Source organism: Zosterops lateralis (assembly GCF_965231275.1).
Source record: "Zosterops lateralis genome assembly, chromosome: 3".
Lineage (NCBI taxonomy): Eukaryota > Metazoa > Chordata > Aves > Passeriformes > Zosteropidae > Zosterops > Zosterops lateralis.
The window spans coordinates 113,987,052-114,052,328 of NC_139764.1; the positions used below are offsets into that span (position 1 = coordinate 113,987,052).

The 65,277-nt window shown below is 62.7% G+C and overlaps 7 protein-coding genes across 11 annotated transcripts in view; 3 read left to right on the forward strand and 4 right to left on the reverse strand.

Annotated features, from left to right (window-relative positions):
* Nucleotides 1-5,199: 5,199 nt before the first annotated feature.
* MPV17 (mitochondrial inner membrane protein MPV17) lies at nt 5,200-12,980 on the reverse strand. 2 transcript variants are annotated; one of them, XM_083856062.1, is made up of 7 exons: nt 12,887-12,977; nt 9,059-9,174; nt 8,650-8,742; nt 8,361-8,456; nt 6,030-6,062; nt 5,825-5,877; nt 5,200-5,740 (listed from the first exon to the last, which is right to left on the reverse strand). In XM_083856062.1, the coding sequence occupies exons 1-7, from the start codon at nt 12,957-12,959 to the stop codon at nt 5,671-5,673; spliced, it is 534 nt and encodes a 177-aa protein (XP_083712188.1). In that variant the 5' UTR covers nt 12,960-12,977; the 3' UTR covers nt 5,200-5,670. The 2 variants fall into 2 exon arrangements, with proteins under 2 accessions (XP_083712188.1, XP_083712189.1); XM_083856063.1 differs by lacking the exon at nt 8,650-8,742 and having other exon boundaries at nt 12,887-12,980.
* On the reverse strand, nt 12,944-31,333 carry CAD (carbamoyl-phosphate synthetase 2, aspartate transcarbamylase, and dihydroorotase; the record flags this gene model as incomplete). Its single annotated transcript, XM_083856066.1, has 45 exons — nt 12,944-13,144; nt 14,077-14,171; nt 14,270-14,371; nt 15,075-15,230; nt 15,317-15,442; nt 15,617-15,829; nt 15,926-16,000; nt 16,087-16,238; nt 16,334-16,378; nt 16,831-16,878; nt 16,966-17,104; nt 17,174-17,269; nt 17,710-17,850; nt 17,919-18,109; nt 18,193-18,394; nt 18,474-18,605; nt 18,688-18,852; nt 18,968-19,134; nt 19,302-19,383; nt 20,194-20,442; nt 21,222-21,326; nt 22,052-22,234; nt 22,309-22,476; nt 22,564-22,782; nt 22,875-23,057; nt 23,143-23,367; nt 23,457-23,555; nt 23,667-23,913; nt 24,613-24,863; nt 24,951-25,063; nt 25,141-25,274; nt 25,356-25,480; nt 25,629-25,817; nt 26,169-26,390; nt 26,473-26,706; nt 26,831-26,962; nt 27,052-27,197; nt 27,301-27,413; nt 27,488-27,673; nt 27,755-27,926; nt 28,363-28,504; nt 28,618-28,760; nt 28,949-29,078; nt 30,957-31,096; nt 31,252-31,333. The coding sequence occupies 45 exons, from the start codon at nt 31,331-31,333 to the stop codon at nt 13,042-13,044; spliced, it is 6,762 nt and encodes a 2,253-aa protein (XP_083712192.1). The 3' UTR covers nt 12,944-13,041.
* A 3,798-nt stretch (nt 31,334-35,131) lies between these two features.
* ATRAID (all-trans retinoic acid induced differentiation factor) lies at nt 35,132-39,402 on the reverse strand. 2 transcript variants are annotated; one of them, XM_083858353.1, is made up of 7 exons: nt 39,163-39,402; nt 37,910-37,980; nt 37,184-37,255; nt 36,433-36,504; nt 36,240-36,361; nt 35,419-35,519; nt 35,132-35,322 (listed from the first exon to the last, which is right to left on the reverse strand). In XM_083858353.1, the coding sequence occupies exons 1-7, from the start codon at nt 39,244-39,246 to the stop codon at nt 35,218-35,220; spliced, it is 627 nt and encodes a 208-aa protein (XP_083714479.1). In that variant the 5' UTR covers nt 39,247-39,402; the 3' UTR covers nt 35,132-35,217. The 2 variants fall into 2 exon arrangements, with proteins under 2 accessions (XP_083714479.1, XP_083714478.1); XM_083858352.1 differs by having other exon boundaries at nt 37,910-38,040; nt 39,163-39,401.
* A 73-nt stretch (nt 39,403-39,475) lies between these two features.
* Nucleotides 39,476-45,734, forward strand: SLC5A6 (solute carrier family 5 member 6). 2 transcript variants are annotated; one of them, XM_083857216.1, is made up of 16 exons: nt 39,476-39,502; nt 41,969-42,423; nt 42,510-42,575; nt 42,678-42,729; nt 42,809-42,876; nt 42,973-43,127; nt 43,315-43,455; nt 43,541-43,670; nt 43,739-43,827; nt 43,899-44,011; nt 44,106-44,173; nt 44,378-44,464; nt 44,578-44,762; nt 44,845-44,948; nt 45,015-45,136; nt 45,235-45,734. In XM_083857216.1, exons 2-16 carry the CDS (start codon nt 42,094-42,096, stop codon nt 45,385-45,387), a joined length of 1,863 nt encoding a protein of 620 aa, XP_083713342.1. In that variant the 5' UTR covers nt 39,476-39,502; nt 41,969-42,093; the 3' UTR covers nt 45,388-45,734. The 2 variants fall into 2 exon arrangements, with proteins under 2 accessions (XP_083713342.1, XP_083713341.1); XM_083857215.1 differs by lacking the exon at nt 39,476-39,502 and having other exon boundaries at nt 41,886-42,423.
* An 825-nt stretch (nt 45,735-46,559) lies between these two features.
* On the forward strand, nt 46,560-51,868 carry PREB (prolactin regulatory element binding). 2 transcript variants are annotated; one of them, XM_083858590.1, is made up of 9 exons: nt 46,560-46,781; nt 46,918-47,110; nt 48,410-48,633; nt 49,794-49,874; nt 49,947-50,074; nt 50,847-51,020; nt 51,091-51,163; nt 51,240-51,399; nt 51,484-51,868. In XM_083858590.1, exons 1-9 carry the CDS (start codon nt 46,647-46,649, stop codon nt 51,576-51,578), a joined length of 1,263 nt encoding a protein of 420 aa, XP_083714716.1. In that variant the 5' UTR covers nt 46,560-46,646; the 3' UTR covers nt 51,579-51,868. The 2 variants fall into 2 exon arrangements, with proteins under 2 accessions (XP_083714716.1, XP_083714717.1); XM_083858591.1 differs by having other exon boundaries at nt 49,950-50,074.
* A 539-nt stretch (nt 51,869-52,407) lies between these two features.
* On the forward strand, nt 52,408-54,829 carry CGREF1 (cell growth regulator with EF-hand domain 1). The gene is made up of 6 exons (XM_083857524.1): nt 52,408-52,467; nt 52,824-52,931; nt 53,191-53,262; nt 53,905-53,975; nt 54,059-54,180; nt 54,263-54,829. Exons 2-6 carry the CDS (start codon nt 52,843-52,845, stop codon nt 54,695-54,697), a joined length of 789 nt encoding a protein of 262 aa, XP_083713650.1. The 5' UTR covers nt 52,408-52,467; nt 52,824-52,842; the 3' UTR covers nt 54,698-54,829.
* Nucleotides 54,830-54,935: 106 nt separating this feature from the next.
* Nucleotides 54,936-65,277, reverse strand: part of KHK (ketohexokinase) — a 205,130-nt gene continuing 194,788 nt past the window's right edge. The window contains exons 2-9 of the mRNA XM_083857523.1: nt 58,531-58,711; nt 58,339-58,455; nt 58,129-58,263; nt 57,091-57,163; nt 56,578-56,724; nt 55,417-55,505; nt 55,187-55,344; nt 54,936-55,111 (exon numbers count right to left, since the gene is read on the reverse strand). Coding sequence (XP_083713649.1) covers nt 55,026-55,111; nt 55,187-55,344; nt 55,417-55,505; nt 56,578-56,724; nt 57,091-57,163; nt 58,129-58,263; nt 58,339-58,455; nt 58,531-58,631 — 906 coding nt within the window. The 5' untranslated portion in view covers nt 58,632-58,711 and the 3' untranslated portion in view covers nt 54,936-55,025. The remainder of the gene's footprint in view (nt 55,112-55,186; nt 55,345-55,416; nt 55,506-56,577; nt 56,725-57,090; nt 57,164-58,128; nt 58,264-58,338; nt 58,456-58,530; nt 58,712-65,277) is intronic.

A 65,277-nucleotide genomic window follows, 5' to 3' on the forward strand; every position in this document is an offset into this window, starting at 1 on the left:
CGGCGGCGCTGCCCCGGGGTTATATCGGCCCCCACACCGGGCTGACGTCACTGAGGGCGGGGGGGACCGGGGGGAACGGGGACACCGGGACGGGACCGGGGATGGAGGGGCGGACGGGCACAGCCCGCTCTCCCCCGTTCAGCGGCTTTTTCCTGGCCAGAGAGGCGCGGCGGGGCTGGGGCCGGTGAGAGCGGCTGCTCCGGGCTGTGTTAACCATCCCTTCCCCGTTTTTCCCCGGTTTTCCCCGGTTTTTCTCGGTTTTTTCCCGGTTTTCCCCGGTTTTCCCCGGTTTTCCCCAGTTTCCCCGGTTTCCCCCGGTTTTCCGCGGTTTTCCCCGGTTTTCCCCGGTTTTCCCGGTTTTTCCCTGGTTTTCCCCGGTTTTCCCCCGGTTTCCCCCGGTTTTCCCCGGTTTTTTCCCAGTTTTTCCCGGTTTTCCCCGGTTTTTCCCGGTTTCCCCCGGTTTTCCCGGTTTTTCCCTGGTTTTCCCCGGTTTTCCCCCGGTTTCCCCCGGTTTTCCCCGGTTTTTTCCCAGTTTTTCCCGGTTTTCCCCGGTTTTCCCCGGTTTTCCCCGGTTTTCCCCGGTTTCCCCGGTTTTCCCCGGTTTTTCCCGGTTCCCTCCCGGCTCGGCGACATCTCCAGTCTCATCTGCCGCTGTCCGTGGTGCTGAACGGCCGGGACGGGCTGGGGGCACCGGGGCCGGTGAGTTTATACAGGTGAGCCCTCGGTGAGTTACACAGGTGAGCCCCTGGTGAGTTTATACAGGTGAGTTATCCAGGTGAGCCCCCGGTGAGCCCTCGGTGAGTTATCCAGGTGAGTTATCCAGGTGAGCCCCCGGTGAGCCCCTGGTGAGTTATCCAGGTGAGCCCCCGGTGAGTTTATACAGGTGAGTTATCCAGGTGAGTTATCCAGGTGAGTCCCCGGTGAGCCCCTGGTGAGTTATCCAGGTGAGTTATGCAGGTGAGTTATCCAGGTGAGTTATCCAGGTGAGCCCCTGGTGAGTTATCCAGGTGAGTTATGCAGGTGAGTTATCCAGGTGAGTCCCCGGTATCCAAACAGGGACGGGGGGGATCCCCGGGATGGGGCTGGGGACACCCCGAGCACCGGCGGCTCCGGGCCCCCCAGGCCGGCCGGGGGTCGGTGTCCCGGTCAGAGCGGGGGGGCCGCAGACAGCCCGAGCCCGGCGGCAGCACCGGCCAAGTCTGTGAGTCAGAGCGAAGGTACCGGAGCCGCCAGCGCCGGGCTGGACGCGGCGTGTTCCACCGGGGCACCGCTGCCAAGTGGTGAGGTGGCACCTGGGGCTGCACGCGGCTGCTGGTGTGTCCCCTGAGTGTCCCACAGTGCTGGTGTGTCCCCTGAGTGCACCACAGTGCCACCAGCCCCCCCTGAGTGCCCCCCAGTGCTGGCGTGTCCCCTGAGTGCTCTGAGCAGTGCCCCCAGCCCCCCTGAGTGCTCTGAGCAGTGCCCCCAGCCCCCCTGAGTGCTCTGAGCAGTGCCACCAGCCCCCCCTGAGTGCTCTGAGCAGTGCCACCAGCCCCCCTGAGTGCTCTGAGCAGTGCCCCCAGCCCCCCTGAGTGCTCTGAGCAGTGCCACCAGCCCCCCTGAGTGCTCTGAGCAGTGCCACCAGCCCCCCCTGAGTGCCCCACAGTGCCCCCAGCCCCCCTGAGTGCTCTGAACAGTGCCACCAGCCCCCCCTGAGTGCTCTGAGCAGTGCCCCCAGCCCCCTGAGTGCCCCACAGTGCTGGCGTGTCCCCCGGGGCTCTGAGCAGTTCCAAAAGGTCCCCAAATCCACTGCACACTGCAGCAGCCCCCTGAGGGCTCTGCACACTGCAAGCAGCCTCACACATCCACTGCACACTGCAAACAACTCCACAAATGCCTTGCACATTGCAAACACCCTCCCGAGCGCCCTGCACGCTGCAGCAGCCCCTCAAACGCTTTGCACACTGCAATCAGCCTCACACATCCACTGCCCACTGCAGGAGCCCCTCAAATCCACTGCACACTGTCAGAAGCCCCCCGAGAGCTCTGCACACTGCAAGCAGCCTCCCAAAATCCACTCCACACTGCAGCAGCCCCCTGAGGGCTCTGCACACTGCAGGAGCCCCCCAAACTCACTGCACACTGCAGCAGCCCCCGAATGCCCTGCACACTGTAGCTGAGCTGACATCCAGCCCCAATGCTGGTGCAGGTGCCAGGCCGGGCTCCTTGCAGAGCCCCAGCACAGGGGCAGAGCCCCAGCACAGGGGCAGAGCCTCAGCACAGGGGCAGAGCCGGGCACGGAGGCCCAGCCCGGCCCCCCGCACGGTGTGTCCCGCCCCGGGTGGCCCCGGGGATGGCGGGGCCGTGCCCTGCCCGCAGCGAGGGGCTCAGGGGGTCAAAGCCTCGGTGACGCGGCCCGGCGGGGGAGGCTGGCACCGGGCACCGCTCCCTGCAGAGCCGGGCAGGGCCCTCGGCAGGGGCTGGGCTCACCCCCCGAGCTCTGGCAGCCCCCCTGAGCCCTGGCAGCCCCCCCAGCCCTGGCAGCCCCCCCAGCCCTGGCACCCCCCGAGCCCTGGCACCCCCCGAGCCCTGGCAGCCCCCCCGAGCCCTGGCAGCCCCCCCAGCCCTGGCAGCCCCCCCGAGCCCTGGCAGCCCCCCCAGCCCTGGCAGCCCCCCCAGCCCTGGCACCCCCCGAGCCCTGGCACCCCCCGAGCCCTGGCAGCCCCCCCGAGCCCTGGCAGCCCCCCCTGAGCCCTGGCAGCCCCCCCGAGCCCTGGCACCCCCCCAGCCCTGGCAGCCCCACGCTGGGCCGGCTCCTCCTGGGGACAAGCGGCTCTTTTGCCGCGCTCGCAGCTCAGTCATTGCTGACAGCGAGAGCTGGTGGGAAAGATGGGACAGGAAGGACTTGTGGATATGACTGCATGGTAAAAAATACTGCAGATGTAAAACCTGAGTGAAATAGGAATGAAAGCCAGTTTGGAGATGTGAGCATGGCAGGGAGGAAGATGGGGATGAGCTGAAGACAGGAAAACAAAAATACAAGAATGTTGCCTTTCCACCTCTGCAAAGGCATCCGGGAACAAGGGCATGAGAAAGGAGTCGATAGAGTTTAGAATATAAAATGACATGGTAATGTAGTAGTTCTCACAGGCTGCAGGCAAAGTTTGTAGGTTTTGTATCTCACATCGGTTGGTCAATGTGAATTAGAATATTCAACAGAAAAAAAAGATAGAATGGATTGGAACAAGAGGATCGCCCTCTTCTCTTCTCTTCTCCCCTCTTGTCCTGGCTCTCCTCCCTTTTGCCCTCCCCTCTCTCCTCTGGCCCTCTCACCCTCTTCCCTCACCTCTCTTGGCCCATCCCCTCTCCTCTCTCTCACCTCACTTGCTCCTGTTTTCTCCCCACGTTTTTCCCCTGCTCCTGCCCCGTTTTTCCCCCTGAGCTCTCTTCTCTCTCTCTCTCCCCATTCTCTCTTTAGGGCTTTGCTCCAGCCCAGGCTGGTGGCTGAAGGCAAAGCCCTCTTTACCCACCACCCTTGGAATAATAAACCCCCGTGTTTCTAGAACATCTCAGCTCTGCAGAGTTCCTTGTCCCTGCCCATCCACGGAAAAATTTCTACAGAGAGTCTCCTGCACCTCCACGGCTGCAAGAGACTCAACACCTCAGAGCTGCAAATTCCTGCCACCCACAGCAGCCCCAGCACTGGCTGCAGAGAGTTTGAGCCCCACACAGAACCTGAGGCCCCTCAGGTAACTGTGCACGGTCCCATCATTTGGCCCCAGCCCTGCGCTGCTCCACTGAGCTCTGCTGGGAGGAAAGGGGGCTGCAGCTGCAGCCCCTCCTGTCCCCTGCCTCACCCCCCAGGCCTGTGCAGGATTTGCCTCCTCCATGTTTCAGGAGCAGCCCCAGAGCTGGGTGAGCACAGAAGCAGAGCGTGGGGAGGATGAGGATGGAGGAGGCAGTGAATCCCCTCCATGAAGAGCCCAGGTGGTGCTGGCAGCAGGGGGATGGCTCTGTCCAGCTGAGAGGGGCTGCAGTGGCACAGGGGAGGGGGCCAGGCCTCCAGAGAGGTGAGATGAACCACTGTGGTCCCACCAACTCCATTTGGTCAGGATGTGCTGGGCAGGGACACTGTGGGAGCTGGATTGGATCTACTCACTGCCATTGTAGGGTGAGCATGGACACACCCCCAGGGGTAGCAAGTGGTGGCAGCTCCATGGGACTTCTCTCCAGCACGACAGGCAGCCTTGTCTTGGACATGGCACAGGTGGATTGTGGGCCTGTCCCAGCTCCAGTCCTATCCCCAACCCGTTCTGGACCCTCCCTGGATGCATGTCCTGGGTTGTGGTGTAGGATGTACACAAAGTATTTATTCCATCCCCATCCCCATGAGCTGTTGGAACCAGGTGGGGCAGTGTTTTCCCAGGCCCTTCCTTTGGGCTCTTCTGCTCATGGCCCATCAATGCCTTGCCCAGGACTCACAGGGAACTCCCTCCAGGAGCTCTCTCTGTTTAATGGGCCATCAAGGAGCCACTGCACGACTCCTCATCCCATTGGGAGATGCTCCCAATGCCCAGGGGGAGGAGCCAAGCATTCCCACCTGGAGAGAATCTGGGATTTGGGACAGGACAAGCAGCCCTGAGCCACTGGATTCCCAGAGGAGCAGAGCTCCCAGACCTTTCTGTGGGATCACTGCTTCAGGAAGAGCCCCTCTCCTGGACTGCTCCCACCACCCTGCTCAGGCTGTGTTCTGACTCTGGCAGTGCTCTTTTGTGTTATTGCATTTATTTTATTTTTACCTTTTTACCTTTTTTTTAATTATTAAATTATATCTCTGACTTGGAGCCTCTCATTTTGCTTTCAAACCACAACAATGCACAGCCCTGCAGTGAGCACGCTCTGACCCTGGGGGGACTCTGGACCCACCATCAGGACTCTGGATCCATCGAGCTCATTTCAGTGCCCTGCAGCTGTGGGGGCACCATCACAGCCCATGGAACAGCTGATGATCCCCTAAACCCCCCAACTCTGTCAGAGCCCCCTCCCCTCTCCAGCCAGTGGGGCAGACACCCCAGCAGCCTCCAGTCCCTCCTGCTCCATGCATTGAGATGAGGCAGAGTGGATCTGTTGATCCACAGCAGAACAATTGCCCTGAAACAGCATCTTCAGGGCCTGGGGGGCACACCAGGCCACAAGCCCCAGGGCCACGGGAATCAAAAGTGAAGATCACTGTTTATTGATGCTCTGACTGTCCACAGCAGAGCCACAACAAACCTCATTTTCAGGGGGAGCACCCCCAGCCTGCAGCGACACCAGCTCTGTGCCCATGGCACAGCCAGCCCAGGGCCAGCCCCGCTCCATTTCTGCTCCTGTTTTCCCTCAGGATGTGCCACGGGGAAGGTCAGAGGGACACCTGGGGCAGGAGAACCCCCTGTGCAGGCAAGGGCTGGGGAAGGGTTGAGCACAGAGGGAGAGGAGCCTCGTGGGCAGAGCACGGCCAGGGCAGATCCAGGCCTGCCTCGGCACCATCTTCCCCCCGGGGCTGTGGCCACAGGGGATGGTGCTCCCCTGAGAAAAGAGCAGGATGGCTGGTGCCAGGAGCCTGTCCAGGGCCTCGTGTGCCCACCCCGAGGGCTCAGAGCTGCAGTGGGGTCAGGCAGGGCACAGCCTGGGACAGGGATGGGTCACATCTCACATCCGATTCGCTTTCCAGGACAGGTAGCAGTTCCAGACGATGGCAACACACTGGACAACAGCCAGCCTGGGGACAGAGGGGACAGAGGGGACAGGGTCTGCAGCTGCTGGCCCAGGGGACAGGGGCTGGGAGCCAGGGCCACAACACTACCTGTGCTGCAGAGGCACAAAGTAGAAGTTGGCGATTTGCACGGGGGGCCAGATCTGGGCAGAGAAGGGGAGGAGTGGTGAGGAACCCTGGAGGGTCCCCAGCCCACACCCTCCTCTGAGCCTGGGGACACTCAGGGTGTCCCCACAGAGCCCATGGCAGCCCCATGGAGGGGACAGGACAGGGACAGAGATCTGCCAGCACTCACACAGTAATTGGTGATCAGGGCATCCATGTAGTCCTGCAAGAGAAAAGAGGTGTGAGCACTCAGAGGGTCCCCATGGTTGCCACTGGTCCCCCCAACTCCACAGTGCTGGGCATGGAGCCCCCGCAGCCCTGCCCATGGGGGTGGCAGGCAGAGAGTGACCTGAGCCATCCCCACTGAGAGCCCTTTGTGCCACAGCCAGGCCACAGGGGCAGATGGTTTGTCTCCCCAGAGTGGGCTGTGAGCCCCTTTCCAGCTCAGGGCTCCCCCAGCCCCCTCCTGGCCCCCCAGGCTGCAGAAATGGAGAAAGGCACCGAGCTGGGACAACTCCTCCGGGAGCCCAAGGTGCTGCCACAGCCACGGCCGTGTCACATCCCTGTCCCACGGCAGGAGGAGGAGGAGGAGGACACATCCCTCATCCAGCTTGGCCGTGACTCAGCCAGGAGGGAGGGGGGGCTCTGGCCAGCAGCCCAGGACGGGCTGAGCGGGCCCGGGGTGATGGATGCTCTGCTGACGCTTCCTCTGCGTGGGGAGAGGCGGATGAGCCCCAAGCCAGGGGGTGAAAGTGCTGCCAGTGCTGCTGCCCAGCCCCCAGCCCATCACCCCTGTCCAGGCACGAATCACCGAGCAGGGCAGGATTCCCTGGGGAAGGCGAGGCAAGATCCAGGGCAGGAAATGGTCAGGATAGAGCAGGGGAGGATGGGAGGATGGATGGATGGATGGAGGGATGGATGGAGGGATGGAGGGATGGAGGGAGGGAGGGATGGATGGGGGGATGGAGGGAGGGATGGATGGATGGATGGATGGATGAGGGATGGATGGGGGGATGGATGGATGGATGGATGGATGGATGGATGGATGGATGGATGGGGGGATGGGTGGAGGGATGGATGGATGGATGGATGGATGGGGGATGGATGGATGGATGGAGGGAGGGATGGATGGAGGGATGGATGGATGGATGATGGAGGGATGGAGGGATGGGTGGAGGGATGGATGGATGGAGGATGGAGGGATGGAGGGATGGATGGATGGATGGATGGAGGATGGAGGGATGGAGGGATGGATGGAGGGATGGATGGAGGGAGGGATGGATGGATGGATGGATGGATGGATGGAGGGATGGGTGGAGGGATGGATGGATGGATGGAGGGATGGAGGGATGGATGGATGGAGGGATGGATGGATGGATGGAGGGATGGATGGATGGATGGAGGGATGGATGGAGGGATGGGTGGAGGATGGAGGGATGGATGGATGGATGGATGGATGGATGGATGGAGGGATGGATGGATGGATGGATGGATGGATGGATGGAGGGATGGATGGATGGATGGAGGGATGGAGGGATGGATGGATGGATGGATGGAGGGATGGAGGGATGGATGGAGGGATGGGTGGAGGGATGGATGGATGGAGGGATGGATGGATGGATGGAGGATGGATGGATGGAGGGATGGATGGATGGACAGACGGACGGAGGGATGGATGGATGATGGATGGATGGATGGATGGATGGACAGACGGACGGAGGGATGGATGGATGATGGATGGATGGATGGATGGATGGATGATGGATGGATGGATGGATGGATGGAGGATGGAGGGATGGATGGAGGGATGGATGGAGGGATGGATGGATGGATGGATGGGAGTGCTCAGAGTGCTGCCCTTAGGGCACCTCAGTGTGCCACACCCAGGCTGGGGCTTGCACAGAGCCTGATGAAAGCAGAGGTGATGTGATCCTGCCCCAGGAGCTGTTCCTGCACTCTGGGGCAGGATGAGGGGCAGGAACTGGCAGCCCAGTGCAGAGGAACAAACTCTGGGGGTGGCATCGAGGCACAGCTCCAGCCAGGCTGGGGCCGTTCACACACAGCTCTGGCAGGAGCAGGGACTGAGGCTGGTGTTGTCACTCCTGGCAGCCACAGGACCACCCCAGCACGCCTCATCCTGTGGCAGGTGGGCACCCACTCCCCAGTGACTCACTCTGGACATGCTGACTCAGTGTTCATTCATTCACACTGTCTTCCAGCAATTACTGTTAATGGGCGTCATCTCAGTAATTGCTCTGGAGACCCAGCCAGGAGCAGGGCTGGATGGCACGGCCACAGCACCCACGTCTGGCCCAGGTGGGACCCCAATACTCACCCACAGGACACCCATGGGAGAGGAACTGGATCTGGAACCAGTGCCTGGACTGGGAGCACTGGGCACCCAACACACCCAAACCCCTGGGACCCAGAATATGGGCACAGACACTAACACAAACGGGTGCAGCACACACGGAGGAGCTGCCAGGGCCCCACAGCTGCCCAGGGCAGCAGCAGCACGTACCTGCTGGATCTTGGACCAGTTATCATGCACTGACAGCCCGTTGGTGGCCCCTGTGACGGCCAGGAAACAGCCAAGGAAGCACGGAGCGAAACATCCCTGTGGGAGAGGAGCCCCAGGCAGTGCTGAGGAGCTTGTGGTGCTCAGAGCCAGGCTGGCCTCGGGCAGCTCCTGTGAAAACGCCCCTCCCAGCCCTCCACTGCCCAGCTCAGGCACTGGGCTCTCAGAGCAGGCTGGGAACCTGCCAGTGTCCCCACTGCCCCAGCCCCAATCTCACCCATGTCACACCAACCTGGTCCAGGATCACCTTCTTGACAGCCACAACTTTGGTATTCCCTGGGATGAGCCAATCCAGAATCCTGTACCAGCTGCCCACAACGGGGCCCTGCAGGAGCCAGGGGGTGAGGAGCAGCATTTCTCCTCACAGGGCCCAGGGCTGGGGGGGGGGCTGCAGGGCTGGTTACACGGCCCTGCTCCAGCTCTGGACCACAAAGACAAGCTTGTCCTATGCTGCTCCTGCTCCATGGAACTGGCCCTGCCCACAGCTGCTGGAGGTGGCACCAGGATGGCCCAACTCACACTTGCACCATCATGGTCCCACTCTGCTGAAGGAGCCTCCCATCCCATCCCATCCCATCCCATCCCATCCCATCCCATCCCATCCCATCCCATCCCATCCCATCCCATCCCATCCCACTCACCACGAAGCAGAAGCCAATGGCCATCATTTTCAGGGTGCGGGGGCCCTGGTGCCCGTGCAGCCCCCTCTGCTCCACCAGCTGCTGTGCAATCACATCCCCAGCTCCCATCAGGGCCCCTGCAACCAGCACAGCCCGTTTAGGCAGGAAAGACCCTTCCCTGTGTGACCTGCCCACAGCTGGGCCCCCTGCCCCAGCACCACTGTTGCTGCCTGAGCCTGTTCCAGCCCTGCAGCTCCCTGAGCCTGCACCAAACCCCACAGCACAGCTGTGCCACCCTGCCAGGTCCCTCAGGCCTTTCAGGACGCTGCAGCATCTCTGGTCAAAACAGTGTCCAGCTGCAGCTCCTCCCTGTGGCCCAGACATGGGCTGATCCCTGGGGCTCTCAGAGCAGAGATGCCTGTGGTCCCCACTGCAGTCCTTCCCTCCCACAGCACCCCCAAACCTCTCCCTGGACAGGGGGCAGGCTGTGCCTGCTGTGATCCCCTCCCTGGAGAGCAGCTCTGTGCCCTGCCCTGCCCGTGCCCCCCACCCCAGGAGCTGGGATGGGCAGAAGGTGCTCCCCCTGCCCCAGCCCCCTGCCCCAGCCGGCTGCTGGCATAGCTCCTGGCCCTGTTTCTGGCTCAGTGCTGCCCGGCTGGGTCTCTGGCAGCTCCTGCTCCTTCCTACACCCCTGACCCCTTCGACGCAACTCGGCTGCCCCCTCTCCCCACTCCCCTGGGACGGTTCCCTGGCGGGTCTCCAGCGCTGCTGCTGCTGCTCCGCTCCGTCCCTGGCAGCTCTGAGGCCACCAAGCCTTTACTCAGCCTGGTGGGCACCAGTCCTGCCCCAGCGGTGCTCGTGAACCAGCTCGGTGTCCCCACACCACGGCCGTGCTCCCTGCAGGTCTCAGCCCAGGCTCTGCAGCCCCACAGAGCTCCATCTGCCACCCAGCCCAGCCCCAGGACCTGAGGGTCTGTCCCCCAGCCCTGAGAGACCCCCATGTCCCCCCTGTGATGGCAGAGCAGCCCCACCAGTTCACAGACCACAACAGCACTGGGCAGGGGGTGGAGGGAGGTGCTGGACTGGAGGGCAGCACAGCCAGAGCACCCCCAGGAGCTGCAGAACCAGGAGCTGCAGGTCCAGGAGCTGAAGGTGCAGGAGTTGCACCCTCAGGAACTGCAGACCCAGGAGCTGCAGAACCAGGAGCTGCAAGTCCAGGAGTTGCACCCCCAGGAGATGCACCCTCAGGAGTTGCAAGCCCAAGAGCTGCATCCCCAGGAGCTGCACCCCAAAGAGCTGCAGGTCCAGGAGTTGCACCCCAGGAGCTGCAGACCCAGGACTTGCACCTCCAGGAGCTGCACCCCAGGAGTTGCACCTCCAGGAGCTGCACCCTCAGGAGTTGCACCTCCAGGAGCTGCAGGCCCAGTGCCCAGAAGTGATGAGGCTGTCCCAGGAGGACCAGGCCAGTCTGTGCATCCCTTCCCGGGCCTGGGGATGCAGCCAGACCCAACTCCTGCAATGACTTTGGTAAAAATGCCTGCCCTGGGTGCCACCAGCAGCTCCTGTGTGGGGCTGGAACTTCCACCCAGCCAAACCTGGTGCTGGGGGTGCCCAGCTGACCCCCACATTGATGTTCCTGTGAGCAGAGGACTCTGAATGCTGCCCAAACCTAAGTAGGGCACCACCTCTGTGCCCATGGCAGGGGACTGCTCTCCACAGGGGACACAGGGACAGCAGGGTCACGGCCACAGGCACGTGCTGCTGCCCACTGTGTCCAGGCCCTGCTGGCAGCCTGGCCCAGGGCCCAGGATGCAGGAGGCAAAGCCCTGCCTGACCCTGGAGCCCTTGGATGGCAGCTCTGGGCCAGCAAGAGTGGGCTGGACACAGTGGGCACAGCCAGCTGCCAGCAGCTCCCTGGCCTGGCCCCAGCTGGCAGCTCTGGGGGCTCTGGGAGCAGGGAGAGAAGGCAGGGATGGAGGTTGGGATGTACCTGGCACAGGAGGCAGGAAGCTGCATGGACCAGGTGAGGGGCTGTGCCTGATCAGGGATGGAGATCACTTGTGGAAACCCCGAGGGGAGCAGCAGGGACAGCCCAGCCCTGTCGCCCCTGCATTTCTTGCTTTCAAGTGTTTGCACCTTTGCAGCAGCTTTCTCACGCTGCTTCACATAAATATTGTACTCTTAGAATTTATCTGTGTGTTTTGCATAGTTGTTCTCTGAGAGGAGAATTTGACTGATGGTCACAGTGACCAATGGAGTCAGGAGGTTGTGACCTGCTTGGGCCAATCTTGGCCCTCTGTACAAAGTGTATATAAGTAGATTGGAGTCAGATAATAAAGAGCCTTCCATGTTTGACCTGCTGCTGCTACTGTCCTCTGTGAGGGTCCACACCCACATCACAATGTGTTGCCCCTCTAAGGGCAGGGGCAACACAGCCCGAGGGCAGAACCTTCTGGGCTGCTGGAACCACACCCAGCACCAGCCCAGCACCCCCAGATGGCTCAGCCCTGCAGAGCTTTGGGGACAGGGGGCTGTGTCACAGCAGCACCAGGCAGAGCAGAGCTGAGGCCAGAGGCAGCTCAGGCCCACAGAAGGCAGGGCCAGCCCTGGGAAGGCTCTCCCAGCCCTCCCCTGGCCCCTGGCCCAGCTCAGGGCTCTGTGCTGCCAGCAACCCCCCGGCGCTGCAGGCGCCAGCAATAGACTCCATGACATCCGATAAAAATAACAGCGGGAACAGCTCAGTGGCCTGGCAGGGCCCCAGCAGCCAGGCCAGCATCCTGCCACCCCCCCGTGGCTCTCAGGGCTCAGGGCCAGGCCCTGCACAGTGAGGGGAGCCCCCAGCTCGGCAGGGCACCCCCAGACCCTGGGGATGTGTTCTCTTGCCATCCTGGGTGGGTGGGAGCAGCAGGGGAGGGCAGGGAGAAGCAGGGTGGGGGGAAATGGTGGGGACAGGGGGGCTGGAAGCAGGAGGAGCAGCAGGGAGCCCCCAGCCCCAGTGCAGCAGAGCCATGAGAACACACAGGATAAGGAGGAGAGGCTCTCCCAGCACCCAGACTGAGCCTCGGGGGGACTGGGGAGCAGAGCTGCCTGGTGACCCCAGGGCTGCAAATCCTCAGAGCAGCAAAGCCGTGAGTAAACACCAGGGTGGATTTATGGCACCTCACAGCTCTGCAGGCAGCAGTGAGGAAGGTCCAACCCCCTGTGCAGAGCCCTGGGAGCCTCTCTGTGCCTTCACCACCCACTGCTGCAAACACGGAGGAGCTGAGCCCTTGTGTGAATTCCCAGTGTTACAGCTGGGAATCCATCCATCCCTTCATCCATCCATCCCTTCATCCATCCATCCATCCATCCATCCATCCCTCCGTCCGTCTGTCCATCCATCCATCCATCCCTTCATCCATCCATCCATCCATCCCTCCATCCTCCGTCCGTCCGTCCATCCATCCATCCATCCATCCATCCCCTCCCAGAGGAGGAGGGACCCCAGCACATCCTCCCTCGGCTCTGGATGTGAAAGCTGCCCTTCCTCAGAGTCCCCACCACCGCTGTGGCTCTGGCACAGACCCGGACACTGATCTCCTGAGCCGGGAGTGCCACACTGGTGTGACACACGGGGGTCCCTGCTGAACCCGGGCCATGGCAACACCTCTTCCCCCTAAGACAGACCCCTGAGGGCCTGGAAGCCCCCCGGGTGTGTCCTGCCCTCCTCCCGCGGGGATGGGCGCACAAAGAGCGGGGCTGTGTGCAGGGAGGGGCAGAGCAGGGACCAGCAGGGGCAGGGTGGGCTCAGCTCGGGGGGCCGGGGGCTCTCGAGGCGCGGCCTCCGCCGGGGCCAGGCCCGTCCCTTACCGGCAGTGAGCGCCTGCACCGCCCCGGGCCGCCGCGCCAGCAGCCGCCCGCAGCCCCTCCACAGCGCCGCCATGGCGCCCCCCGTGTGTGTGTCGCGGGCGCGGTGACGCGTGTAAAAGGCGCGATGCCGTGTCGCGACCGGGAGCGTTTATTGGTCAGCAGCGGCCCAGGACGGTGGCCAGCAGGGCCATGCGCATGTACATCCCGTTCTCCGCCTGCCGGAAGTACGCGGCGCGCGGGTCCGAGTCCACCTCCACGCTGCGGGGTGACGTCATCACAGGGCGCCGGGACCCCCGAGCCAGCAGGGATCCCCAAACACGCTCGGGACCCCCGAGCCCATCTGGGATCCTCGAACCTACCCGGGATCCTGAACCCCACCCGGGATTCCCGACCCCGCCTGGGACCCCCGAAACCTCCCGGGACGCCTGACCCTGCCGGGACCCCCAAACCTGCCCGGGATCCCCAAACCCGCCCGGGATCCCCAAACCCTCCCGGGATTCCCAAACCCGCCCGGCATCTCCGACCCCTCCTGAGATCCTGAACCTGCCCAGGACCCCCGACCCTGCCCGGGATCCTCAAATCCGCCTGGGACCTCCGAAACCTCCCGGGACCCCCAAACACGCCCGGGATCCCTGAAACCTCCTGGGACCCCCGACCCCGCCCGGGACACCTGAACCCACCCGGGATCTCCGAACTCACCCGGGATCCCCAAAACCTCCCGGGACCCCCGACCCCACTTGGGATCCTGAACCCCGCTCGGGACCCCCAAACCCGCCCAGGACCCCTGAAACCTCCTGGGATCTCCGAACTCGCCCAGCATCCCCAAACCCACCCGGGACCGCCAAACCCACCCGGGATCTCCAAAACTGCCCGGGATCCCCAAAACCTCCCGGGACCCCTGAACCCACCCGGGACCCCCAACCCTGCCCGGCACCCCCGAAACCTCCTGGGATCCCTGAAAACACCCGGGATTCCTGAACCCCACCTGGGACCCCCAAACACACTCAGGACCCCAAACCCAACCCGTCCCAGCCCCTCTGGCACCCCCCAGACCCTGAGGATCCCCCCTGGAACCACTGACCCACGTGGGAGTCCTGAAACCCACCAGGCCCGTTCTCCCAGACACCTCCCCAGATACTCCCTCCAAGCCTCCCCTGCCCCCAGTACCCTGCAGCCGCCCTATTCCCCACCTTATCTCGTTGACACGGGGCAGGGGGTGCATCACCACCATTCTCTCCTTGGCTCGGGTCATGATGTGGGGCGTGAGGATGAACTGCCCGAAGCACTGAGGGAACACACACACACAGAGCCCCCTGAGCTGGGGAGGCAGGGGAAACCCCCAGGCCCTGGAGGGGCAGCAGGAGCCAGGCTTCCCTCACTCACAGCCTCGTACTCCTCGGCCCGTTGGAACCTCTCCTTCTGGATGCGGGTCATGTAGAGCACGTCCGTGTCCGGCAGCGCCTCCTCGATGCTCCCAAACTCCTCCTGGGGAGGCACCGTGGGGTTGGGAGGGGGGTCCCGGGGCCAGAGGGTGTGTGGGGTGTAGTGGTGTGGTTTTGGTTTTATCAGTTTTATGGATGTATTTGTTCCTTGTATTAAGTTCGTTTTTATAAGTTGTAATGGTTTGCCCCATGTCACCCATGTCCCACCCTCATTGGTTTCACCCCAACCCCAGTTATGTGTCAGTCAGAAGTTTTCCAGCCCCTGGGCCTTGTCTGTCACTTTGGGGTCTCTCCCAAAAGTCTGGAAAGTTCCAGTGAGGACCCCAAGTGATTGGACAAGACTTCAGCTGTCTCCCCACCTGAGTTATTGATTTGTCACAATGTGTGTCATTTATTTAGAGAGCCCTTTGGCCCCTGATTTGTCCCCAGTTAAACCCATCCCTGATTTCCTCCCCCCAATAAAAGGTGTTACATTGGGGGGTTCCCCAAGCTTTTTTTTCCTGCTGCTTCTGCTGAGGGGTGTCTGCTGGGGCAGATAAATAAATAAATGATGAATAAAGCCAACAATTAACCCAGAACAGCCTCCTCTTTTCTCCTGCTGTTGTTGCTTCACTCCTTTGGGCAAGACAAGAACTCCCAGGGGTCAGTGAGGTTCATCCTGCTACCAAACCCTTCACTGTGGAGGTGCCAGGGCTGGCCCAGACAGAGAAAGACACCTCTACATGCCCCCCAGCCCCTCTCCTCACCTGCTGGATGCCCCTGGAGGCCACGAAGCTGGTGATGTCGGGGGGCATGCGGAGCCCCGGGGGGGTGACGTAGCGCAGGTTCACGCGGTACTGGGTGAGCAGCCGGGCCAGGGAGTGCACGGTCCGCCCGTGCTTCAGGTCCCCCACCATGGTGATCTGGGGACAGGGGTCAGCCCGGCCTGCCTGCAGCCTCTCAGGGCTTAGGCAGGACCCCCCTGAGCCCCCCAGCCCGGGCACCTCACCGTCATGCCGTTGACCGTGCCCAGCTCCTCGCGGATGGTGAAGATGTCCAGCAGGGCTTGCGTGGGGTGTTCCCCCACCCCGTCCCCGGCGTTGATGACGGGCTTGCGGCAGTGCTGGGCGGCCAGCTGGGAGTGAGGCAGGGCAGGGGAGGTGAGAGCAGGCAGGATGCAATTCCCACCACCCACACGGCAGCAGGAGCCAACCCTGGCCCGGCTGGAGACCCCACAGCACAGATCACCATCTCTGCTGTTGGGGCAGAGTCCTCAGTGCCTCCAGAAAAGGAGCAGCTCCTCTCTCACCTCGACAGCACCAGGCTGGGGGTGCCGCAGCACCAGCACGTCGGCGTAGCAGCACATGGTCTGCACGGAGTCAGCCAGGGACTCTCCCTTCTGCACCGAGGACGTGGCCTCCGAGAAGGACAGGACGGAGCCTCCCAGCCGGCTCATGGCTGCTGCAAAGGAGCTGCTGGTCCTCGTGCTCACCTCGTAGAACATGGTCGCCATCACCTTCCCCTGCAGGGCCGGGCTGTCACCTCGGGGAGCCCCAGCCAGTACGGGGCTCCCTCAGGGTGCCCAGGGGACAGGAATGCAGCTCTGTGCACGGCTCACCTTGAGGATGTCCAGGCTCTTCTCCTTCTGCACCAGCATGCGCAGGGTGTGTGCGATGTTGAACAGGTGGGACAGCTGTAGGGGGGGACAGGAGGCACCAGAGCTCAGCCAGGGGAGCACCAGGACACTCAGAGACCCCACGCCCTGCCCCAGCTGGGCACCTGCTCCTTGGAGAACTGCCGGACAGACAGGACGTGCTGCCCGACCAGGGGGTGCAGCAGAGGGGAGGTCTGGAAGTGGGGCGTGCGCTGAGGGGACGCCTGGCGAGGGACAGGGCCCAGGGCGTTGAAGTGGCTCTCCTGGACCTGTGAATCTGTGACACCAAGAGCAGCCTGTCAGCCCAGGGGAGTGCCCTGAGGAGCCCAGCCATGAGCCATGGATCCTGAATCCCCACTGTGCTGCACTCACCCGGTTCTGCTGCCTTCCTGCTGCCCTTCTCACGAGTGTCCTCGTCTGGGTGGGAGATGGGAGCAGCCGTGTTAGAGGTTTTGGGGAGAGATGGCAACTGGGGTCCTGCTCTCCTCCCAGCCTGCTGCCAAGTGTGTCACAGCCCACCTGGCACTTGGCAACGCCAGGTGAAATCAAGGTGGGACCGACACCAGGGTGATGGTCAACCAAGAGAGAGGCATGTGCTGTGACCCTCTCCCTGCACGCCCCGCAATTCCCAGCTGGCCACCCCCCAGAGCACAGTGGCAGGTGAGGGGAACCCGAGGTGCTTTGCAGGCTGGGGCAGGAGGGCAGTGGGTGGCACAGCCATGCCCTGTCCTACAGCACCCGGTGCTGGGTGCCAGGAGGAGCCCATAATGGGCAGAACAGGCAGCCCCAGGGCCTGCACGGCACCTCGGGGAGGGGATGCACTCATGGGCTGCAGTTAGTGCCATTAGTGAGTCGCCCCCCAACATTACCGGTGCCTCGGGCGCCCGGGCGGTGCGCGGCTCCCAACCTCCGGAATGCTGAACGGGACACAAGGGGGGGCATCAGCGAGGCCACCCCGCCCCTGGCCCACACCCGGCCCCCCACCGCACCGGCCGTGCCCCTACCTGGCAGCCCGGGGTCGGAGGAGCGGTGGATGCGGGGCGGGATGTGGAAACGCGTGTCCCCCGGAGGGCCGGCCCGCCGCGGGCTGGGGGCTCGCCCGCGCAGAACGTCACCAGCCACGTGCCGGGACAGCTCAGGGGTCTGCAAGGTGAGACAGAGCTGGAGCCAGGGCGGAGAGGGACCCCCCTGCTGGGTTTGTACACCTCATACCTTCACGCTCTCCTTGGTGGGGGCTCCCTGTGGCAGCAGTGCGGCTGCTGAGGGCCACTTCTTCACATCCTGTCCGTAGCCTGGGGGCACCAGCACCTGCAGCCGTGGCAGAGGTGGATTAGGAAAATTAAGTCAGCACTGGGGGGACCCCCTCTGTGATGGGGTATGGGGATCCACAAGAGCAAGACAGACTTAATTAGCATATTTAGTCTGGTGACTAAGATGCTCTAGAAAGAACAAACAAAACTTTGAGCTCGTGAAAAGATGGGATCAGAAATTTGCTTAAGAGAAGAAAATTCAATCAACTGCCTACACGGATATGTTGAAAAATGTATGAGTTGTTTGTATGATCTTTTAACCTAATTATTGTAGTAGAAATTATTAACCTTACTGAAATGGTGTATAAGTTTTTGGAAAACCTGAGTAAAATCGGATTCTGATCATGGTCAGTCTCCCCGTCTCTCCTTCAATCGCCGATAATGGGGGAAGAACAGGATAAACTACAATACAGGAATAAAAGGATCCTAGGACCTTACCTGCCCATCGATGTAGGCGACCTCCCCACGCAGCACGACCCTCCGCACCGTCCCCTTCACCCTCATCCCCTCAAAGGGGGTCCAGCGGGCCTTGGAGAAGGCTGTGCTGCTGGGGATGATCCATTCGTGCTCCAGGTCCACCTGCCAGGACAGCGGGTCAGAGGCAGAAGGCTGGGGGCTGGATCTGGGGCGGGTGGGCAAGGACAGACCTCCACGTAGGTGTCCTCCTGCGCCGGCAGCCCGAAGATCTTGCGAGGGTTCTCGTAGAGGCGCTGGACAATGTCCTCCACGCTGAGCCGCCCCTCGGACACGGCCGTCAGCAACAGGGGCAGCATCGTCTCCAGGCCGGGGTACCCAGGGGGAGGCTCCTGCCCTTCCTTCTCCTCCAGCGTGTGGGGTGCTGTCGGATGGGGCTGGTCACCAGAGGCTGTCCCCACCACTTTTTCCCCCGCCCCATCATGGCCAGCACCCCTGGGGAGTTACCGTGGTCGGTGGCAAAGCAGTCGATGATGTCCATGTTGTCCCAGAGCGCCTCCACATCCTGGCGGGTGCCCAGCTCCGGCCTCACGGCCGCACGGCCCTTCCCGAGGCGCCCCAGGTCATCCTGGCTCAGGAAGAGGTGGTGCGGGGCCACCTCGCACGTCACCGGGATCCCCCTCTGCTTGGCCGCCTTGATCAGGAGGATCTGGGGGAGCCGTGGTTAGTGGGGAACCCACAGTGGGGTCCCGTGCTCCGCCCCAGAACCCACAGTTTACCCCGCTCACCTCCTCCCTGCGGGCCACGTGGCAGATGTGGACAGGACGCTGGTACAGCTGGGCCACCATCAGCACGGCGGCCACCGTCTGCCGCTCAGCGTGGGCCACGATGGGCAGGTGCCGTGGCCACTGCTCCAGATGCTGGGGGGGAACGGGGCTGGTGGGCAGCACTGCCGGGAGCAGACCTGCCCCGTGCCAGCCCCTGCCCTCCCCTCCTGCTCACCTCCATCCACAGCGACACGTTGTCCATCCGCAGGCTGGAGAAGGTGTCGTTCAGGTACATCTTGAGGCCAGCGGCCGCCCCAGCCAGGGGGCCCAGGGTGCCAGCATTGTCCGGGGAAGCCCCCAGGAAAAGGGCAAAGTCACAGCGGGCTCCTGCCTCGGCCAGCTGCAGGATAACAGGCAGTGAGTGCTGTGGTGGGACCAGTCCTGCCACCAGCAACGAGCCCACCACGGCTGGCACGGGAGGGGATGTGAGCACGGGGCTGGCAGCAGCTCCTCACCTTCTGTGCCAAGGCGAAAGAAGCGGCGTCGGTGACGGCGGGGCTGGTGTTGGGCATGGCACACACCATAGTGACACCCCCGGCCAGGGCAGCTGCTGTGCCTGATGCAAAGTCCTCCTTGTGGGTGCCACCCGGCTCTCGGAGGTGGACGTGGACATCGATCAGGCCTGGGGAGGTTCAGTGTCAGCACTGGCCACAGGGAGAGAGGGACCAGGGCCATCCCACCAGTGCAGCACAGAAACACCTCTCCCCACGGTGCCTGCAGGTGTGCCCAGCCCTGCTCCCAGCACTGTCCCAGTTCCCTGCTGCCCCCCTGGCACTGCTGAACACCCACCTGGCAGACGGATGAGCTTCTGGGATGTCATGCAGTCCACGTGCATCTTCAGCGGGGGGGCTGCCCCAATCTGGCCCAGTGCCTGCAGAAACGAGCAGGACCCTCAGTCAGGAGCAAGCAGGGCCAGGGTGATGATGCCTGTCTGAGCTGCACCCCAAAAACAAACCAGGCACCACGCACGGTGCCTGCCCCACAGCACCACCCACAACAGAGGATAAGATTTCTACAACCCAACTCTGCTCCTTATCCCTGCACCCACGGCCCCCACGTGCCCCAGCCCACTGTCAGAGTCTGTCCAAGGATGTGATTTGCCTCACAACTGTCTCTGATAGTTGGGGACCGGGACCCCGAAGGGAGCCCCTGGCCTGGCTGAGGTGGGACGTTTGTCGAGTCTTGGAGGACTGAACAACAGAGCTCATTACGATGGACTGAGCTGACTATACTGACCGTACCAGGAGTGGGGTACGGCTTGCAGCTCGTTCCTGAGCACCCAACCTTAACACAGGTGCCTGCCTCAGCCCTGTGCCACTCGCTTGGTTCCCTTTGGCTCTGTGCCTCTTGCTTTGGTCCCCGCCCCAACCAACCTATAAAGACTCTGGAGACCCCGAACACCTTCATGATCACCCCACTGGAGAAGATCCCATCCATGGGCATCTCTACGCCTTGGGGATTCCAACTCTCCACGTTGGTAGCTATAATCCCCTTCCCCTCTTTCTCCATCTTTCTCACTATTCTCTATTTTCTCTCCCCACTATCGCATTGTGGGCACTAAATAAAAGTGCATTTTTTGTTTAAGCAAACTGGTTTGTCCCCTGCTGTGTCTTTTGCGCTTTGAGATCTCCAAAACCAACCATCAGGTTCCTCGCAGATGTTTGAGGACCCTGACACCCACCTCTACAAAGAGCTTTGTGCACTTGATGTCGATGATGAGGGGCACGGAGTAGTCGACGGCCAGGCGCCGGGTGCGGTACCCCTTGGTGACGAAGGAGGAGAGCCGGCGGCCCCCCGAGTTGCGCATGGACAGGTTTATGACCATCTCAAAGTGGTTCTCGGCCAGGTAGTCCAGGATGCTGCGCTGGGTCTCCCGGGCACCGGCCTCGCTGCTGTCTGCCTCCTCAAAGTGCCAGTCCACAGCCTTCACCTGCAGGCGGTTGTGTCGGGAAAGAAGGGACAGGAAGGACTTATGGATATGATTTTATGGTAAGAAATACTGCAGATGTAAAACCTGTGAGTGAAATAGGAATGAAAGCAAATTTTGAGATGTGAGCATGGCAGGCAGGAAAACGGTGATGAGCTGAAGATGGGTGAAAAGACAGGAAAACAAAAGGACCCAGGAATGTTGCCTTTCCACTCTGCAAAGGCATCGGGGGAAAAAACAGATAAGAAATGTAGCTTTTAGAGTTTAGAATATAAAATGACATGGTGATGTAGTAGTTCTCATAGGCTGCATGCAAAGTTTGTAGGTTTTGTATCTCACACCGGTTGGTCAATGTGAATTAGAATATTCAACACAAAAAGAGATAGAATGGATTGTAATGAGGTGATCACTCTCTTCTCTTGCCCTCTTACTTCCCTCACCTCTCTTGGCCCTTCCCCTCTCCTCTCTCTCACCTCACTTGCTCCTGTTTTCTCCCCACGTTTTTCCCCTGCTCCTGCCCCGTTTTTCCCCCTGAGCTCTCTTCTCTCTCTCTCTCCCCATTCTCTCTTTAGGGCTTTGCTCCAGCCCAGGCTGGTGGCTGAAGGCAAAGCCCTCTTTACCCACCACCCTTGGAATAATAAACCCCCGTGTTTCTAGAACATCTCAGCTCTGCAGAGTTCCTTGTCCCTGCCCATCCACGGAAAATTTCTACACAGTTGACCCTGTCAGGGCCCTGCAATGCCCCAGGAGTGGCCCTGGCCCTGCAGATCCCCAGCCCTGACCTTGATGCCGTGCTCGGTGTAGAAGTCAGCGGTGCCCAGGCTGGCGTACAGGTTGTAGCCGAGGGTCTCCAGTGTCCGCACAGTGGGCAGCAGCTCACTCTTGTTCTGAAACGAGCCAGGGGCCGGTCAGAGGGTGTTGGGAAAGATGGGACAGGAAGGGCTTGTGGATATGATTGCCTGGTAAGAAATACTGGAGGTGTAAAACCTGTGAGTGAAATAGAAATGAAGGCAAACTTTGAGATGTGATCATGGCAGGCAGGAAGATGGTGATGAGCTGGAGTCAGGTTGAAGGACAGAAAACAGAAGGACCCAAGGGTGCAGCCCCTCTCCACCCCGCCAAGGCATCAGGGATATAGTAGATAAGAAAAGTCTTTAGAGTTTAGACTATAGGATGATATGGTAATATAGTAGTTCTTGCAGGCTGCATGCAAAGTTTGTAGGGTTTGTATCTCGTGCTGGTTGGTCACTGTAAATTAGAATATTCAACACAAAAGGAGATAGAATGTATTGTAATAAGGTCCTTGCTCTCTTACCACTCTGACCCCTGCCCTCTTACCTGCCCCAGCTCTCTTAGCCCCCTTACCTCCCTTACCCCTGCTATCTCCCTTACCTCACACCCTCTCTCTCTCTCTCTCTTTGGGGTTCCCTCCAGCCCAGGCTGGTGGCTGAAGGCAAAGCCCTTTTTACCACAACCCACACAATAAAACCATGTGTTTCTAGAATATCTCAGCTCTGCGGAGTTCCTTCTCCCTGCCCTCCACGGATGATCCTACAATCCTGCACAGGGCAGAGAGGGAACCCCATCCTCCCAGCACTTTAACCCCACAGACCTTGTAGCTGCCGATGGTCAGCAGAATGTTCTTCTTGGGGATCTTGAAGCCAGTGCTGAGCATGGCCTTCAGGTAGGCCTCGCAGCGGTTCTCCCCAAAGCAGGCAACCTCACCCGTGCTGGTCATCTCCACGCCCAGCACCACGTCAGCGCCCGCCAGGCGTGAGAAGGAGAACTGGGGCACCTGGGGGCAAAGGGGACACTCAGGGGCTGCCTGTCCCTGCACCCCAGCCTGGCCCCATGGCTCCCCCCACTCACCTTGACACCAACGATGCCTGTGCCCGTCATCAGCCCCACGGGCTCCACCTCCTCACCCATGATCACCTGGCTGGCCAGAGCCACCAGGTCCACACCCAGAGTCTTGGAAACGAAGGGGAAGGAGCGGGAGACACGGACATTGCACTCTATCACCTTCAGCTGGTCGTCCTAGGAGAGAGGGGACAGAATGAGGCAGGGCTGGGGATGTGGGGTGCTCTCCCCTGGCCCTGCACAGTCCCCAGCCCCAGATGGTACCTTGGCGATGAGCTGCAGGTTGAAGGGCCCTGTGACCTGCAGCTCCTGCCCGATGGCGTGGACGATGGCCTTGATGCGCTCCAGCGTCTTGGGGGTGATGTCCTGAGGGGGGGTCACCAGTGTGGCATCACCTGAGTGCACCCCAGCGTTCTCCACGTGCTCAGAGATGGCGATGGCCACCACCACACCGTCACAGGCCACGGCGTCCACGTCGATCTCCTGTGAGCGGGAACACGGTCACGGCCCGTCCCTGGGGTAGGAGCTGGGGCTTTCAGGGAGCATCCCGGGCTGGAGCAGCCTCCTGGATGGACCTTGGCCTCCTGGATGAACTTGGAAATGACAACAGGCTGCTCCTTGGACACGGCCACAGCGTTGCTCAGGAACTTCTCCAGGTCGCTGTCGGAGTAGGCGACGTTCATGGCAGCGCCGCTCAGCACGTAGGAAGGGCGCACGACGCAGGGGTAGCCCACCTTGCTGCAGAAGTGCTTGGCTGACTGCGGGACAGATGGAACCTCAGCACACACACACATGGAAAGCCACCCACCCTGAGGGGAGCCTCTCCTGTTTGCTGGGCCCCACCTCCATGTTGGAGAGCTCCTTCCAGAGGGGCTGGCTGATGCCGATGGAGTCCAGCAGGCGGGAGAACTTGAAGCGGTTCTCGGCAGAGTCGATGGCCTCCGGGGAGGTGCCCAGGATGCGGCACTGCTGCCGGTGCAGGGCCATGGCGATGTTGTTGGGCAGCTGCCCGCCCATGGACAGGATCACACCCTCGGGGTTCTCCAGCTCGTAGATGTCCATCACCACCTGCAGCACAGAGCGGGGCAGGATGGCTGGGACAGAGCTAGGGCAGCCCTCACCCAGCCCCGCAGCTGTCAGGGCCACAGCCCCCTCACCTCAAAGGAAATCTCATCGAAGTAGAGGCGATCACACATGTCATAATCAGTGCTCACTGTCTCAGGGTTGTAGTTCACCATGATCGTCTTGAAGCCCATCTATTGGAAGGTGGGACAAGGTGAGTCCAGAGCCCCCAAGCCCTTCCCAGCTTCATCCTCTGACCAGGCACACCCACCCCTCACTGCACAGGGCGCTGGGGCCCGTCTGACCTTGCGGAGCTCCTGGATGCAGCCGACAGCACACCAGTCAAACTCCACGCTGCTGCCGATGCGGTAAACTCCAGAGCCGATGACCATGACGTGGGGCTCCCGGAAGGCCAGGTCGTGCTCGGAACCGTTGTAGGTCAGGTACAGGTAGTTGGTTTGGGCCGGCCACTCCGCCGCCACGGTGTCGATCTGCTTCACCACCGGCAGGATCTTCAGGTCGTGCCGCATCTTCCGCACGGCCAGCTCGGTGCTGCACAGAGCGGTGTGAGTGCCAGGATTGGGGCAGGGAGCACAACAGGGCCCGTCCCCTCCCCATCTGTCAGAGTCTGTCCAAGGATGTGTTATGTCCCACAACTGTCCCCGATGGTTGAAGACCAAGACCCCCGAAGAGACTGGGGAGAGCCCCTGGCCTGGCTGAGGTGGGGCCTTGCCGAGGACTGATACGCATCTCCACGAGAATGGAATGCAAGAACAATGGGACTGGTTACAGTGGACTGAGCTGACTATACTGACCGTGCTAGAAGGGCACAGCTTGAGCTTGTTCCTGAGCACCCAACCTTAACACAGGTGCCTGCCTCGGCCCTGTGCCACTTGCCTGGTTCTCCTTGGCTTCGTGCCACTCGCTCTGGTAACCAACCTATAAGAACTCTGAAAATTCCGAACACCTTTGTGATCACCCCACTGGAGAAGATCCCATCTATGGGCATCTCTACGCCTTGAGGATTCTGACTCTCCACGTTGGTAGCTATAACCCCCTTACCCTCTTTCTCCATCTTTCTCACTATTCTCTATTTTCTCTTCCCACTATCGCATTGTGGGCACTAAATAAAAGTGCATTTTTTGTTTAAGCAAACTGAGTTGTCCCCTGCTGTGTCTTTTGTGCTCTGAGATCTCCAAAACCAACCATCAGGTTCCCCGCAGATGTTTGCAGACCCCGACACCACCTCACCTGAGCACGGCCAGGGCCACCTGCTTGTCGGAGAAGCCGAGCTGCTTGGCACGTTTGAGGACGGCGGGGGGCATGGTGCCCTGCTGGCCGCGGTACGACTCCAGCAGCACCGCGTGGTCCGTGATGTTCTTCATCTTGTGCAGGAACCAGCGGTCGATCTTGGTCAGCTCGTAGAGACGCTCGATGGAGTAGCCGGCCCGCAGCGCCGCCGCCAGCACGAAGATTCGCTTGTCTGTGGGTGTTTCCAGCTCCTGCTGGGACAGGGGTGGAGTGTGGCTGAGGGAGGCAGGTGGACAATTCTCCCCCTCGCCCCAAAACACCCAAACCTCAGTGCTCACCATGTCTGAGGCCGGCTTCACTGTATGATCAAAGCCCACGCAGTTCTCGTCCACCATCCTCAGAGCCTTCTGGAAGGCCTCCTCAAAGTTCCTCCCAATGGCCATGACCTCCCCTGCAGAAGGTGGGGTGAGCAGGGGGATCCCGTGCCTGCCAAATGCCCCCCAGCAGTGCTGCCCTCCCCGTGCTCACCCACGCTCTTCATGGAGCTGCCAATCTTGGTGCTGACACGCAGGAACTTGCTGAGGTCCCAGCGCGGGATCTTCACCACGCAGTAGTCCAGGCTGGGCTCAAAGCTGGCTGTGGTGGAGTTGGTGACAGAGTTCCTGAGGAGGTGACAGGGGTCAGCAGAGCTGGGGCTGTCCCACCAGGGCAGCACCTTGTCCCACACTGCGGTGGTACCTCACCTGAGGACGGGCAGGGGGATGCCCAGGGCAAGTTTGGCAGCCACATAGGCCAGCGGGTAACCAGTGGCCTTGCTGGCCAGGGCTGAGCTGCGGGACAGCCGGGCGTTCATCTCGATGATGTAGTACTGTGGGCAGCAGAGGCAGGGTCAGTGGGTGCCATGGGACACCCCAGAGATGCTGCAGCCTCGTGGGACAGCACGGGGCAGGACCCAGATCCCCCAGGGCCAGGCTGGCCGGGGATCAGAGCCAGAACACGCAGGGAGCTGTGAGTACCTGCTCTGACTCGGGGTTGAGGGCAAACTGGATGTTGCACTCGCCCACGATGCCCAGGTGCTGCACCACCTTGATGGCTGTGCGCCTCAGCATGAAGTACTCGGTGTCGTTGAGGGTCTGGCTGGGCGCCACCACAATGGACTCGCCCGTGTGGATCCCCAGAGGGTCCAGGTTCTCCATGTTGCACACCTGGCAGAGGTGGGGGGGGGTTACTGCAGGCTTGGGGTTCCCCCACTGCTCCACATGCTGCCCATGGTGGGTTCCTCCCAGTTCCCACCACATCCCACCCCACCCTACCCAGTCAGGACTGGAATACGTGGAGTGTTCCACTGGGTGAACACCCCAGCACAGGGGAGCAGGGCTCTGGTTCACAGGGTGCAGCTCCCAATGGCACCAGCACCATCAGAGGCACCGGGGAGCCCTCCCTGGGGACAAGCCCTCAGCCTCTGCCCCACATCCACCCCTCAGCAGCAGCCCAGAGGCCTCCCTCCATCCCTCCATCCCTCCATCCCTCCATCCCTCCATCCCTCCATCCCGTACCGTGATGCAGTTGTTGAAGGCATCTCGCACCACCTCGTACTCAATCTCCTTCCAGCCTTTCAGGGACTTGTCCACCAGCACCTGGGAGGTGTGGGTGAAGGCCTGGCTCACCAGAGCCACCAGCTCCTCCCGGTTGTTGGCAAAGCCAGAGCCCAGCCCGCCGAGGGCGTAGGCAGAGCGCACCAGCACCGGGTACCCCAAACGCTCAGCAGCAGCCAGTGCCTGCAGGGAGCAACAGGGTCATAGTAGGAACAGGAAAGACAGGACCCTGCCCCGCCCCACAGCCCCCCAGACCACCCCAGACCTGCTCCAGGGAGGCAGCAGCCTCGCTGGGCGCCACGTGCTCCCCGATCTCCTCCATCTTCTCCACGAAGACCTTGCGATCCTCCGTCATCTCGATGGAGGCAACGGGGGTGCCCAGCACCCGCACGTGGTAACGCTCCAGGACCCCCGCCTTGGTCAGCTCCACGCCACAGTTGAGGGCTGTCTGACCCCCAAAGGTCAGCAGCACCCCGTCAGGCCGCTCGTTCCGGATCACCTGGGGGGCACGGTGGGTCCTTTGTTTTTCCAGATCCCAGCCCAGCCCCACACTCATCCCCCAATTATGGCATCCCTGCATTGCCAAATTGCCCCCTCCCAGCCAGCGTCCCCAGGGTGCTCACCTGGGTGACGTACTCAGGGGTGATCGGCAGGAAATACACCTTGTCTGCCAGTCCCTTGGAGGTCTGGACTGTGGCGATGTTGGGGTTGATCAGCACCGTCTGGATGTTCTCCTCCTTCAGTGCTTTGATGGCCTCGTGGGGAGCAGAGGGGTCACAGTTGGTGGCCCTGCCATCCCTGTGGCCTGTGCCACCCCACCCTGTGCCCTGGGGTGGGCACTCACCTGTGACCCTGAGTAATCAAACTCTCCTGCCTGCCCGATGGAAAGGCCACCAGAGCCCAGGATCAGCACCTTGCGGGGCCGGGCTGCATCCAAATCCCCCGCTGGTGCCTTGGTGTAGGTCAGCCACTCCTGCAGCCTCTCCCGCACTGTGGGGGGATGTGACACACTGGGGACAGGGCACCCCCATGCACAGCCCTGTCCTGCAGCCCTTGGCTCGTGGTCCCAGCCATCCCTCACACTCACACCCACCTGTCCTGGCGTTGCCGTGTCCATCCCGCAGATCCCGCACCACCTCCACGAAGACATCAAAGAGACCCTCCAGATCCGTGGGGCCGGCGCAGTGCTCGGGGTGAAACTGGACACTGGGAGGGCGTCAGGCAAGGCACATCCCCACGACCATCCCACAGCTCCCCCCAAGCCCAGCCCTGCAGCACACCTGAAGAAAGGCTTGTGCTGGTGGACGAGGCCCTCGTTGGAGGCGTCATTGGCGTTGGTGAAGAGCGGCCGCCAGCCGGGCGGGAGGCTGCCCGTCTCCACCGCAAAGCCATGGTTCTGCGCCGTGATGAAGCAGCGCCGCGTCTCCTCGTGCAGGCACGGCTGGTTGTGCCCACGGTTCCCGTACCTGGAGGGCAGGATGGGTGTCAGGCAGCCCTGGCAGGGCAGCAGCCGGGATGCCTGCGGTGATTCCAGACCCCTCACTCACTTCATCTTGTAGGTGTGGGCACCCAGGGCCAGGGCGAGCAGCTGGTGGCCCAGGCAGATCCCAAAAATGGGTTTGGGCTGGGGGGCATCCAGAAGCTTGCGGAGGTTGGACACTGTCTCCTGGCAGAGCTGTGGGTCCCCAGGGCCATTGCTGATGAAGAGCCCGTCAAAGTCTGTGTCAAGAGAGCAGCAGGGTCAGAGTGGGGCCCCCCAGCATTACAGTAGGGCTACCCCAAGATCCCCACAGGCTCACAGCAGAGAAGCACCCTGAGCCTGCAGCTGGCCTGACACCCCAGCAGGGTCACAACCAACATGTTCTGACCCCACAACACCCGTTCAAGTGGCAGCAAGGCCCTGCCAGTCCCTCATGGCACCTCCTGCCCTGAGCCACACCAATACCACAGTCCAGAGTCCCCCGTGCCAATCACAGCCCATGGCCCTGCTCTTGTGGTGCCCAAAGCCCCTGGGAACAATGACAGCAAGACTCCCCACCTCATGGCATTGAACAGGACACGGGTGCCTGCTGTCCCCAGCACCAACCATGCAGACAGTCCCCCCATTCTCTCCCTTGGTGGAGGCCCAGATTGTCCCCAGCCGCTGCCACCTCACCTGCAGGGTCCAGCGGGTGGTCCCAGGGCACCACAGTGACAGTGGCCCCCCGTTTGCACAGGCACCGTATTTGGTTGTTCTTGAGGCCACAGTCAAGGGCAGTGACTCGCAGAGACCCGCCCGGGTTGAACACTCGTGGTGCCTGAGGGGAGAGGAGTGGCTCGCCCAGGCTCCTGCTGGGACCAGCCTCCTGCAGTGAGAGGCTCCACAGCCTCCTCTGCTGCTCCCCAGCCCCGCTCAGACTCCCCTCCACACCTTCAGCGACACCTCCTGCACCAGGTGCCTCTTGTTGGGGTCCTCAAAGGAGAGGCTCCCCTCGGGGGTCCCATCCGGCACCAGCTTCCCCAGCAGCGTCCCCTTCTCGCGGATCCTCTTTGTCAGTGCCCGGGTGTCCACCCCTGCAAGGGGCCTGTGAGACACAAAATCCCAGCCCAGCCCAGCCCAGCAGGACCCTGTGCCCCCAGCAGCATCATCACCCCCAAGCGCCAACAGAGGGTCAAGCTCCAGGTGGGCAAATTTCAACAGAGACGGGTCTGGATTCAGAATTTGCAGACCCCACCCCACTCTGCTGTCTCCCCAGTCCCACCTTCCAGGCCAGGGATGTTCTGCTCCTTCAGCCACTGGTCCAGGGAGCGGGATGCACTCCAGTGGCTGGGGGTCTCTGAGCACTCTCCCACCACCAGCGCGGCCACGTGGATCTTGCTGGACTCAAACCACTGTGAGGACACAGAGAGTGAGCACAGGGCAAGGGAAAGAGGGTCACCAGCCCAGGAGAAACCCCATGGAACACAAACCCCATTCCCACAGCACAGGGCCAGCCTTTGGAGTGCTGGGCTGTCACTTGCCCCCATATTATCCCATATTATCTATCACAGTGAGGGTGAGCCTTTTAATCCAGCAAAATCTCTGGATCAGGGAGCCCCAGGGTGGAGTGTCCAGGCCCCCACAGCTCTGCTGGACTGCAGCCCACTGCCCACACGGACCCCTCAGCTTGGCACAGCTGCAGCACGAGCCAGGCTGAGGGGACAGCACCTCTCCCACCATCCATGGCCACAGTGAGGTCCAGACATCCCACGGGATCAGGGCTCTGGTTCCCAGCAGCACAGGCCACACAGCACAGCTCTGGAGAAAGCTGCTAACAGCAACATCCACCAGGCTCAGCCTGGGGAGGTCAGCACAGCACGGCCCCAGCAGGGCTGGACTCTGCCCCGGGATGGGCAGCCTGGAGGCCAAGGGGCTGGGAGGGGGCTGGGGCCCCAAGCAGCCCCTCTGCCCAGCCCCAACCCTGCCTTGTCACAGGAATTGAGACTCCAAATCTCATGACAGAGGTGAGGAAACACAGCCCCACACCCCTTGTGGTGAGGGCACCCCAATCCCACTGCACTGGGGTGTCCCCCTGCCCAGCCACAGTTCTCCTCACCATGTCAGAGCCTGCAGATCCCACTGTAGCTCTGGGTTCTGCAGCATTGAAAACAAACTTTTTCCTGCCACCATGTGCCATTCACAGTGTCCTGGCACCACCTTGTGCCACACTCAAGGTGTCCTGGCACCACCATGTGCCACACTCACGGTGTCCTGTGCCACACTCAGGGTGTCCTGTGCCATACTCAGTGCTCTGGCACCCCCATGTGCCACCACACTCACGGTGTCCTGGCACCTCTATGTGCCACTCACGGTGCTCTGGCACCACCATGGGCCACACTCAGGGTGCCCTGGCACCACCTTGTGTCACTCATGGTTTCCTGGCATGTGCCACACTCACAATGCCCTGGCACCTCCACGTGCCACACTCACAGTGCCCTGGCATGTGCCACTCTCAGGGTGTCCTGGCACCACCATGTGCCAAACTCAGGGTGTCCTGGCACCACCATGTGCCAAACTCAGGGTGTCCTGGCATGTGCCACACTCACAATACCCTGGCACCACCATGTGCCACACTCATAGTGCCCTGGCACCACCATGTGCCACACTCATGATTCTCTGGCACCACCATGGGCCACACTCAGGGTGCCCTGGCACCACCATGTGCCACACTCAGGGTGTCCTGTGCCACACTCAGTGCTCTGGCACCACCATGTGCCAAACTCATGGTGTTCTGGCACCCCCATGTGCCACCACACTCAGGGTGTCCTGTGCCACTCTCAGGGTGTCCTGGCACCACCATGTGCCACACTCACGGTGTCCTGTGGCACACTCAGGGTGTCCTGGCATGTGTCACACTCACAGTGTCCTGGCACCTCCATGTGCCATTCACAGTGTCCTGGCACCACCTTGTGCCACACTCAGGGTGTCCTGGCATGTGCCACACTCACAGTGCTCTGGCACCTCCATGTGCCACACTCACGGTGTCCTGGCATGTGCCACACTCACTCTCAGTGCCCTGGCACCTCCATGTGCCACTCTCACGGTGCCCTGGCATGTGCCACTCTCAGGGTGTCCTGGCACCTCCATGTGCCACTCTCATGGTGTCCTGTCCCCCTGCCCCATCCCACCCGTGCACCTCGTGCCATCCACGCCACCCCGCGGTGCCCGTAGTGCCACCAGCCCGGTGACATCCAGAACAGGGCACAGGCGGCCCCCGGGGCTGGGCTCACCCTGCTGAGGCCGAAGGCGTCGGGCTCGTCGCGGGGCACGCCGTAGTTCCCCACCAGCGGGTAGGTGAGCACCAGGATCTGCGCCTTGTACGAGGGGTCGGTCAGGGCCTCGGGGTAGCCCACTACGCCGGTCTGGAACACTGCAATGTGGGCATGGGGGTGAGGATGGGGAGGGGGGAACAATCCCGACCCCGAGCTCCGGACAGGCCCCACGGAAGGGCTCTGAGAGGAGCAAAACCCCCAAACCGCGCCTCGTCCCCCTTTCCCTCTCCTCCTCTGTCCCCGGCGCACTCACCGACTTCCCCCGCCACGGCCCCGGGGGCTCCGAAGGGGCGGCCGGGCAGCACCGCCCCGTCCTGCAGCACCAGCCGGGCCATGGCCTGCACCGCGTGCTGCGCCCCGGGAACCCGCCGGGACCGGGCGGCGGGACCAGGATCCGGGGCGGGGCCGAGGCCGGGACCGCCCTCGGGGCGGGGCGGGGGGACAGGGGGGACAGGGGGGAACCGGGGGGACAGGGGGGACCGGGGTATCCAACGGGGGGTAACGGGCGGGGTGGGGGGCACGGCTGGGTATGGGGGTGCAGGGTGAGAACTGGAGCGTGGTGAATTTGGGTTGTTAAACTGTATAAACGGTTGTGATACAAATAAATGGAAATTACAAAGTAGCAGCGTCCAAAGTAGTTACTCCATAGGATGTTTTGAACTATTTTTTGTTACTGATAAGCCAGGGGAGAGCGCGAACGCAGTCCCCCACTACCACAAATTATGCAGTCGAGTTTCCCGCATTTGGGGAAATCGCAGGGGTCAGCACACCCGGAGTGCAAGGGATGAGCCTCGCCCTGGGAAAACCACCTGCCTGATCATGGTGTCTCCCCTGCCAGGTAAGTATGCCCCAGCCCGGCCCCCGCCCCCGAGCCCCGCCCGCCCCACGCCTCCACAACACACGGCCACCCCGACAGCGGCCCCCAACCGCCCCGGCCCCGAGCTCCGGCCCGGCCCGCACGGCCCGGCCCGCGCAGCGCCCGCGGACACGCCGGGACGGCGGCGGGATCTGTGCGGGCCGTGTCCCGGCATGCCGCGCGGGCGGCTCGTTTGCATGGACACGCCCCCTCACCTCTCCCCTTCCCTTCCCTTCCCTCCCGCTCTTCAGTCTGATTTGCATGGCCACGCCCCCTTTACTAAACCCCGCCCCTTTCCACCCCCGCGGCAGCGCCCCCTGGCGGCGGCGGAGCGGCCCCGGATCCTCCCAAAGGGACCCGGATTGGAGGAACTGACAAATCACGGGGTCTGTTGGTGCATCCTGAATAATCAATAGACCCCGTGAATGCAAAACAATCATAAATCAAACAGTCCTGGGAAAAAACAGGATTCAGCTGTCACATAACACTGAGGCGTTGATTTAGAAGAATTAAAGACTGTAGTCAGAATAGATAGTGCTGAGATAATGTAGCCGGGACTTCACTTTTGCTAACAGAAGCCAGACTGAAGGAACTGATAAATCATGGAAGGAACTGATAAATCATGGGAGCTGTCAAACCAGGCTTTTGCATCCTGAATAATCAATAGACCCCATGAACACAATACAATCATAAATCAAACAGTCCTGGAAAAAACAGGATTCAGCTGTCACGAACACTAAAGGTTAAAAAGTCAAGGGAGGAAGACCCATCTTACTTCATCATTTTGAGACCCCACCCCATAAAAAAGACCACTGACCCATTTCAAAGAACAAACTCCTCATTCTTAATGACTTTTTTTGGGCTAATTACCATATAAAGCAGGGAATGGGATGTACCAGAGTTATGAATGTGCATTTGTGTTTTGGGTATTCAACACTCCTGGACATAAAAGACCCTGTGACCATCTGTGGATTGAGGTGTGTATTTGGGAACGATCCCACACACTGCCCAGAGTTGTAATAAACACACACTAAATGCTATATTTGCATTTTATCTGGTTTCGTTCTCATCCTCCCTCATTCTGCTGACTGCAGGAATCCTGTTTATTGTACAACTTGTTGCTTAAAGCCAGGCCGACCTTGCCTGGGTGTTCTCTGCTGCAGAACTTCCCACGCCTGGGAGTTCTCTAACGTAAGGCCTTCCAGACCTTTATCCTGCAGCCACATCCCCACCCCGGGGTGCAGTGATGGGGGAGCCTGAGGGGGGAACAAGTGGATGCTCCACCTCAGCACTGACCAGACAACGAACCCACCACCGGCCCCGCCAGCCTGTCGGAGCCTGTCCAGGGATATGATGTGCCTCACAACTGTCTCTGATGGTTGGGGACCCCAAACTCTGAAGGGAGCCCCTGGCCTGGCTGAGGTGGGACGTTTGTCAAGTCTTGGAGGACTGGAATTGCATCTCCATGAAAATGGAGTGCAAGAATGATGGGACTGGTTATGGTGGACTGAGCTGAGATTGCTTGTCCCAACTGGTTTGTCCGTACCAGGAGAGTCAGTTTGTTCATGAGCATCCAACCTCGACACAGGTGACTCCTGCCTTGGCTCTGTGCCCCTGGCTTTGGTTCCCTTTGGTCCCTTTGGTCCCCTTTGGCTCTGTTCCACTCACCTTGGTCCTCACCTTGACCAACCTATAAAGACTCTGCAGACCCCGAACACCTTTGTGATCACCTGTTGGGAAAGATGGCACAGGAAGGACTTATGGATATGACTGCATGTCAAGAAATACTGTAGATGTAAAACCTGAGTGAAATAGGAATGAAAGCCAGTTTGGAGATGTGAGCATGGCAGGCAGGAAGACGGGGATGAGCTGACAAAAATACAAGAATGTTGCCTTTCCACCTTGGCAAAGACATCCGGGAACAAGGGCATCTCCTCTCCTCTCTCTCACCTCACTTGCTCCTGTTTTCTCCCCACGTTTTTCCCCTGCTCCTGCCCCGTTTTTCCCCCTGAGCTCTCTTCTCTCTCTCTCTCCCCATTCTCTCTTTAGGGCTTTGCTCCAGCCCAGGCTGGTGGCTGAAGGCAAAGCCCTCTTTACCTACCACCCTTGGAATAATAAACCCCCGTGTCTCTAGAACATCTCAGCTCTGCAGAGTTCCTTGTCCCTGCCCTCCACGGAAAAAATTGCAACAATCACCCCACTGGAGAAGATCCCGTCTATGGGCATCTCCAGGCCTCGAGGACTCGTCCCTCCACGTTGGTAGCTATAACCCCCTTCCCCTCTTTCTCTCTCTTTCTCACTATTCTCTATTTTCTTTCCCTACTATCACATTGTGGGCATTAAATAAAAGTGTATTTTTTTTGTTTAAGCAAACTGGTTTGTCCCCTGTTGTGTCTTTATCGCTCTGAGGTCTCCAAAACGAACCATCAGGTTCCCCGCAGATGTTTGTGGACCCTGACACTGGGACAGCGGGAAAGGCGAACGCGCATGCGCAGCCCCTGCCGGGAAAAGCGCCGGGGGCGTGGCCATTGGCTCTGCCGCGACTGGGGGCGTGGCCATGCAAATCAGAGCGCGGGTGAGGCGGGAGGGAAGGGAGGGGGCGGGGCGAGGGGGCGTGTCCATGCAAACGAGCCGCCCGCGCGGCATGCCGGGACACGGCCCGCACAGATCCCGCCGCCGTCCCGGCGTGTCCGCGGGCGCTGCGCGGGCCGGGCCGTGCGGGCCGGGCCGGAGCTCGGGGCCGGGGCGGTTGGGGGCCGCTGTCGGGGTGGCCGTGTGTTGTGGAGGCGTGGGGCGGGCGGGGCTCGGGGGCGGGGGCCGGGCTGGGGCATACTTACCTGGCAGGGGAGACACCATGATCAGGCAGGTGGTTTTCCCAGGGCGAGGCTCATCCCTTGCACTCCGGGTGTGCTGACCCCTGCGATTTCCCCAAATGCGGGAAACTCGACTGCATAATTTGTGGTAGTGGGGGACTGCGTTCGCGCTCTCCCCTGGTTTGTTGTGGTTAAAGATAGATCAAAGCCGACTTTCCCTGTTCGTTTTGCTGCGAAGATTAATTACTAAGCAAATTTTCAATAAAAGCCTTGCTGATTCCCGGTCAGACCCTGTTGCTCAGGGACAGGGTCAGGTGCAGATGTTCCTCTTTCTCTGCTCTGGCCGCTCCCGCAGCCAAACAGGGGAATTTCCCAGCCAGGGGAATTGTGGAACCTCCTCCCGTGGGTTCTACCAATCCCCCACCCTTCCCTTTCCCCGGGAAGGAACCAGACGGACACACAGCTGAGAACCTGCAGCTTTATTGACGCTGAGAACCTCCCAGGCTCCTGCACAGAGCTCCCAGCCCTGCCCTGCCCTGCCCTGCCCCGCTCAGGGGCTCTTGGCTTTCCTCCGCTGGGTCCCCCAGAGCAGCAGGGACAGGGACACGGTGGCAGAGCCCAGGATTCCTCCAAAGAGAAGCGTCGGGAAGGTGCCCTGTGAGAGACCAGGAGGGATCATCCCTGCTCCCTGCAGCCCCTGCAGATCCAGGGCACAGCCAGGGAGAGGCTCAGGCAGCCCCACTGAACTCACCTCCCGCAGGCACTTGTAGCCGTGGAAGGGATCCCTGCAGAGGCACTGGGTGAGGCCGGGGCCGGCGGGGGCACACACAGAGTTCTCAGGGCATGGCCAGGCTGGCAGGGCAGAGCAGAGCAGGGGTCAGGGGCCGAGACCAGACCCCACTGCCAGCCCGGTGTAGTGGTGTGGGTTTGGTTTTATCACTTTTATGGATGTATTTGTTCCTTGTATTAAGTTCATTTTTATAAGTTATAATGGTTTGCCCCATGTTCCACCCTCATTGGTTTCACCCCAACCCCAGTTATGTGTCAGTCAGAAGTTTTCCAGCCCCTGGGCCTTGTCTGTCACTTTGGGGTCTCTCCCAAAAGTCTGGAAAGTTCCAGTGAGGACCCCAAGTGATGGGACAAGACTTCAGCTGTCTCCCCACCCGAGTTATTGATTTGTCACACTGTGTGTCATTTACCTGCAGAGCCAGACCCCCTTGGGCCCTGATTTGTCCCCAGTTAAACCCATCCCTGAGTTCCTCCCCCAATAAAAGGTGTTATATTTTATTTTTTCCCTTATTTTTCTTCCCCCGCTGCTTCTGCTGAGGGGTGTCTGCTGGGGCAGATAAATAAATAAATGATGAATAAAGCCAGCAGTTAACCCAGAACAGCCTCCTCTTTTCTCCTGCTGTCGCTGCTTCACTCCTTTGGGCAAGACAAGGACTCCCAGGGGTCAGTGAGGTTCATCCTGCTCCCAAACCCTTCCCTGTGGAGGTGTCAGGGCTGGCCCAGGCAGAGACAAGACACCTCTACAGCCCCACGTCACCCCCAGGTGACAGTCGCCCCCCGTACCCAGCTCCACAGAGGTGTTGCAGGGGTTCCTCTGGCCCTGGCACAGGCGGCTGCTCCCGTCCAGGGTCACGTCCTGCCAGGCTTCACTCCCCCCTGGACACTCCAGGGCCGGGGGCACCGCGCTGGGGACAGAGCTCAGCACCAGCACAGCCACAGCACAGCCACCCCCGGCCCTGCCTGCCCCAGCACTCACAGGCTCTGCAGGTGGGTGAAGCCCAGGAAGGAATCGCTGGGGAGAGTCGTCAGGGGGTTCTCAGTCAAGTCCCTGTGAGGACACGGAGCTTCAGTGCCATCCTAGCAGGCACTGGGGGTACCCCTGGCACCTCACTGAGCCTCAGGTACCCCCCAGGCACCCCCAGCCCCCCCGAGGCCCTGGGAGTGCAGCCCTGCAGGCAGGGAGGGCTCAAAGGTCTCTGCAGAGCTGCTGCTTGGTCATTAACAAAAGCACTGAGGAGCTGAGGTGTCATGGTGCCCCGGGGGCCACCACGGCCCAGTGCCCTGCCTGTGCCTGTGCAAATGAGTCACCTCCCTGACTCCTGTCTGTCCAACCTGGGGGTGAGGACACTCTGTGGGACTGTGGCAAAAGCCAAAACGTGACAATGTGCTCAACTCTCACCTGCCAGCGCAGGCCCCCACTTTGTCCTGTGACAAAGCTCTTCATGACAGAATTCCAGAAGGATCTGTCCCATGCTGGCACTGGGCACAGGGGTGAGGCTGCCTGGTCAGATAAACCCCAGGGCTGCCCGTTTAAAAATGAGTGTGGTTTTCATTTATTCAGCTACCTGAATAAATGGACTGATAACGTAACACCAGCCAGGAGAGCAGAGAGTCCCTGGGAGCAGTGCTGGCCTGGGCCCACGGGAATGTCCCACCAAAGCTGCCCCAGCCCCTCTCCCAGCCCAGCCCAGCTCTTTGCAGGGGCCAGAGGGGCCTGGGGAACTCACAGGACGATGGCAGTGGTGGCCTCGGCCAGTCCCGGGGGCACATCGTGCAGGGAGCAGTTGCTCAGGTCCAGCCTGGGGAGGGGCAGTGGTTGGGGGAGAAGTACCTTGTCTGTCCCCACACTTTCCCTGTGACCCCCCCAGCCCCCACCTTGGCCCCTGCCTGTACCTGGTGCCCCCAAACCACCCCCCAGGAGGCTCCATCCAGGTATTCCCCAGCCCTGCCACCCCCTGTGAGCCCAAACCCATTCCCCAGCCCTGCCACCCCAAAAACCCATTCCCCAGCCCTGCCACCCCCTGTGAACCCCAAACCCCAATTCCCCACCCCTGCCACTCCCCTGTGAACCCCAAACCCATTCCCCAGCCCTGCCACCCCCCTGTGAACCCCAAACCCATTCCCCAGCCCTGCCACCCCCTGTGAACCCAAACCCCATTCCCCAGCCCTGCCACCCCCTGTGAACCCAAACCCCATTCCCCAGCCCTGCCACCCCAAAAACCCATTCCCCAGCCCTGCCACTCCCCTGTGAGCCCCAAACACCCATTCCCCAGCCCTGCCACTCCCCTGTGAACCCAAACCCATTCCCCAGCCGTGCCACCCCCCTGTGAGCCCAAACCCCATCCTGGCACCCTCCATCCCCCGAGCACCCCCATCCCATGGCCCCAGACCCCCCCAGCACCCCAGATCCGCTCCCAGCCTGTCCCATCCCGTCCCCCCCGGGCCCCCTGTACCCCACAATCCGCCCCGGGGTGGGGCCCCTCTCCCGGCAGCAGCGCCCGTCGCTCTGGGTGTGGGGCCGGGACTGGCAGAGCCGGGACACGAGGGAGGCGTTCCGGGGCGGCCCCGGGCACAGCCCGCACACCTGCACAGGTAACCCCGGTACCCCCGCACAGGGACAAACCCCCTCGGCTTTAGGAGTTCCCTGAGACCCGAGACCGCCCAGCCCCACCTGGGGACACCCAGGGACACCCCCTGACCTGGGGACACCCTGACCTGGGGACACTCCCTTGACTTGGGGACACCCCTGACCTGGGGACAACCCCCTGACCTGGGGACACCCCCTGACCTGGGGACAACCCCCTGACCTGGGGACACCCCCGACCTGGGGACACCCCTGACCTGGGGACACCCCCTGACCTGGGGACACCCCCCTGACCTGGGGACACCCCCTGACCTGGGGACATCCCCCCAAACCTGGGGCCACCCCTGACCTGGGGACACCCCCCTGACCTGGGGACACCCCCTGACCTGGGGACATCCCCCCAAACCTGGGGCCACCCCTGACCTGGGGACACCCCCTGACCTGGGGACACCCCTGACCTGGGGACACCCCTGACCTGGGGACACTCCCTGACCTGGGGACACCCCTGACCTGGGGACACCCCTGACCTGGGGACACCCCCCTGACCTGGGGACACTCCCTGACCTGGGGACACCCCTGACCTGGGGACACCCCCCTGACCTGGGGACACCCCTGACCTGGGGACACCCCTGACCTGGGGACACCCCCGGGACACCCCCCCTGACCTGGGGACACCCAGGGACAGCCCTGACCTGGGGACAACCCCCTGACCTGGGGACACCCCCTGACCTGGGGACAGCCCTGACCTGGGGACACCCCCGGGACACCCCCCCTGACCTGGGGACACCCAGGGACACCCCTGACCTGGGGACACCCCCTGACCTGGGGACACCCCCCTGACCTGGGGACACCCCCCTGACCTGGGGACAACCCCCTGACCTGGGGACAGCCCCCCAAACCTGGGGCCACCCCTGACCTGGGGACACCCCCTGACCTGGGGACACCCCTGACCTGGGGACACCTCCCTGACCTGGGGACACCCCCCTGACCTGGGGGGACACCCCCCTGACCTGGGTCCCACCGCCCCCCGTTTCCCCGGGCCCTCCCTGACCCCTCTCCCCCCCCGCCCCTCCGCCCACCGGAGCCCCCCGTTCTCTGCCCGGTTGTTCCCCCGTTTCTCACCGGGACCCCTCGGGCATCCCGCGGCATCAGGAGCATCATCACCATCATCATCATCATCATCGCGCTCCCGCCCACCGGGAGCATCCCCGCGGGCAAAGGGGGGGCAGGGGGTGGTCCCCGCTCTCCCCCTCCCTCTCCCTGCACCGGGCGCGCCCTGAACCCGAACGGGACCCCCGGGCACCGGGCACGGGCACCGGGGACGGACAGAAACCCCCCGGAACCCGCCGCGGCGCCGCCAGAGGCGCGGAAGAGGCGCCGGGAGCGGCTCCGCCCGCTCGGGCGTCATCCCGGCGCGCCCCCGCCGCGGCCGCACATGGGGACAGCGGGAGCGCTCCCGCCGGTGAGTGTCACACCGGGCCCGGGCAAGGTCACCGCCGCGCCACCGGGCCACCGGGGCACCGGGGACACGGGGGACACGGGGGACACGGGGGACACAGGGGACACGGGGGACACGGGGGACACGGGGGACACGGGGGACACAGGGGACACGGGGGACACGGGGGACACGGGGGACACGGGGGACACAGGGGACACGGGGGACACCGGGGACACGGGGGACACGGGGGACACAGGGGACACGGGGGACACGGGGGATACAGGGGACACGGGGGACACGGGGGACACAGGGGATACAGGGGGTCCCTGCCGGGATGGGGGTACGGGGATGGACCGGGGAACGGGAGTAAAACCCGGGATGGGGATACTGGGGAAGGGGAGAGGAGATTGGGGTGGGGAACAGCGCGGGGAAAGAGAGGAGACCCGGGATGGGAGGGAGAGGGTTGGCTGGGGACAGCGGGGACAGGGAGAGGAGCCGTGTGTTGGGGACAGCGGGGACATTGGGGACACTGGGGACAGCAGGGAAGGGGAGTAGAGCCCCTCAGAGCCCCGGGATGGGGGGCAGAGGCTTGGCTGGGGACACCGGGGACAGGGAGAGGAGCCATGTGTTGGGGACAGCGGGGACAGGGAGAGGAGCCGTGTGTTGGGGACAGCGGGGACAGGGAGCAGAGCCATGTGTTGGGGACATTGGGGACAGGGAGCAGAGCCGTGTGTTGGGGACACCGGGGACAGGGAGCAGAGCCGTGTGTTGGGGACAGCGGGGACAGGGAGCAGAGCCGTGTGTTGGGGACAGCGGGGACAGGGAGCAGAGCCGTGTGTTGGGGACACCGGGGACAGGGAGCAGAGCCGTGTGTTGGGGACAGCGGGGACAGGGAGCAGAGCCGTGTGTTGGGGACACCGGGGACACCAGGGAAGGCAACGACAGGGGCAGCAGGTTCACCACATGGAGACACCCCAGGGCTGGGAGAGCTGAGTTTTGTGGGGGACACTCTGGGTGAGGGGGCAGCAGGGCTTGGGGTCACCGTGTGGTGACAATGTGGGGACACCAGGGCTGCAGGCAGCAGAGCCTCAGGGACACCGTGTGGGGCAGGGGAGCCTTGGGTTGGGGCCATCCAGGAGGCTGGGGCTGCCCTGTGCCCCTTGGAGACGGGTAATAACCCTCCATGTTTAGTCTGGATGGAGGAACGCGGGGAGCGACCTTGGACCCTGGCCATGAGCTGCCTGCCCGTGTCCTGCTCAGGGCCAGGCTCAGATCTGCCCTCTCACCCCATTCCCCACCCCACACTGCTCCCAGCCCTGTGCCAGCCCAGCCGCCCCCGGCCCCACGGCAGACAGGCCCGGGCAGGCTGGGCCAGGGGGGGCTCAGCCTAATCCCACCCAACCTTCCCCAGGCGAGCATTCCTGCAGGGATCACAATGGGATCGTGGTGGGCACTGTGCCACTCCCCAGCCCAGACTTGTCCTCCCTGTGCCCTTAACCCTCCCCTGTTGAGTCCCCTGCAGCCTGCACCCCCTCCCAGGCCAGGAACGGGGGTCCCCACAGCCCTGTGGCACCTGCTGCTCCCAGGTCCCTGCAGCCACAGTCCTCTGGATGTGGGGACTGCCCAGCTGTCCCCTCCTGTCCCCCTGGCTGGAGCCAGGGCAGGGGCACAGGGAGATCCCTGTGAGCAGGGTCAGGGTGCAGAGGCAGTGGGTGCTCAGGTGTCTGCTCCACCTGGCTGGTGCCCAGAATCCCTGAGGCTGCCAGCTCCCCTCTGTCCATCCCTGGCCGTGCAGGGTGTGTGGTGTGGAGCTCACCCTGCCCAGTTTCTGCATCCTGGGACAAGGGTGTGGGGCTCCTCCTGTGCCCTCCCCAGCCCCTTCCATGTGTTCTGCAGGTCCAGGGGCTGCTGGTGGGGCAGATTCTGGTGCAGCAGCACAGCCCTGGCTGTGCTGTGCAGGTCCCAGGGCAGTTTTGCTGGGCTTGGCCAAGCTCTTGCACTGGGGGCTGTTTCGACAGGGCTGTGGGTGCTGGAGGGGTTGGGCTGGGCTCACTCTGGTGCTGGTGGGACCGGTGCTGCCGGGTTTGGTGGGGCTGTGCAATGCTGGGGGGAGGCTGGGCCAGGCTGGGTTTGGCTCGGGTGGGACCGGCACTGTTCAGCTCCAGGGGGGGTCTTGTTGGGTTTGGCTCAGGTGGGACTGGGGCCGTCCCGCACCGGAGGCAGCTCTGTTGGGTTTGGCCAGTTCTTCCAGGATAGCTGGTGCCGCTGCTGCGGGGGGCCTGGGTGGGATTGTTTTTGCAGCCATTGTCTTGGTGCTCTTTGAAGACTCTCCAGTTTCCTTCAGTGGGGCAGGTGGGGCGGCCCGGGGGTGGCCCAGCCCAGAGGGAGGAGGAGGAGGATCTGGCCGTTCCCCCCCGCCCTGCTCTGGGTCCTTGAGGCTGAGACAGAGCGAGCGAAGGTCCCTGCAGCACTGACACGTCTCTCCTGCAGCTGCCAGGGCCGGGCTGATGCTGCTCAGGACGCTGTGCCGGGGTCAGGCGTGCCCATGAGGCAGACAGGGCGGCTGGGCAGTGCTGGTGGCACCGGCGGGGCAGTGGTGAAGGGACACACTCGCCATGGAGTTCACGGCCATCGACTACACCATCTTCGCTCTGCTGCTGGTGCTGTCCTCGGCCATCGGGCTCTTCTACGCCCTGAGCGGCGACCGGCAGCGCACGGTGCAGGAGTTCCTGCTGGCCAACCGTGACATGAGCTGCCTGCCCGTGGCCCTGTCCCTGCTGGCCTCCTTCCAGTCGGCCGTGGCCATCCTGGGTGTGCCGGCCGAGATCTACCGCTTCGGCACCGAGTACTGGTTCCTCGGCTGCTCCTATTTCCTGGGGCTGCTCATCCCAGCCCACATCTTCATCCCCGTCTTCTACCGCCTGCACATCACCAGCACCTATGAGGTGAGAGAGGGGGCACACAGGGGGTGCAGGGGCTGTGGGGACTGCACAGGACCCTGCAGTCAGACCCCTGACCTCCCTCCTTGCAGTACTTCGAGCTGCGCTTCAACAAGACGGTGCGAGTCTTTGGCACTGTCACCTTCATCTTCCAAATGGTGAGTGGAGCCTTGGAGGAGGGGGCTGTGGGGTTTGGTGTGCAGAGTTTGGGGGATTTGGGGGACTGGGCGTGGCTCAGCACTGCTGTCCCCTCCCCGCAGGTCATCTACATGGGAGTGGTGCTCTACGCACCTGCGCTGGCCCTCAACGCAGGTATGGTGAGGGCAGGTGGGGGGAGCCAGGCCTGGAGGCCGCTGCCCTTCACCCCATTAACGTCCTCTGGCACTTCCAGTGACGGGCTTTGACCTCTGGAGCGCGGTGCTGACCATAGGGCTGGTGTGCACGCTCTACACTACCCTGGTGAGTCCCTGCTGCCGCGGGTGCCCCGTGCCCTGCCCCGTGCCCTGCCTGGGCGAGCACTGTGAGCCTGTGGTGACGGGCCTCGTGTGTCCCCAGGGTGGGCTGAAGGCCGTCATCTGGACAGATGTGTTCCAGACGCTGGTGATGCTGGCGGGGCAGGTTGCCGTCATCGCGGTGGGCGCATGGCGGGTGGGGGGCATGGCCCGTGTCTGGCATGTGGCTGAGCAGGAGGGCAAGATCTCCGGCATTGAGTGAGTGATCATCTCCCGGGACCCCTCTGTCGTGCTGTGGGGGCGCTTAGGGCAGCCTGGGGTGGGGGGATAAGGACCCTGGTGTGGTGTGGTGTGGTGTGGTGGTCCATCCCTGTTACCCTCTTTCCCATGGGGTATGGGGTGGCAGTGAGGATTGTCACTGTGACTCCCCTGATGCTCCCCACAGCCTGGACCCCAACCCCCTGGAGCGTCACACCTTCTGGTCGCTGGCCGTGGGTGGGATCTTCATGATGCTGTCGCTGTACGGGGTGAACCAGGCGCAGGTGCAGCGCTACCTCAGCGCCCGCAGCGAGCGGGAGGCCAAGCTGTGAGTGGGGCTGGGGGTTCCCCGCAGCTGGGACGGGCTCCCCCACTGCCAATGCCTACGTCTGACACCCCCACGGCGCCCGCAGCTCCTGCTACGCCGTGTTCCCCTGCCAGCAGATCGTGCTGTGCCTCAGCTGCCTCACCGGCCTCGTCATGTTCGTCTATGACCGGGAGCACCCGCTGACACCCGGCCAGCGCCCTGCCTCCTATGACCAGGTGGGTTAAAACCTCCCTCCTCCCGTGTCCCCTGCTGCCACAACCCCTGAACTGACCTCCTGCCACAGCTGGTGCTGTTCTTCGTGATGGACGTGCTGCAGGACCTGCCGGGGCTGCCCGGGCTCTTTGTCGCCTGCCTCTTCAGCGGTGCCCTCAGGTGAGTGGTGGCCCTGGGATGGGGGTTTGGGTGTTCTGGCCAAGCCCCCTCCTGCTCCCTCTCCTCCCCAGCACCATCTCCTCTGCCTTCAACTCCCTGGCCACGGTGACCATGGAGGACCTGGTACGGCCGCTCTTCCCCGGGCTGTCGGAGTCGCGGGCCACGCTGGTCTCCAAGCTGCTGGGTGAGCAGATAGGGGGTGGCCAGGGGGGCTACCGTGGGGCTGGCACGGTGGGGGGGTCCCCAGCACCACCGTGACACCCCCCTCCCCTCCCCAGCTTTTGGTTACGGGCTGCTGTGCCTGGGGATGGCGTATGTGTCCTCCATGCTGGGACCTGTGCTGCAGGTAGGTGTGGGGCTGGGGGGCCCTTGGCTCTGGCACCCCAAATGGGGTGAGGGACCCTGGCTCTGGCACCCCAAATGGGGTGAGGGACTCTGGCTCTGGCACCCCAAATGGGGTGAGGGACCCCTGGCTCTGGCACCCCAAACGGGGTGAGGACCCCGGGCTCTGGCACCCCCAGGGCTGGTGCTGAAGGCCGTGTCTCTGCAGGCAGCCATCAGCATCTTCGGCATGGTGGGGGGTCCACTCCTGGGGCTCTTCTGCCTCGGCATGTTCTTCCCCTGCGCCAACCCCACAGTGAGTGTCCCCTGACCCCGTCAGTGTCCCCAGCCCCGTGTGGGTGTGTGGGGAGGTGTGGGGCACCCTGAGTCCAGAGCAGGGCCAGTGCCCTTCTTTGTCCCCTGTCCCAGGGAGCCGTCGTGGGGCTGCTGGCCGGACTGGCCATGGCCTTCTGGATAGGCATCGGCAGCTTCCTGAATAGCACTGGAGGGGCCCAGGGGGTCCCCACAGCCAACAGCACAGCACTCCCCACTGTGGGCAACCTCAGCACTGTCCTGGCCACCACCCTACCGCCCCCCACATCAGTACCTCCAAGGTGAGTGGGGCGGGGGGCTCAGGGCTGGGGGTGCAGGGTGTGGGGTGCTGCCCCACACAGCTCCTGACCCCATATCCCCCAGCCCCACGGGGCTGCAGCGCTTCTACAGCCTCTCCTACATGTGGTACAGCGCCCACAACTCCACTACTGTCATCGTGGTGGGGGTCCTGGTCAGCCTGCTCACCGGTGAGTGTGGGGTGCTGGGGGGGTCTCCATGATCCCCCTGCCCCACTCACGGCCCTGCACCCCCAGGCCCCACGCCGGCAGCGGCTCTGGACCCCTGCACCATCTCCCCCGTGGTGCCAAAGCTGCTCTGCTGCCTGCCCCCCAAAATCCGGCGGTGGTTGTGCTGCGGGGGAGTCGACCCCACCCAGGTGAGGGACAGACTCTTGGTACTCCAGGGGAGAGGGGCACAAGGGGTACCCCCTGCTGCCTCCCCTGTGCCTTCCCTGCCCCTGCTCTGTCCCCACAGGTCCTCAGCCACACGGACACCACGGAGAAAAGCAACAGGGTGCCCAATGGCCTGTCCCCTCCTGTCCCCGAGACGCTGGGGGAGGAGGAAGGACAGGGCTACATCCGCAGTGACGGTGCCCCCATCTGTGCCGTGCAGGAAACCTCCTTCTGATGCCCCCAGCACGGGGGGTCATGGCTACTCCTCTCTGTCAGGGGCTTCAAGCCCTGGTGGGAGATCCACAGACAGCTGGGGAGAGCCCAATAACAGGCAGTGGGGTCTCTGTGAGGAGACTGAGGTCTGCCCCTGCAGGGGGCTCTGGGACCATGGGTGGGGGAGGTTGGAGCCGTGCCCCCTCTCCAGGCCGGGACATTGTCTGGTAGCCCTGGCCCAGCCATGTGCCTTACACAGTGCTCCAGGACCGGGGGCTGCCCGCACTGCTCAGGGTGCCCAGAGCCCCCGCAGCCCCCGTTACGTGTCTTTGTGTTTGGTGTTCCCTCAATAAATGGTTCTGGAGCACAGCTCTTGGAGGGTCCCCAGGAACAGCCCACCCACTCCCTGCTGTAGGCCAGGACCCCCAGCTCCCCCAGCAGTGGGCTGGCTGTCCCTACTGTCCCCCAGAAGAGAACCCCTGTCACCCCATGCGGTGAGTGGGGTGTCTCCCCTGTCCTCCAGGAGCCCGCGGGGCACAGGACACAGCCACCTCCCCAAACACTGGGTTATTCCACAGGTGCCCCCCATTTTTCCCATCAGTGGGGTCCCCATGGAGCTGCAGCCCCGCCGCCTCCCCAGGTGTGGGGGGGGCTCACTATCCCCCCAGGAACCGCCATTGCCCCAAGCGCTGCGGTGTCCCCGGTGTCGCACACGGGGCCGAGGACTCTGATTCCCCCCTGGAATCTCCCCTGGAATGCCCCCGAGCCCCGGAGCGCCCCCGGTGCACCACGGCACCACGTGGCCTCTGGGGCACGCCCATCGCGCGCGCGGTTGGCCACGCCCCTCACACTCGATTGGCCAATCCCATCTCGCCCCCAGTTGACCACGCCCATCTCGCATCGGTTGACCACGCTCGTCTCTCCCGATTGGCTACACCCCCGCGCCCGCTTGACCACGCCCCTCACCCCCGATTGGCCCCTGCCATCGCGTCCTGTTGACCACACCCCCGCGCCCAGTTGGCCACGCCTATCTCGTCCGATTGGCCACTCCCATCTCGCCCCCGGTTGGCCACGCCCCTCGCGCCCTGTTGGCCTTGCCCCTCTCGCCCCCATTGGCCACGCCCCTCGCGCCCTGTTGGCCACACGCCCTGGTTGACCACGCCCCTCGCGCCCGTTTGGCCACACCCCCGCGCCCGATTGGCCACGCCCCCCAGCGGGCGATGGGGCCGTGACGCCACGGCGCGCTGAGGTCACGGCGCACTGTGACGTCACGCCGCTGTCATGGCGCCCCGGCGTCCCGCCGAGCTGTACCGGGCGCCGTTCCCGCTCTACACCGTCCGCCTGCACCCGCGGCGGCCCCTCGCCATCACCGCCGGCGGAGGGGGCGCCGCCAAGACCGGCATCCGCAATGGCGTGGTGAGGGGCTATGGGGCTGAGAGAGGGGGCGAGCGGGAGGCCTGAAGGGCCTGAGGGGCCCGGGGGGTTTGGGGTGCCCGGTAAAGAGGCCCAGCCCCGGTTTCGCCGGCCCTGACCGAGCCCTCCCGCCCCGCAGCACTTCCTGCAGCTGGAGCAGATCGGGGGCCAGCTGAGCGCGTCGCTGCTGCACTGCCACGACACCGAGACCCGCGCCACCATGACCATGGCGCTGGCCGGGGACGTCATCGCGGCCGGGCAGGACAACAGCTGCCACATCCTGCGCTTCAGCCTGCGGGAGCCCGAGCCGCCCGCCGCCGCCGGCAAGGACGGTGAGACCCTTCACCGGGGGTCGGTGTGAGAGCCTTGTCCCCGTGTGTTTTGGGGATGGCGCTGGATTTCCTCTCCTGCCTGCCTTGGGTGCTGTGTGGAGGGATGGAGGGTGTTTTGGGGGTCAGGCATTCTCTGAATAACCCCATGCCTACCTTGCCCTGGATCCCCTTTCCCTTGCCTGCCTTGGGTGCCATGGGGCACAATGTGGGGGGCTGTGGGGTGCTTTGGAGTGGGGAACTGCCCTGAACCCCCTGCCTGCCTGTCCTGAACCGCCTTCTGTGTGCCTGCCCTGGGTGCCGTGGTGGGCTTTGGGGTTTGGACACTGCCCTGGGGGTCCCCTGTGCCCCCAGGTGCTGTGGCCTGTGTGTGGGGGGCTGTGGGGTGCTTTGGCTCTGGGGTACAGCTCTGCCCATCCTGGATCTTCCTCCTGGGTGCTGGAGGACAGGGAGCTGGGGGTCTGTGGGGTGGCTTTGGGATGGGCATTGCCCTGAACATCTTCATCTCTGTCACAGACCTGCCCCGTGTGTGCCCTGAACCCAAATCCCTGTGCCTGCCTGGGGTGCCATCGGGAGTTTTGGGGTTTGGACAGTCTTCTGGAACTCCCTGTACCCCCCAGTGCCTGTCCTGGGGTGCCGTGGGGAGTTTTGGGGTTAGACACTGTCCTGAAACCCCCCCCCAGACACCCCCAGGGCCTGCCCTGGGGTGCCATGGGGAGCACTCTGGGGATGGAAGCCCCCACTGCCTTGTGCCTGCCCTGAACCCTCCTGTGCCACCCCTCGGTGCTGTGGGGCAGGCTGGGGGGGGCTGTGGGGTGTTTTGGGTTTAGGGCACTGCCTTGAGCAGGTCTGTGGGGGGCTGTGGGGTGTTTTGGGTTTAGGGCCATGCCTCGGGCAGGTCTGTGGGGGCTGTGGGGTGTTTTGGGTTTGGGGCTGTGCCTCGGGCAGATCTGTGGGGGGTTGTGCAGTGTTTTGGGTTTGGGGCCGTGCCTCGGGCAGGCTGTGGGGGGGCTGTGCAGTGTTTTGGGTTTAGGGCCGTGCCTCGGGCAGGCTGTGGGGTGTTTTGGGTTTAGGGTCTTGCTGTGGGGGCTGTGGGGTGTTTTGGGTTTAGGGCCATGCCTCGGGCAGGCTGTGGGGGCTGTGGGGTGTTTTGGGTTTAGGGCCATGCCTCGGGCAGGCTGTGGGGGCTGTGGGGTGTTTTGGGTTTAGGGCCATGCCTCGGGCAGGCTGTGGGGGCTGTGGAGCGCTGTAGGTCAGGGCCCTGCCCCGTTCCCCCTGTGGCAGCCGTGTCCTGTCCCACAGGTGGTGGGGACAGGGACAAGGAGAAGGGCGTGCGGCGGCGGCGGGGCCCCGGGGGGGCGGCCCAGGGGAGCCCCCCGAGCCAGGCCCGTGAGGTAAAGGTGGAGAGCCTGCAGTGTGTGCGCACCGACACCAGCCCCGACGCCCTGCAGAAGGCTGTGAGCTTCAGCAGCGACGGAGCCCTGCTGGCCACCGGGGGGGCCGACGGCTTCCTGCGCCTCTGGGAGGTGGGCACGGGGGGCTGGGGGGCTCTGGGAGGTGGGCACGGGGGGCTGGGGGCCTCTGGGAGGTGGGCACGGGGGGCTGGGGGGCACCCAGGGGGCTGGGGGCCTCTGGGAGGTGAGCACGGGGGCTGGGGGGCACCCGGGGGGCTGGGGGGCTCTGGGAGGTGGGCACGGGGGGCTGGGGGGCTCTGAGAGGTGGGCACGGGGGGCTGGGGGGCACCTGGGGGGCACCCGGGGGGCTGGGTAGCACCCAGGGGTCTGGGGGGCACGAGGAAGCCGAGGTGGGCATGGGGGAGCCAGGGTGGGCACAGGGGGCTGGGTAGACATGGGAGAGCCGAGGAGGGGGGTGTGTGTGGGAGAATGGATGTGGGCACAGAGGGTTGAAGGCCAGGCTTGGGGGAGCCATGGTGGGCATGGGAGAGCCAGGCCAGGCAGAGTGGGCTGAGTGGACATGGAGGAGCTGAGGAGGGGTGTGTGTGTGTGGGAGAAAGGATGTGGGCACAGAGGGTTGAAGGCCAGGCTTGGGGGAGCCAGGGTGGGCAGGGGAAGCCAGGGCAGGCACAGGGAGCTGGATGGACATGGGGAAGCTGAGGAGGGGTGTGTGTGTGTGGTAAAGGATGTGGGCACAGAGGGTTGGAGGCCAGGCTTTAGGGAACCAGGGCAGGCACAGGGAACTGGGTGGACATGGAGGAGCCAAGGAGGGGTGTGTGTGTAGGGGAAAAGATGTGGATACAGGGGATTGAAGGCCAGGCTTGGGGGAGCCAGGGTGGGCACAGGGGGCTGGGTAGACATGGGGGAGTCAAGGAGGTGTGCGTGTGTGGGAGAATGGATGTGGGCACAGAGGGTTGAAGGCCAGGCTTGGGGCAGCCAGGGCAGGCACAGGGAGCTGGGTGGACGTGGGGGAGCTGAGGAGGGGTGTTTGTGTGTGGAAGAATGAATATGGGCACAGAGGATTGGAGGCCAGGCTTGGGGCAGCCAGGACAGGCACAGGGAGCTGGCTGACATGGAAGAGAGGTGGCTGTCACTGCTGTCCCGATGGCAGCACACGTTGGGCAGGGATGGGCAGCACCTCTGGTTACCTGGTGCTGCTCCCCCACACCTGCCCAGGACTGTGGCAGGGCCTTGGCCCGTGCCCAGTGCCCACTCCAGCTCTGCCCCTGCAGTTCCCCAGCATGAAGAAAACGTTGGAGTTCAAAGCCCACGACGGGGAGATTGAAGACATTGCGCTGGGCCCTGACAAAAAGGTGGGTGTCAAGTGGCTCCCCAGTTCCCTGGCCCTGCAGGAGAGCGGCCTCTGAGCCCTGTGCTGTGTGCAGCAGGTGGTGACAGCAGGGAGGGACTTCCAGTGCTGCGTGTGGCAGCAGGACCAGCTGGTGACAGGGCTGTGCTGGCACGAGAACCTGCCTGGCATCCCTGACAAGGCCTATCGCTACCAGGCCTGCCGGTGAGGGCTGGGGATGGGGCTGGGGGCAGATCAAAGGGCTGGGGGCAGACCAGAGGGCTGGGGGTGGGGCTGGGGGCAGATCAGAGGGCTGGGGGTGGGGCTGGGGGGGCGGATCAGAGGGCTGGGGGTGGGGCTGGGGGCAGATCAGAGGGCTGGGAGTGAGGCTGGGGATGGGGCTGGGGATGGGGCTGGGGGGCGGATCAGAGGGCTGGGGGTGGGGCTGGGGGCAGATCAGAGGGCTGGGGATGGGGCTGGGAATGGGGCTGGGGGGCAGATCAGAGGGCTGGGGATGGGGCTGGGAATGGGGCTGGGGGGCAGATCAGAGGGCTGGGGATGGGGCTGGGGGGCAGATCAGAGGGCTGGGGATGGGGCTGGGGGCAGATCAGAGGGCTGGGGTGGGCCACAGGGACTGGGTGGGGGGACAGGAAGGGGCGTTGGAGGTGGGGGGCAGATCAGAGGGCTGGGGATGGGGCTGGGGGGCAGATCAGAGGGCTGGGGATGGGGCTGGGGGCAGATCAGAGGGATGGGGCATGGGGCAGGGGGTGGGGAGGGGCTGTTGGGGCTGGGAATGGGCCACCCCTGCTCGCTGCCCTGTCACTTTTCCTGCTGGCTCTGTGGGAAGGGGTCTCCTGGGCTCTGCTGACATCTGTATGGGAAGGCAGCTGGGGCCAGGTGTGGATTGGGAAGGAGGTGGTGGTGAAGGGGTGCCTCCCACATTCCCCACACCCCCGTGCCCTGTGTCCCACACCCCTGTGCCCCTCTCCCCTCCCAGGTTCGGGGCAGTGGAGGACAACGCCGGGGCCCTGCGGCTCTACACGGTGCAGGTGCCCCACAAACGGGAGCGCCGGCCCCCGCCCTGCTACCTGACCAAGTGGGATGGCAAGAGCTTCCTGCCCCTGCTGACGCGGCCCTGCGGCTCCGAGGTGATCTCCTGCCTCTCCATCAGGTACCCCAGGGCCGGTGGGTGCGGGCTGGGGGCCGTGGCAGCTCCCACTCACTGCCTTCCCCCCTTGCAGTGACTCGGGCACCTTCCTGGGGCTGGGCACGGTGACGGGCTCCGTGGCCATCCACATCGCCTTCTCACTGCAGGTGAGCTGGGCCGGGGGTGTGTGGGGTGGCCCTGCTGGCCCCCCTACAGCCCCTCACCCCTCGTGTCCCCCCACAGAGACTGTACTACGTGAAGGAGGCCCACGGCATCGTGGTGACCGACGTGGCCTTTGTCCCCGAGAGCCGGCCCGGGCGGGAGCTGCTGGGGGGCCACGAGGCCGCCCTGCTCAGCGTGGCCGTGGACAGTCGCTGCAAGCTGCACCTGCTGCCCGCCCGCCGTACGTGCTGGGGGCTGCCCGCGGGGCTGGGACACCTCTGCCCCTCCTCTGGCAGCCTCCTGTCACCTCTCTCTGTCCCCACAGGCTCCCTCCCCGTCTGGCTGCTGCTGCTGCTTTGTGCCGGGCTCATCGTGGCCACCATCTTGCTGCTGCAGCTCGCCTTTCCAGGCTTCCTGTAGCCTCCCCTGGCACACCAGGAGGGACCCCCTGGCACCAGGAGCGACCCCAGAACCTCCCCCTACCCCACACACAGACTGTGAAGGAGATGAGGGACCAGCCCTGGCCCCGCTGTCCCCGCTGGCGCTCGGGGAGCAGATGTGGGTCCAGGGAGCCACGCTGGGCATTGTCCCTGTGGGACTGTGCTGGCGGCAGTGCAGGGCTGGCCCCGGGACAGGGGGGTCTCCTGCCCCAGGAGAAGAGGCTCCTGCTGGCCCCCCGCCCGCCCTGCTGCTGCCATTAAACTGGAGCATGAAGGCACAGTTGTCCATGAGTGCTGGGGGAGCGGGCCTGGGGCTGAGAGCATCGAGCTCTGGGGCAGTGTCTGCCCTCGGGGGCCTGTCTGTCTCTCTCCCTGTCTGTCTCTCTCCCTGTCTGTCTCTCTCCCTCTCTGTCTCTGTCCCTCTGTCCCTCTGTCTGTCTGTGTCACAGGGGCTGCCCGGGGCCAGCAGTGCCCGTGTGTACCGGCCCGGGCTCTCGGTGAAGCTGCTGGGGGGCCCCGGGGGTCGGTGACTTTGGGCTGCCCCGGGACCATGGGGGGCTTAGGGGGGGGGTCTCACCCCCCGGCGTGTCCCGCCCCTGCTGTGACCGCGCTGTGCCCCATCCCTGGGCCGGTTCAGAGGGGCCGGGTCCCGGTTTCCCCCGGTGCTGGCCCGAATTGCTGCTCCCCGCGGGCTGTGCAGGGCTGGGCAGGGCGGGGCAGGGCGGGGCCGCTCCCGGCTCCGGTGGCGGGGCCGAGACGTGTCGGCGACGTGGCCGCGGGGCGGGGCGGGCGGGCGGCACGGACACGGGAGCGGGGCCGGGTGAGCGGGCACCGGGGGACACCGGGGGCACCGGACGGGGCTGTGCCGGGTGAGTGTGAACGGGCGGGGGATGCACCGGGTGGGCACCGGGGGGCACCGGCCGGGGCTGTGCCGGGTGAGTGTGAACGGGCGGGGATGCACCGGGTGGGCACCGGGCGGGCACCGGGGGCACCGGACGGGGCTGTGCCGGGTGAGTGTGAACGGGCGGGGATGCTCCGGGTGGGCACCGCCGGCGGGTCCCGGGAGCTCTGCCTGCCCCGCTCAGCCCCTCGCACCCTCCCGGCCGTGCTGGGACCGGGGCAGCTCCCGGAGCCCCCGCTGCTCTCCCGGGGCCGGGTTCCCACCGAGGTGCGGGAAACCCCCGGCAGGGCCAGCCCCGAGCCCGGTGCTCTGGTCCCGCCGCAGCCTGAGCTCATCCGGGGGGATGAGGAGCCCGCCGGTGATGCTGATCCTGATCCTGCTGCTGCTGCTGGGGCCGGCGGCCTGGGCCGCCCCCAGGGCGGGGAACAGCAGGTATGGGGGGCACAGTGAAGGGAAGGGGCAGGTGCGGTGTTTCCGTGGGCACAGGGGCACAGGTGCGGTACAGGATGGCCACGGGAGGGGCAGGTGGCTGTGGGCAAGCACAAAACTCCGAGGCTGCACACTGAGGGATGGAGGGATGGAGGGATGGCACTCGTGGATCTGCAGGAGCCGTGGGTGGGGGGAGCTTTGAGCCGGACTGGGCAGTTCCCCCCCTCCCCGGGGCACTGGTGACCCCCCGTCTCTTGGCCAGGCCTGACCCCCCCACGGCCAAAATCCTGGATCTGTATCCTGACCCACTGAGCCCGGAGCCGCCTGTGCTGCTGTGAGTCCCTGCCCTGGGGAGCCCCAAACACCGGGACCCCCCCATGGCCGTGGCCAGGGCTGGGCATTGGGGCTGGGGGCACAGTGAGGGGTGGGGGGCATGGGCAGTGCCCGGCTGGCCGTGGGGCAGTGCCTGGCTGGCCGTGGGGCAGGATGGGCCATGGGGCAGGGTGGGCCGTGGGGCAGTGCCAGGTGGGCCGTGGGTCAGGGTGGGCCATGGGGCAGAGTGGGCCATGGGGCAGTGCCAGGCTGGCCGTGGGGCAGGGTGGGCCATGGGGCAGAGTGGGCCATGGGGCAGGGTGGGCTATGGGGCAGGATGGGCCGTGGGGCAGGGTGGGCCATGGGGCAGTGCCAGGCTGGCCGTGGGGCAGGGTGGGCCATGGGGCAGGGTGGGCCATGGGGCAGAGTGGGCCGTGGGGCAGTGCCCAGCTGGCCGTGGGGCAGGGTGGGCCGTGGGGCAGGGTGGGCCATGGGGCAGAGTGGGCCGTGGGGCAGTGCCCAGCTGGCCGTGGGGCAGGATGGGCTGTGGGGCAGGGTGGGCCATGGGGCAGTGCCAGGTGGGCCGTGGGTCAGGGTGGGCCGTGGGGCAGGGTGGGCTATGGGGCAGGTGCAGAGCCCCCCACTCCAGCCCTGCTCCCCCCAGGCTGCTGTGGGGTGCAGTGAGGAGCCTGGGGCCGCCACAGCGGGACGTGGAGACCATGACACGGGAGCAGGGTAAGGCCACCGGGGCAGGGATGGGGGGCTGAGGGGCCAGTGGGGCCAGAGACCCCAGCCCCACAGCCCACCCTGCCCCACAGCCCTGCTCTACCTCTTCGTGCTCCACGACCACGACCAGAGCAGGCGCCTGGACGGGCTGGAGCTGCTGCAGTTACTGGGCTCGGTGCTGGCACAGGCTGGGGAGCAGCCACACCCTGACCTGGTGGGTCCCTCTGGGGTGGCTCCTCACACCCCACTGAGCCGCCAGAGGGGCCAGGACCTCCTCTTATTCCCCATCCCCACAGGTGGCTGCACGGGTGGACCAAGCCCTGGCAAGGCAGGACCTGAATGGGGATGGGCTGCTGGACCCCTCTGAGCTGCTGGACCCCCCCAGGATGCTCTTGCCCAGCCAGGACCAAGGACCCCCGGGACAGCCCCCCCTGGACCAGCAGGCAGAGGTTGGGGCTGTGCCTGGGGGGGGCACAGAGGTGCCCAGGCAGGACCTGGGGTTGGGAAACCCAGGACAGGCACCAACTGAGGCAGAAGACCCCCAGACTGGAGCCCCTGAGGATGGAGCCCCCAAGCTGGAATCCCTCAAGGTGGAATCTCCCACTGCCGAGGCCTTGGAGGCAGAAGTTGTCCCTGGGGCTGAAGCCCCCAGTACTGATGAAGAGGAGGAAAAAGCCCCTGAGGCTGAAGGCCCAGAGGAGCAGGCTTGGAGGGACCATGGGGAGGGGTAGGCAGGGGGGGCTGTGGGATGCAGAGCCCTGGCTGCTCCTTGCCCTGCTCAGGGCACAGAGGGGAAGGGGAATGCTCCATGGCCCGGCTGCTGAGGCCGAGGAGAGCCCCAGGGTGTCCTCTAGAGATGCATTGGATGGAGAAATAGAGGCACTGCTGGTGACCTTGGCTGTGGTCAGTGAATCCCAGGGGCAGTGGGACCCCAGCCAGGCCCAGGGGGCACAGCCAGGGGACGCAGGATGCCGTAGTGGGGTTTTATTGGGGGGTTGCTGGGTGGTGCAGTGGAGATGTGGCCGTGCCCGTGGGGTGCAGAGGTCTCCAGGCAGGAGCTCAGACGAGGCCATCGAAGCCCTGGATCCCACATTTCCTGCCCGCGATCCGGCAGCCGAAGGTGAGGGCGTCCTGCAGGGTCCTCCCTGGAGGAGGGGTCCGGGGTGAGCCGTGGCCGTGCCAAACTGAACCACGGCCGTGCCAGGTTTGTTTGTGCCCACCTTCTGCCAGCGCAAAGATGACGGCGGCGTTGAAGGTGTCCCCGGCCCCCAGCGTGTCCACCAGGGTCTCCGGGGGAAAGGCGTCCGAGTGCACCAGCTGCCCATCGGGCCCCAGGGCATCAGCCCCCTCCTCAGCCCAGGCACAGATCAGCGTGGCCCTGGGGGAGTGTCAGCTGGGTCTGGGGCTCACCGTGTGTCCCCCAGGCCCCTCTGAGGCCCCCCAGCCCTACCCTGGCCGGATGCGGCCCCGCAGCCCCTGCACGGCCTCGGCGGCCGAGCGGTACCCGAAGTGCTGGGCCAGGTCCTTGCTGATGAACACCTGTGGGAGAAGGGCGGGGGCGGGGGGCGGCCCCCGGGACCCCCACCCGGCTGGGATTAGACCTGTGCTCTGGTGGCATCCCCAGGCAGCCCTTGACCACACCCCGGCCACACCCTCAGACCCCAAGTGTGGTCCCCAGAGCCGCCTGCTCCCCCAGATCCAAACCCCCTCCCCAGGGCCTGACCCCCCTGACCAGGACTGACCACTCCTGTCCGGGCCACAGATCTGACCACTCCCGTCTGAGCCTCGCCCCTGCCACACCTTTGGCCGCAGCCAGGACAGGCCACCGGGCAGGGGGTGAGGACAGGGGACCGGACAGGGGGTCAGGACAGGCCATCGGACAGGGGGTCAGGACAGGGGACCAGACAGGAGAGCAGGACAAGAGACCAGGACAGTGGGCCAGGACAGGTGATGAGGACAGGGGGTCAGGATAGGGGGTCAGGACAGGGGATGGGACAGGCCATCGGACAGGTGATCAGACAGGGGACCAGGACAGGGGGTCAGGACAGGGGATCAGGACAGAGGGTCAGGACAGGTGATCGGACAGGCCATTGGAATAGGGGATGGGACAGGGGACCAGGACAGGTGCTCGGACATGTGATCAGACAGGCCATCAGACAGGGGATGGGACAGGGGACCAGGACAGGTGATGAGGACAGGTGATCGGACAGCGGGTCAGGACAGGGGATCGGACAGGGGGTGAGGACAGTTGATCGGACAGGCCATCGAACAGGTGATGAGGACAGGGGGTCAGGACAGGGGACCAAGACAGGGGAGCAGGACAAAAGACCAGGACAGGGGGTCAGGATAGAGGGTCAGGACTGGTGATCGGACAGGTTATCGGAGAGGGGGTCAGGACAGGGGCTCAGGACAGGAGATCAGGACAGGGGATCAGAACAGGTGATCGGACAGGTGATCGGACAGGCGGTGGGACAGGGGGGCAGGACAGGATATGAGGACAGGCCATCGGACAGGGGGTGAGGACAGGGGATCAGGACAAAGGACCAGGACAGGTGATCGGACAGGTGATCGGACAGGCGATCCCGCCCCCGGCCCCGGCCCCACTCCGCACCACGTTTCCCCGCCCCATCAGCGGCAGCAGCTCCTCCCGCGGCTTCTCCACCTCCACCGAGACCTGCACCCGCCGCCCCGGCGCCGCCGCCCGGTTGTGCCGCTCCACCCGCTCCAGCATCGCGCTCTGCTCCGCCGCGTTCCGGGCCTGCGGGCACGGGCCCGGCATCACCGGGGGATGCCCCACACCGGGGGATGGCCGGTCCCGGGAGGCCCCTGGGCTCGGGGGATGCCCCACACCGGGGGATGGCCGGTCCCGGGAGGCCCCTGGGCTCGGGGGATGCCCCACACCGGGGGATGGCCGGTCCCGGGGGGCTCCTGGGCCCGGGGGATGCCCCACACCGGGGGATGGCCGGTCCCGGGAGGATACATCCCCAGGGATGCTCCCACACCAGGGGTGTTCCCCCAGACCCAGGGATGCTCTCCTACAGCCCAGAGCTCACCCACAGCCTAAGGGATTTTCCCCAGCGCAGGGATCCCCCAGCCCCTAGAATTCCCCGAGCCTGGGGCTCACCTCGAAGTGGATCCACCTGTACTGGGCCAGGTCCACCCGCTGGAAGTCCTGGGCCGTCACGTCGGGCAGGTTCCTGCGGGCCAGGGGCCAGGTGGGCCAGAGGGGACCCCCCGCCCGGCGCGTGGCCGGGGCGAAGGGCAGCCCCAGGGCCCGTGGGGGCCCCGCGCCACCGGGACAGAGGTCCCGGCCCGGCCGCTGCCCGGGTCAATCATTAACCGCCGCCCGGGCCGGATTGGAGGGGCCGAGCAGCGCTGGCCGGGCTGGGCCGGGGGGGGGGTCAGCCGTGCCCAACAGCCCCTGACCCCTGGGCACGGCGGGGGGGCGGGTTATCCCCGGGGGCCTCTCCCGCAGCCCGGAGCGTTTGGCTGTGCTGAGAAATCACCGCCGGGTGACAGAGACCGCGGGCGGTGACACTGACTGCGGGATTGCGGCCCCGTGTGGCACTTGGGGCTGGGGGCGCACAGGGATGGGTGGGCGGGGGGCACAGGGATGGATGGATGGATGGATGGATGGATGGATGGATGGATGGGTGGGGGGCACAGGGATGGATGGGCTGGGGGAGCACAGGGATGGATGGGGGGCACACAGGGATGGGCGGGGGGCTCAGGGATGGATGAGTGGGGGGCACGGGGATGGGCAGGGGGCGCAGGGATGGATGGGTGGGGGGCGCAGGGATGGATGGGTGGGGACAGGGATGGGTGGGGGCACAGGGATGGGCGGGGGACACACAGGCATGGATGGGTGGGGGGCACGGGGATGGGCAGGGGGCGCAGGGATGGATGGGCAGGGGGCGCAGGGATGGATGGGTGGGGACAGGGATGGGTGGGGGCACAGGGATGGGCACAGGACACAGGGATGGATGGGCGGGGGGCACAGGGATGGGTGGGGGGCACAGGGATGGATGGATGGATGGATGGATGGATGGATGGATGGATGGATGGATGGATGGGGGGCACACAGGGATGGGCTGGGGGCGCACAGGGATGAATGGGGGGCACAGTGATGGGTGGGGGGCTCAGGGATGGCCGCAGCCCTTACGTGTCGTGCAGGACGATGGTGCGGGAGCCGCTGGCCGCATTGACCAGGCAGCAGGCGCAGGGCACGTCCCCCCGGGGCTGCCACGCCACATGGGCCGTGTCCACTCCCCGCCGCTGGAAATCCGCCGCGATGAAGCTTTGGGGGGCACAGGGCGGGGTGAGGGGCGCCCCGGGAGCCGCGGCCGGGGGGAAATCCCCCCACCCCACTCACTCAGCGGCGGGACCCGGGGCCAGCGAGCCCATGAAGGCGCAGGGGGCGCCCAGCAGCGACAGCACCGTGCAGGAGTTGGAGGCGTTCCCGCCCCGCTGCCACCGCTGGGACAGGCACCTGCGGGGACAGGAGGTGGCGGTGGGCCGGGGTCTGGGGGACACCAGGGGAGCCCCCTCCCCGCCCTGCCCGTACCTGGTGTCCGAGTCCTCGGCCGGGAAAGCCTCCACCACGCTGATGATGTCCAGGCACACCAGCCCCACGCACATGATCCGCCGCTTCTCCTCTGCCGCCATCCCGGGGCGCTGCCGAGCGGGACCGGGACCGGGACCGGGAATGGGACAGGACAGTGACAGGACAGGGACAGGGACAGTGACAGGACAGGGACAGGACAGTGATAGAACCACACCGGGCACAGGCACACACTTGGCCCCGCCCCCTCTCGCCTCCGCCAATCAGCGCCCGCCGTCCGGCCGGGCCCCCGGGGGGCGGGGTCATGGTGGGAGGGTTTGGCCACGCCCCCTCTCCCGCCACATTGGCGCGAGCTCATGGCGGGAACGGGACACGCCGACAGGGACATATGGACAGACACAGACACACCGGGACATATGGACACACCGACAGGGACACACAGGGACACACCGGGACACACTGGGGCATACGGACATGACATAGACACACTGACAGGGACACATGGACACACAGGGACACACGGACACATGGACACACAGACACAGGGACACACAGGGACACCTGGACCCACGGACACACAGTCAGGGACACATGGACACACAGGGACACACATGGACACACGGACATGACATGGACACACTGACAGGGACACACGGACACACAGGGAGACATGGACATGGACACAGGGACACATGGACACATGGACGTGGACATCCTGACAGGGACACACAGGGACACACTGGGACACAGGGACACACTAGGACATATGGACACGCTGACAGGGACACACAGGGACACACCGGGACACACGGACATGGACACATGGACACGGACACACAGGGACACACCGGACACACAGACACACGGGCACACAGGGACACACGGACAGGGACACATGGACACACCAGGACACACTGGCACACAGACATGACATGGACACACAGGGATACATGGACGCACAGGGACATCATTATCATCAGGATAAAAATCAGATTGTTGTTAAATATTCCCCAGCTGGACACACAGGGACACACAGGGACACACAGGGACACATGGACATGGACATAGGGACACATGGACAACGGACATGGACACAGGTACAGATGGACACATGAACACAGGGACACACGGACATGACATGGACACATGGACATGGACATGGGTACAGACACATGCTGCTCCCTCATGACACACGGCCAGGGACACACGGACAGGACACACAGACAGGACACACGGACATGGACACACAGACATGGACACACGGACATGGACACACAGACAGGGACACACAGACATGGACACACGGACATGGACACACAGACAGGGACACACAGACATGGACACACAGACAGGACACACAGACATGGACACACAGCCAGGGACACACAGACATGGACACACAGACAGGACACACAGACAGGACACACAGACATGGACACACAGCCAGGGACACACAGACATGGACACACAGACAGGACACACAGACAGGACACACAGACATGGACACACGGACAGGGACACACAGACAGGGACACACAGCCAGGGACACACAGACATGGACACACAGACAGGGACACACAGACAGGACACACGGACATGGACACACAGACATGGACACACAGACATGGACACACAGACATGGACACACAGACAGGACACACGGACAGGGACACACAGACAGGGACACACGGACAGGGACACACAGACAGGACACACAGCCAGGGACACACAGACATGGACACACAGACAGGGACACACAGACAGGACACACGGACATGGACACACAGACATGGACACACGGACAGGACACACAGACATGGACACACGGACATGGACACACAGACATGGACACACGGACATGGACACACAGACAGGACACACGGACATGGACACACAGACATGGACACACAGACAGGACACACAGACATGGGCACACAGACATGGGCACACAGACAGGGACACACAGACAGGGACACACAGACAGGGACACACAGACAGGACACACAGACATGGACACACGGACATGGACACACAGACATGTTAATTTGTTTTTTAATTAATGAACCACAAATAAATTATTTTAAGGGCTGAGCTGCCTGAGGCTGCAGTGGGAAACCTGGGGCTGAGCCAGTGAGAAGAGCTGATCTGAGCAGGGAAGGATGAGCAGTGCAGCTCCAGGGGGGTTTGGTCCCAGCTCAGGTGGGGTTTGGTCCCAGCTCAGGTGGGGTTTGGTCCCAGCTCCAGGGGTTTGGTCCCAGCTCAGGTGGGGTTTGGTCCCAGCTCAGGTGGGGTTTGGTCCCAGCTCCAGGGGTTTGGTCCCAGCTCAGGGGGGTTTGGTCCCAGCTCAGGGGGGGTTTGGTCCCAGCTCAGGGGGGGTTTGGTCCCAGCTCCAGGGGTTTGGTCCCAGCTCAGGTGGGGTTTGGTCCCAGCTCAGGGGGGGTTTGGTCCCAGCTCCAGGGGTTTGGTCCCAGCTCGGGTGGGGTTTGGTCCCAGCTCAGGGGGGTTTGGTCCCAGCTCAGGGGGGTTTGGTCCCAGCTCCAGGGGTTTGGTCCCAGCTCGGGTGGGGTTTGGTCCCAGCTCAGGGGGGTTTGGTCCCAGCTCAGGGGGGGTTTGGTCCCAGCTCAGGTGGGGTTTGGTCCCAGCTCAGGGGGGTTTGGTCCCAGCTCAGGGGGGTTTGGTCCCAGCTCAGGTGGGGTTTGGTCCCAGCTCAGGGGGGGTTTGGTCCCAGCTCAGGGGGGTTTGGGCCCAGCTCAGGTGGGGCAGGCGTGGGAGCAGAAAAGTTTCCTGGACACTTTGGTGACCCAGGTGTGACCCTGGACCATCCCCTTCAGACCCCAAACAGACCTGCCAGCGCTGCCTGAGCTCACCTGGATATTTGGAGCAAAGAGGGGCCAAAAGTGCCAAAAGAGAGGCCAAAACAAGAGTGGCCAAAAGGGGCCCAAAGAGCGTTCAAATCCCTGGAGCAGATTCAATTCAGTGACCAGGATCTGTGACCAAATTGCTCCAAACCTCTCACAGTCTGTCTGAGGGTACAGCCCGAGAAATTCTTGCCTTTTGAGTGGGAATCCATGGCCTGAGCAGCCTCAGGGGAAATTTGGGGTCTCATCGAGGTGTGCAGGGCACTGAGGGCACCCCTGAAGGGGCACAGGAGGGTTTGGAGCCTCACCAGGTGTGGAGGCACCTGGACTCCCTCGTAAGGTGCACCAGGGGCTGGAGTTAAAGGTTTTGTTGCCGTTTTACTATTTTTAGTACATCCAACACATCAAAGGGGACACTCCCGGCCAGAGTTGTGACATCCAACACAGCCAGGGGACACTCCTGGCCAAAGTTGTGCAATTTGGATCACTGGGGATGATTTGAGGCTTCACCGACCTGGGAGAGAGAGAGAGAGAGAGAGAGAGAGAAGGTGGATGGCAGAGTTGCTGAAGCATTTTTAGAGGGTTAAAAGAGAAATGGTGTAAAATCCTGGGCTGTGTCACATCCTGGGCTGCAGACAGTGTTTAATGGCTGGTAATTCCTTTGAGGCAATTTAAGATTTTTTTTTTCACAGCCACTAAAATTGCCTTGAGGCAATTTAAGATTTTTTTTTTTTTTTCCACAGACACCGTGTCTGGAGCAGGAACACACACAGAGAAACAGGTGATCACTCTGTGTTGCTGTTTTGTGCACTTGGGATCTCCTCAAATAGAGGAATTTCAGGAGATCTGCACCCAGAGGGAGATGGAGAGACCCCAACCTGTGCTGTTTGTACCTGTCTGAACGGCTTGTTGAGGTGTAAAGTTGAAATCCTGTGCCAGGAGCAGGTTGTCCAGAGGGGCAAATGGCAGCTGAAATACTCCTTTATTTTTGTATCTGTGTGATATTCCTCTGCAGTGCTGCTTGTAATGCTGGTTATTCTCTGTGTGTTTCTAAAAGTACATTTTCCTACATGTAAATTTCTATTGGGTGAGAGGATAGCAAATGTGCACATAACATTTGAAGACTTTTTTGTTTTCAGAGTGAGGAGAACCTGTGCCTGTTCTTGAGGACTTGCTGCGTTCTGTCCATATGTGAAGGCATTGGCAGCAAACAGGAAACTGTTTGAATTTTAAAATTAATGTTATTTACATTAACTTGGGGGAAACTGTTTGATTTCCTTCCAGGAGGATGATCCCCAGAGTCCTCCCTGAGCAGGAAAGGGGCTCTGGTGCCTTGTCTGGCCCCTCCTTTGTGTGGAGGAGGGAAGGAAGTCCTGTGATACTTCAAAAAAAAAAAAAAAAAAAAAAAAAAAAAAAAAAAAAAAAAAAAAAAAAAAAAGAAGAAGAAAACTAAACGAGAAAATGCTCTTGAAGTTCTGCTGTAGGTTTCTGGTGGTTGAACATACAACCCCTTGACCCTGCAGAGAATTTTGGCTCTTGGTTGGCTGGTACAAAACGTACCAAGGTACAAAATCCCTGTGCCAGTTTTGGCTCCTGTTTATTTATCCTCAGCAAAACGGGGCTGGATGTGTTTCCCTGTGAACGGGGAACAGCTGCATCTCCATCCAAACCTCAGCTGGGGCAAAAGGGAAACATTTGGGGTTTGTTTGGGGAAGGGGCAATGAGTGACAGACCCAGAGAGAACACAGCTCAGCTCCCAGGGCCCGTCACAAAAAGCACATATGAGGTGTGGGATTGTGCTGGATGTGGGTTCCTGGGCTGGAAAAACTGACTGAGCCTCTGACTGAGAGACTGAGAGACAAAATCACTGGTGGGGAGGTGACACAGGGATGAGGAGCCAGGAGGGGGGTCACAGCTGCCTCCAGGTGCAGCAGCAGCAGCCCAAGCTCCAGTGCCACCAAACAGGCACAAGGGAAGGGAAGGGAAGGAGGGAGGGAGGCAGGAAGAAAAGAAAAGAAAAGAAAAGAAAAGAAAAGAAAAGAAAAGAAAAGAAAAGAAAAGAAAAGAAAAGAAAAGAAAAAGAAAAGAAAAGAAAAGAAAAGAAAAGAAAAGAAAAGAAAAGAAAAGAAAAGAAAAGAAAAGAAAGAAGGAAGGAAGGAAGGAAGGAAGGAAGGAGGAAAGAAAGAAAGAAGGAAAGAAGGAAAGAAGGAAAGAAAGAAAGAAAGAAAGAAAGAAAGAAGGAAAGAAAGAAAGAAAGAAAGAAAGAAAGAAAGAAAGAAAGAAAGGAAGGAAAAGAAAGGGAAAGGAAGGGAAAGGGAAAGGGAAGGGAAAGGGAAAGGGAAAGGGAAAGGGAAAGGGAAAGGGAAAGGGAAAGGGAAAGGGAAAGGGAAAGGGAAAGGGAAAGGGAAAGGGAAAGGGAAAGGGAAAGGGAAGGAAAGGGAAAGGAAAGGGAAGGAAAGGGAAGGAAAGGGAAAGGAAAGGGAAAGGAAAGGAAAGGAAAGGAAAGGAAAGGAAAGGAAAGGAAAGGAAAGGAAAGGAAAGGAAAGGAAAGGAAAGGAAAGGAAAGGAAAGGAAAGGCAAAGGAAAGGAAAGGAAAGAAAGGAAAGGAAAGGAAAGGAAAGGAAAGGAAAGGAAAGGAAGGAAAGGAAAGGAAAGGAAAGGAAAGGAAAGGAAAACCCCCCAGGCTGGTGTAGCTGCTGTTCCCTCACCCAGCCCAGCCCCATCCTGCATTCCAGGGATCCCAGGGGTGCTCTGGGGCCCGGGCCCAGCAGGGACCCTCCCAGCATGGACCAGGCTCATGGAGCACAACTGGGGGTTTGACATGTGCAGAGCAGCTGGGAAGAGGAAAATGACTCAACATCAGCCCGGATTCTCGGGCTGCTCTTTGCAGGGGTGACACAGAACAGGGATGTTCAGGATTGTCACATCCAGGGGGACAATGTGCTGTGGGGACTCAGAGCAAAGGCCAGACCTGGCAGTCCCTGTGTAGGAGAGGGATGGCTCAGCAGGAGGAGAAGAGAGATGGGGGGAAGAGTTGCAGAAACCCTCCAAATAATATCAGTACTTTCCCTAAAGTCCATTAAAAAAAATAGAAATTTAGAGTCTGATCTCTAAAATCCTAGTGCAAATCCGGCAAAAAAAACCCCACAAAAACAAAAACAAAACAAAACAAAACAAAACAAAAACACAAAAAAACCCCAAAACAAAACAACAACAACAAAACCCCCCCAAAAAACCCCACAAAAACAAAAAAACAAAACAAAACAAAAAAACCCACCAAAAAAAAAAAATCAAAAAACAAAACAACAACAAAAAAACCACACACAAAAAACCCCCCAAAATCCCACAAAAACAAAAAAACAAAAACAAAAACAAAAACAAACAAACAAAAAACAACCAAACCAAACAAAAAACAAACCAAACCAAACCAAACAAAAAAAAGAAAAAAAGAAAAAGAAAAAGAAAAAGAAAAAAAAAAAAAAAAAAAAAAAAAAAAAAAAAAAAAAAAAGGAAAAAAAATCTCAAAGGGCTGCCCAGCTTGCCAGCAGTTCTCAATTTTCAGACTGAGCTCGGGGCTGCTCCCCTTTCCAGCAGGATGCTCTGCTGCTCTGCTCAATGAGCTGCTAAACCGACCTGGGGGTGTGTGTGACGGGCAGTCACATCTCCTCACCCTGGGAAAGGCCAGCCCAGTCTCAGGTGGTCGGTTCTCCCAACATCTCCCTTCCTGCAGTGTCTGTGTGGAGTTTTCAGCCTTGAGGAGCAGACAACCTCCAAGGACACTCCTCGGGTGTTGGAGAGAAAAGAGCCCTGCCCACCTGGTGGGGTGAGTTACATCAAACTCTGCCTAACAATTGTTTCTTTTTCCTTGCTTTAGTGTAAATCGCTTTAATGT

Bases quoted from the DNA above. Each gene is read 5' to 3' on its own strand.
- MPV17 (XM_083856062.1), bottom strand. From the start codon at position 12,959: ATGGCGGCGCTGTGGAGGGGCTGCGGGCGGCTGCTGGCGCGGCGGCCC. The intron at 8,743-9,058 runs GTGAGTGGGATG...TGGCTCCTGCAG, and splicing joins CCATTGGCTTCTGCTTCGTG to GGCCCCGTTGTGGGCAGCTG. The intron at 8,457-8,649 runs GTTGGTGTGACA...CCTCTCCCACAG, and splicing joins AGAAGGTGATCCTGGACCAG to GGATGTTTCGCTCCGTGCTT.
- ATRAID (XM_083858352.1), bottom strand. From the start codon at position 39,246: ATGCTCCCGGTGGGCGGGAGCGCGATGATGATGATGATGATGGTGATG. The intron at 38,041-39,162 runs GTGAGAAACGGG...TTACCTGTGCAG, and splicing joins GGGATGCCCGAGGGGTCCCG to GTGTGCGGGCTGTGCCCGGG. The intron at 35,323-35,418 runs GTGAGTTCAGTG...GGTCTCTCACAG, and splicing joins GCTACAAGTGCCTGCGGGAG to GGCACCTTCCCGACGCTTCT.
- SLC5A6 (XM_083857216.1), top strand. From the start codon at position 42,094: ATGGAGTTCACGGCCATCGACTACACCATCTTCGCTCTGCTGCTGGTG. The intron at 44,465-44,577 runs GTGAGTGTCCCC...CCCCTGTCCCAG, and splicing joins TCCCCTGCGCCAACCCCACA to GGAGCCGTCGTGGGGCTGCT. The intron at 44,949-45,014 runs GTGAGTGTGGGG...CTGCACCCCCAG, and splicing joins CCTGGTCAGCCTGCTCACCG to GCCCCACGCCGGCAGCGGCT.
- PREB (XM_083858590.1), top strand. From the start codon at position 46,647: ATGGCGCCCCGGCGTCCCGCCGAGCTGTACCGGGCGCCGTTCCCGCTC. The intron at 49,875-49,946 runs GTGGGTGTCAAG...TGCTGTGTGCAG, and splicing joins CGCTGGGCCCTGACAAAAAG to CAGGTGGTGACAGCAGGGAG. The intron at 51,021-51,090 runs GTACCCCAGGGC...CCCCCCTTGCAG, and splicing joins ATCTCCTGCCTCTCCATCAG to TGACTCGGGCACCTTCCTGG.
- CGREF1 (XM_083857524.1), top strand. From the start codon at position 52,843: ATGAGGAGCCCGCCGGTGATGCTGATCCTGATCCTGCTGCTGCTGCTG. The intron at 52,932-53,190 runs GTATGGGGGGCA...TCTCTTGGCCAG, and splicing joins CCCAGGGCGGGGAACAGCAG to GCCTGACCCCCCCACGGCCA. The intron at 53,263-53,904 runs GTGAGTCCCTGC...TGCTCCCCCCAG, and splicing joins CCGGAGCCGCCTGTGCTGCT to GCTGCTGTGGGGTGCAGTGA.